At 38.4% G+C, this 60948-nt stretch overlaps 2 protein-coding genes across 2 annotated transcripts; one reads left to right on the top strand and one right to left on the bottom strand.

The window, feature by feature from the left end:
- Positions 1–1654: 1654 nt before the first annotated feature.
- Positions 1655–4218, top strand: LOC143560253 (rho GDP-dissociation inhibitor 1-like). The gene is made up of 5 exons (XM_077048591.1): positions 1655–2127; positions 2304–2370; positions 2555–2773; positions 2859–2983; positions 3884–4218. The coding sequence occupies exons 1-5, from the start codon at positions 1915–1917 to the stop codon at positions 3962–3964; spliced, it is 705 nt and encodes a 234-aa protein (XP_076904706.1). The 5' UTR covers positions 1655–1914; the 3' UTR covers positions 3965–4218.
- A 16822-nt stretch (positions 4219–21040) lies between these two features.
- Positions 21041–23446, bottom strand: LOC143560251 (uncharacterized). The gene is made up of 6 exons (XM_077048590.1): positions 23348–23446; positions 23056–23232; positions 22264–22986; positions 22009–22152; positions 21879–21926; positions 21041–21781 (listed from the first exon to the last, which is right to left on the bottom strand). The coding sequence occupies exons 1-6, from the start codon at positions 23439–23441 to the stop codon at positions 21297–21299; spliced, it is 1671 nt and encodes a 556-aa protein (XP_076904705.1). The 5' UTR covers positions 23442–23446; the 3' UTR covers positions 21041–21296.
- Positions 23447–60948: the final 37502 nt, after the last annotated feature.

The raw sequence follows: 60948 nt of genomic DNA, 5'->3' as shown, positions 1-60948 counted from the left end.
GCTTTAAATTATATTTTTTTTAGGAAGATTCAATAAGTTAAATTAGATAAAATAAAAGGATATTAAAGAATATAAAGATATCACCCATATTAGGCTATCCATTATGGTAACGTGAAATGTGAAAAGAAAAAAAAGATAAAAATTGATGTCACATGTGGCATGCGGCATATATGTAGTGGGCGACTTCACATTTCACACCAAGAGTCCATAACATGTGTTGTGGTTGTATGAAATGTGACTGTGGAGTGAGTAGTAGGGCTGAATAGTCATGGGTTCAACCCGTGAAACACATGAACCCGTTTCGCAAAACCCGTATATAGTTCCGCAAGTTGTAATAAGGCTCGATTCCGTATATATGACCTATTGAGTTGAGATAAAAAATAACTGATTTAATACATATTAAATCATAATTAATCAACGAGAAAAAAAAATTACATTTAATAGTTTTTGTCCAAGATTTTATCAAACCCAAGGTCAAAGTCTCTTGTAAATTAAGTTTGCTTAAAGAAAACACTAAGTTCGAATTAAAAAGACAATAAATCTATTTTAACTCTTAAGACAGGAAATTTAGATACGATACACGAATACACGATACGAACTTACACGATTTGAACAGGTATCAGGTATGGTCTTAACAAGTTTCATGTTCTAAACAGGTAGACACGAATTGACTTGTTAATTTTTGTGTCTAAACAGGTAAAATACCTGTTTACATGTTAACTGCCCGTTAGTATCTGATTAGATATTTTTATAAATAAAATTATATAATTATATAATATGTTATATACCCTAAATAGTTAACCAATTTTTATACCAAACAATTAAACACAACACACATCATTCCAATCCAACATCAAGTAGATGGCGCACAAACGCTTCTCCGATTCTCCCTCTCCGGATCTCCGATAGTTTCTCTCCACATATCCGGTAGTCGCAGCCAGGGCCGGCCCATAGGGGTGGCAGGGTGGTCGACGGCCACATGCCCGACACCCCTTTAGGCCCGAAACTTTAAAAAAAAAAAATTATATTTAGTTTTATTAAAAATAATATGTATATTTAATGTTTAAACCTATTTACATCAACACTAACTTGGTCTAGTGGCAAAGGGGTATTACTCTCAACTAAAAGGTCACGGGTTCAAGTCTCATTTGAGACATGTTTAATCCTATTTTTATACAAAAAATTTTTACACAACCCAAATTATAACCAAATAAACCTATATATAAATTTAATTATTTAAACCAACAAAATACTCATTTTTAATTAAGGCCCAAAAATATTTCGCCTTCGGCCCAAAATTTTTTTCGCTTTCTCGGAGCCGGGCCTGGTCTCAGCCCTATGATTATACGGTCTACCTCTTCACGTCTCCGATTCTCCGGCAGTTAGGCCTCCTCGCAATTACAGTGGCGCCACCGATATTAACAAATTCGTGTCTTCTCGTGTATACCTGGTATTAACAGGTTCGTGTTCAGATTTGGAATACATGTACACGATAAGTTTTCATGTCATGTACATGTATACGTGTTTCGTGTTCGTATCTTATCGTGCACACGTATATACATATGCCAACCTTGTTTATCTCTATATATTAACTTAGAAGATATTATATAAAAAAAAGAAAGAAAACTATTAAATAATAAATAATATCCCTTTACCCGTGCTCTAGGTGGACCTTTCTTTCCTTTGTCTTGATTTTATCGCTTTCTCTTCTCATTTCTTGGATCTTCTTTGTGTCACAAAACCGTTACTCCAATATTATTCACTTTTCCCAACACTTTTTACTTAACACTTTCTTTTTCTACCAGTTGGGTCAGTCAGTGTTTCCATTCCTCTTTTTCTGCCTTCAAATCCACATTGAGTTCGTCAATCACTAGGTCGAATATTTGCACATACTCAAATATTTTCGATCAAACGATGTCGTTAGCAGTCGAACAAGAACAAACCAAGAATGGGTTTGAAGAAAATAAGGAAGAAAAACATAGCATGAAGAGAGTTGGTAGTGAATCATCGGTTTATGAAACCGAAGATGAAGGTGAAGAAGAAGCTGAGGATAACAATAATAATAGTAATAATAATATTGAGTTGGGTCCTCAATGCACCCTCAAGTCACAACTTGAGAAAGACAAGGTACAAATTTTAAGTTTTAGTATTTATAGCTAGTGAAAATGCCGAAAAATACTGAAACGGAACAGTACCGATACTGAAAACATGAAAATGGTACAGTTTTTGGTAAATAAATATCATCCTTAAATATAAACACCATTAATCTTAAATTTCTTATGATGTTTTTCAAATGATTGTAGGATGATGAAAGCCTTAGAAAGTGGAAAGAACAGCTTCTTGGAAATCTTGATATTAATGATGTTGGAGGTACTCTTTTATTTTGGAATTTAATTTTGTTAAATTTGTATAAAAATTTGTTAATGTTATTACATTTGTATAAAAGTTCGTTAATTTTGTTCAATTTTGTTAAATCTGTATAAAAGTTGTTAATTTGTTAAAGGGTTGTTAATTTTCTATAAATTTGTAATAAAAGTTTGTTGAATTTGTACAGAATCACTCGAACCAGAAGTAAAAATAACATGCCTATCAATATTATCTCCGGGGAGACCTAATATTGTTCTTGCTATACCCGAAGATGGAAAACCAAAAGGATTATGGTTTACGTTGAAAGAAGGTTGTCGTTACAGTTTGCGGTTCAAGTTTCAAGTTGGGCATAATATTGTTTCGGGTTTAAAGTACACTAACAATGTATGGAGAACTGGTGTAAGAGGTAAGTGTATAAACAATGTACATATTGTTTTCGTTTGATGTATAAGACGATTATGTAACTGAACAAGTGGTGCTCTTGGTTTTAGTGGATAGAGTGAAACAAATGCTTGGAACTTTTAGTCCCCAACAAGAAACATACACTTATGAAATGCCTGAAGAGACTACACCTTCTGGTTACTTTGCAAGAGGATCTTATTCTGCTAAAACAAAGGTAATGTAAAGCATTTCAAAATTTTGCTCCAACTTCTTAAATTTTTTACTTTTGATCTTAAATTAGTGAAAATTATTTAAAATTTCCTAAATAATATCTTATAGGTTAGGGTAATTTTAGTAGACTATTTATTTATCTTATTTATTTATTATGTTACATTTTAATGTAATTTCTTATGCGTGATCCATTTCAAACTAACCCATTTTTGGCTCCCCGGAGACAATTCTTGATCCGCCACTAGATATATGGGTTGTTAAAAATTAGCATCATGTGTCTAAATTTTGTTAGAAATCCAAAATGATTTTTAATGAGTATTTCTTGCTCCGATATTTTAATAGCTTTGATATTTGTGAGATTTTAGTATTTATGACTGATTGAATTAACTTTCAACTTTTGATCTCAAACTAATAAACCCTAAATCCAAAATTTGTTTGAAACAAATTTTCGCCCTAGCGAACTTTGGCCAACAATATTGAAAAGTATTAAAATTTTTAAAAATAATATTTTATAAAACAAAAATAAAATTAATGTTACTATTAATATAAATGTTTCAACCCGACTGGTTTTGAAGTGACCCGTTTCATACCAAGCCCGTTTTCAACCCTATTGATGAAAATTCTAGGATTCGTCAATGGTTAATGGTTGTTTGTTAGAAAGCGTGTTCTCGTATCTAAACTTTGTGTAAAAGTTCAAAAAGATTTTTACCGATTGTCACAAAATATATATTATATTTGTTACTTTGTAGCCCAGCCAAACATGAATCATCGACACATGTTGAGCTTTTTTTTTATGTTATGCTTTTTAACTAAAGCCATCATTTTGCTGGCCCATGAGTTGAGGGGCAAATGATAATGTCTTATTATCATTATCACTTCACACATAGTTTTTCTTTGTTTTCAGTTTGTTGATGATGACAACAAATGCTACTTGGAGATCAACTATTCGTTCGATATCCGGAAAGATTGGGCTAACTCTGAATAAACAAAAGCATAAATGACACCAAACTTTAGTCTTGAAGGTTCTTGTTATTGTTTAAATTTAGTGTGATGATGCCAACATTTATCTAGATTTGACTTCAATCTTTGTGTTTTGTTTAATATGTTGTATTGATATAGAGTTGGTGGGGTTTGTAATTGTCTACATTCTTATGGGTTGGATTGTTGGGCCCTTATATAGCTAATGGGCTATTGGTTAGTTGTTTTATATCCATGGGTGATGAGCCATAACAAGATAGTTGTGACGGTTAGAGGTGCGCAAAAAAAACCCGAATCCAGAACCGGACTTAAAAAAAACATGGAACTGATTTTATTTATACCCGAGTTTTTAGTACTCTAACTTGTACCTGACCTTACCCGTATGGTACGGATAGAGTATGAATTTCGGTACTAAAACCCGAACCTGAACCGGACCCGATTTATATCCGGTAATACCTGAAAACCCGAACCGATTTCATATCCATGGGTGATGATGGAGGTGCACAAAAAACCCGAATCCGGAACCGAACCCGATATAAAAACCCAGAACCGTTTTTTTTAATACCTGTACCCAACCCTACCCGTAGGGTACGGATAGGGTATGCATTTTGGCACTAAAACCCAAACCGGACACGATTTATACCCGTTAATACCCGAAAACCCGAACTGGTTCCATACCCGGAACCGGGTTTTTTCCAATACCCGAAACCGGGTATTTCAAATAACCGATGTATGCCCGAAAAATACCTTAAAAATACCCTAAAAATACCCCTAAAAAGTTCAAATTTTAAAAAAATCCAATCTATACCCGAAAAAAACCCAGAAAAAAACCCGTAAATAGAGTTTTTCAATACCCGATAATAGGGTATTCAAATACCCGGTTCTATACTCGACCCGAACCCGATGCATAGGGTATGGTTTTTAGAGGCAATACCCGACCCGAACCCGACCCGATTATTACCAATACCCGGGCATACCGAACCGGTTCTATACCCGAACCCGGGTATTTAAACCCGATTTGTACACCTTTAGGCGATGAGCCATTAATTTACAAGATAGTTGTGAGTTGTGACGGTTACCAGCAAATCAATGGTAGTTAAAAGAATGGTTACAAACGAACCATTACACTATTGAGTGTGGTTTTGTGTCCATTTGAAAGGTCATGATTCCTCTATACATAGGTTTCGTGTTTTCAATTTGATATTCAGGTCAATTTTTGAGTCGTGTGATAACTTTTAGGTTTAAGTATATCGCTTATACACGAAATCAATAATTGGATAAGTCAAAAAACATATATCAGAGAATGAAGAATGAATTTGGTGTGTGACCAAATGATTTATTTGTATAGGTGTCAAACCAGCACACTAATTCAGATGAAATGTTGCCATGCTTCATAAACAATTATGGCAGTTACATTAGTACGTATTAGATTTCCTATTTTATAGCAAACTAAGTAGCTCCCAAAGTATTAAAATTTGATCAAATTACAAGATGCACAACTTCACGGATACTACCACGACACAAGGTTGATATTAAGCTTCAAAGTCGTTATCAAACATGCAGTCACTACCCATCTTCAATTTCTTATGATGCACATTTAAGGCAAAACCGAAAATTTTACCCAACCTCTTATGGTACCGAAGCCAAAAAGTTTCCTAAATATCATGATATGTTATTTTGAACGGTGTCTGTATATGCACTGACTCACCTGCTTATTACTAGTTCGGAAAGGTCTCCTTACGAGTTCAAATCCTCTTACAATGATTCTCACCATATTTACAGACTTTTGTACTTGTGAGGATCGAATCGAAACTCTCAAGAGGACACACTTATATGAAATCCGTGTTCATCCCACCAAAGTAGTGACTAGAAAACATTATGATATGTGAGTTGTATAGATGTGGATGCACACGTGGATCATCCCACCATGTTCCATTAACATTACATTATGAGTAGTTTATGGTGATGGCAAATAGCTTTTAGTTTTACCTTTTTTATACGGCCTTTTTCTTCTTAATATCAACGAAATAAATGAAACTTTCTATTAGATTATTTACTTCCATTCGAAACAAAACAACAAACAAAATGCTAAATGAAAAGATAACCTCTAACTTTACCCATCAATTATCAATACATAACCAGTTTAGCCCATTAAATGTTGTCTCAATTGGTTTGGGCTAACTACTTTCCTATACTTCACCTTAGGTCAATCTGACATTGGTCGTAGATATGAGAGATTATTGATTCATAAGTAAATACCCCGCTTTTTAAATCACCAATGCCCTTTGGGCTTAATGCTAGTGGACAAGAGAAGAACTCCATAATCGGATAATGCTCGTGGTACAAGGAGTCAGATGTTACAATATTAACAATATTTACACTAGCTCTGAATAATTGACACCCAACTTACGATCTCATGAGCTGTGTTTTGACATTCGTGTATGTAGCTCGGGGGCATTCACGAACTCACAAGTTTTCTAAAATTTTCAAACGAAACTTGCAACACTCCATGTGCATGCGTATGTGTGGTTGTTATGTTTGTTTACTCGCCTTTGTGGGATAACCTTTCACTAATACTCAACTTTGAGTATCCACGTTTCATTCGCCTTAGATACACTTTCGACGAATTTTAGTTCGTTGCAAAACATAAAAAAGAGAGAATATAAAACCTATAAATCATAAGCATATATCTCATATATGTACATATAAGTATAAATTTCCTTTTAAAATTAGTGTAAAAGAAAAACCAAACTGGTTTTCCAAAAGCTTTTTTCATGACAAGATAATAATAATCAAGTAAAATTCCATCAAAATTGAGTCTAAAATTTTGTCTGTGTAGTTATATATACTCCAGTTGTGAATTAAATACAATATTTTTATGCATCCAATTTTTCAATAACAATTTTTGTTAATTACAAATTAAGTTTAGTGATATTAGTTTTGGTCATCCATCTAGACATGAAAATCTAGTCTTTCACATGATATTGAGAAGATATCCTAGAGAAACAAAATTAGCTGCCGTATCTTAATTAATACTATTGACACTTTTGTAGGCATTGCTTATTGATAAAAGAATAACTTCATAGTTAATCAATCTTTCTAATAAGTATTCACTACCGATAGATACAAATCCATTAGAATCCCATTAAAAATAAACAATATTTGTTGATACGATGATCATTAGTCAAAGTAATAATTTAAAATAGGGAATATTGATCCTTGTTATTCGTGAATTAAGTATAATTTCGATCGTTCATATTATTTTAATTATTCAGACCTGATTCATTCAGGAATTTTATTAAGAAGGAAATTCATCAATGTGGGAAGAACCCTTTTAAGTCAGGTCTCGAACCCTAGACCTCAAGTATCTCAGGGCCGGTTGGTGGGTTCAGTAACCCGAACGACCGGCCGAGAACTTGTTTTCAGGGGAACAAATAAGTTATTATATAAATAGCTTTTATATTGGAGTTGGGCGTCTCTTCGAAAGCAACATCTTTATTCTTTGGGATAAATGTACAGTTTTTCTACATCTCACTAGACCCTCCAAATAGCTTTGTATTGACATGATTTCTTACTAGGTATGTTGTATATATTTTTTTTTATTTTTTTGAATTTTATTATAAAATAGGTGCAAGTCTTAATTCTCTTATTATATATTGGGTCATTTTTACCCATAACTCATTTGAAGTATCAGGCCCACAGGCCTTTTTGTTTCGTTACTTGTTAAGGCCTACGAGTCTTTTTTTATTTCGGTATGGCCGAGACATTTAAATTCTTAGAGATGATCCTGTCAAACTTTAACTATCATCCCATGTCAATAGACCATAAGTTCAATAGCTTATGTTAACAAGTGGCAAATGTTAACAAGTGACATACCACCCCCTTCATGGGTTAAGAGGCGTTAAATGTAATATGGGTTAAAATATTAACGAGCTTTAAAATTCTATACATACATAAAATAATTTAAGAATCAATTTTACATAAATTAAGAGAGGTAAAGAGAGGTTAAACAATTTTCTTAGATTAAGATGGAATCAAGTGAGATAAAGTAGATGATTTGATACCTACGTAAAGTTAAGGAGTGTATACCTTGCATAAGGCATTTGAAATTTTATAAATTAACTACATATAGATCATATTAATTGGTTTGGGACAAGGAGTCAAAAGATTGTAGTAGATAAAACCTCGGGCGGAATGTCAGCCGTGTGATTTTGAAAAGTGTTGGTGGAAAACCAAACATAAAAACCTATCCCACGCCACCCATCTGCGTTCACCAAAAGTCAAACCACACACATATATAATGTCTAATCTAATGCCTCCACTCACCTCGCCCGTATCGCACGTAGTTGTTAAACTATTTTTTAAACCATATATATTTAAAAGTAAGCATACAATCACAAACTTATTATTTATGTTTGGAAAGCTTATATATTGTATGAAAGGCATGAATATATGTTGTAATCATACATAAAAGTAGGTAGTTTATTGTTTTTATGATTTGTTAAACCACCAGATACACTTACAAAATATGTGACAAAATCATACAAAGTAAAAGAAAATCATTACTTTATTTATTTGTTTATTTTTTGAATTCGGATGGCTAAAGAGGCACGAAGTACCCGGCGTTACTTAGTTGGTCGTTCCAAAAAAAAAGAGGTATATATGTTTGTTATTTATGACTAAAGATGTATAATATGTTTATAAAATTTACTGGATTCATGTTTTTCAAGTATTATTATTATTATTATTATTATTATTATTATTATTATTATTATTAGTTTCCAAAGAACACAAAAAGATATGGAGTAAAATGTAATGAGTGTGTACATAGACCGAGTATGAAGTGAGCAGCAACTAGTTCATGAAGTATTAAGGTGCAAATGATAAGTTATAGGCCTTAGACATAACAAGTTGATTAATATTAACTACTTATTTAATTATAATCTAATACTCTGATTAGAAATATAATTTAAATATCAGTTATATAATTATCTGGTTATATTTTCTCAACATTCATATTTTAGGTTGTCCTCAAGATATTATACATATATATATGTATATATCCTTATCGAGTTACGACTCGTCTTTGCTCAATTGATACAAAACATCCACACCTTAGCACCGGATGCAATGGCTCTTGTGCAACCGGATTAGGTATTATCACATTGTCAAATAACTTAGCTTTGTTAAGAATGATTATATAAATTATAGAATATAATCACTTTAAAAATACATTAAACAAAATTTAGACAAACATCAACACAGAATTCATAAATAAAACAAATTTAAGAAAATCATAAACACAGAATTCAGAATTATAACATTATGCTACCGGCCTACCATTTTTTTATATATTAATATATTTTGGTAGTAATGTTGGTCACATTACGGTGTTTGGCGTATTAATTGTTGCTTAATGCTTTTAATTATTGTCTTAGTTACACTAAATATACACAAATAATGAAATAAAGCATCCATATAAGCAAAAATAAAAACAACATGCATAATCTACCACATTTATGTACAACTTAATTAAGGTTAACATAGCAAAATTTATAGATCAACCTGGAAAACCAGCCAAATATTTATTTCACAATATATAATTGCATAATGTTAAAGTAGCAATAGTAAAGAGTGACAATAAGAATATATATAAAAAAAAAGATGATGAAACAATGCCTGGCTTTCCCTTGTACGCCGGTGAAGAAAAAAACTTAATTAATACGCCCGGCGAAGTCTTCGCCTTCGCTGGGAGAAAACAAATATGGATATCATGAAGCAGTGAAGGATAGTGTTGATTGGTATGTTTTCTTGATGATTTGGTGATGAGTGTTATTAATATTATACAAACCGAAGTTGTCCATCTTGTGATGATGAACTAATTTCTTCTTGCTCTTCATGAATTTGGAGTCAAATTACAAATGAAGGTGTCTATATACATATATTGATACACATAGTGTGTGTGTGTGTGTGTGAGAGAGAGAGAGAGAGAGAGAGAGAGAGAGGGTGTTGCAATGGGATGATGAAGGTTTCTTGTCAATATGGGCACTTAAAACGGAACTCATTTTGAGATTCTAAAATAATATTAGGAGATAATATAGGAATAGTTATGAATTATGATGCTATAGTGTTGTGATAAAAAAAAATAGGAGCTATTTATTTCTACATTTTACTTGTTACAATTTTAAACATTTTTAACATATAGACTAGATTAATCTCAATAAAAGAAATAGTTGTGAATTATGATGCTATAACCCGGTTTAAAAGTTATATGAGTTTGATGGGACCCAAGACCTGTTTATTTTTTTTACTATAAAATTGGTTTTTTAATTATAAATAACATATATCTTTTTTTAAATAAATCAGATATTAATTTTTAGTATTTTCCTACTTTATAGGATTTTTGTATCAAATATTTGGTGATATTAGTTTTTAATTTAATGAGATGTTATAACTCGTTTAAGAAATATCTGGGTTTGATAAGACTCATACCTGTGAATTCGAGTCAAATACATGAGAAGCCTTCAATTAAAAATCAAGCAAATCTGGTGACTCCAAAGAAAGAGAGAGCGACCACATCTCGACACGTAAGATTTTTATGTTTTCGTTTATATATATTATAGATAGATATAAAACCCTCCCCAAATACCACCTCATATTTATAGTTTCTTTAGGATCATATATTCAATTAACCTGTTAATTATAAATATTGAATTAATTTTAAAACATAAAAATAAACAAAATAACATTTAATTTATTAATTAACCAAAAGCAAATATTACATTGAAATTTTCATTAACATTAAAAGAAGTTATCAAATGTCCATTCTTAAACATCTAGCTATTTCATGTTCCGTGATGACACTGCATTCAACAATGCTTCTGTTTAGTCCAACATATATTTGTTGAAGTCTTTGCATCAAATTAGCATGTACATGTTGTTCCTTCCGTTGGAGGGTACATGTAACTTCTCAGCTCGTATTCGCTTTCGATCCTCAGCCTCGATTTTCAAGAAAGTGTTGAAATATGTAACCCTTGCTACATCTATACTTATTTCGTGTTGGTTTTTCAAGTTCTTTAAAGACGTGTTGCTCATTTTCATCGAGGTTAACGTCTACGTTCAAAAATTGGGCATATCATCCTTGTTCTTTTACTAGGGGCACAAATTAGAAGAACGGGACACCACTTTAATTGACAATTTGAATACATCCTCATATTGTACATGTCACTAGAATCTTCATATTCATAATTGAATGGTTAACGATACTTATGTAAAATTGGTGTTTGGGGTTGTAGGAATTTGTTTGATAAGAATGGAAAAGGATGGTGATCGATTGTTGGACGTTTTGTTACTTTGGGTGAATTGGTTGTCGGGGAAAATGTTTTGTTGTTGGAATTGTAGAAAGTATGTTGGTGCGATCGAAACTGTTAAAAGTATATGGTTGTGGTTTGAGTTGTTTGGATTTATTCTTGTGACTTTTCAGGGTCGAACCTTGATTTTCCACACCGCGTGAGGTAGATCATTTTTTGTTGAAAGCATCAAAACTTTGTGAGAGTGATAGAAATCCTAAATGTTGTGTGTTTTGAAAAATGAGTTGGATTTAAGTAATGTGTTAAACACAAAAGATCTTCACCAAAACAGGGAAGAGTTTGGAGGATGGACCTAAATCTTCGTGCAATTTTCTTTGCTCCAAATAGGAGTGGCTGTTGTTTCCACATTGGCTCCGTCGTTCAACAAGAGCCAATGTGAGGTTCGCAATACCCTTGTTTCACACCTCCTTTTATGTTAAATTTCAATATTCAAAGGTTGGTGAGCCATTGCTAAACTCAACACCCCTAAACAACCACAACCCCAAACCACCCCCCCCCCCCCCCCACATAATACACTCACTTCACTCCAAATCCCATTTGCTCAATTGTCAAATCAACAAACCATAAATATAAAGAGTCAAAAGCTTTGTGGAAGTCCACTAAATATAAATCATAGTTTTTATCTTTGATTATTTTGACAACCTGAATAGCCTCATTGATGATATTGTGGCCATCAAAATATATTCTTCCCTTCGGCATAAAGCCGTCTGTTCAACCCCTATAATCCTAGGAATTACCTTATTCATTCGAGTTGCCGTTACCTTGATGATTTTCAACTTACATCTAATGAGATTTATGGGCCTGGCTATAATCCTTGAAAGATAAAGGATATCTAAATGTTATTAATTTCATCATCTAAACTGTTTGCAACAACGATTAGCTTAATCTAGTTATAAAGCAATATCGTTTAGCCCTTGTTCAAGATAAATAGTATATATATATATATTAACTGAGGACATTTTTTATATTATAAATGTAAATAGTGCATACTATTTCTCATAGCACAAATAACATGCACATATTATTTAATTAATTAGAGGGTACTAACTCGTGGGTTGGTTCCACCAATACTCTATACATATATAGTCAATAATAATGGCTTTAGATGATCGAGAAAACATGCGAATTCACTTCAGACTACACAGGCGTACGTGGGGTTATTTCTTTGACCAACTCTTCGCTTTATTTATTTAATTATTGTGTTTAATAGTTTCATGTTTTAACAATAATTTTTTTATCTTTTAAAAAACACTTCTCACTTTGTAATTGCAAGGATTTAAATCTACTAAAACATTTATAAATAAACAAACACCATATCACTAAACTTAGCTCAGGAGTGTATTCTATAGATGGACATTTCATGTACCGAAAAAATTATTGTATGAAATTTGAACATTTTTAAGAGTTGACGGGTTAATGCGTGATTAATCATCGATAGATCACCACAAAGAGCTGGCATGTTACTTGAGAACATCCTTCGATTGTTGGTCATCCGTTGCTGAAATGTTTACGCATGTTTGGCATGGATCCAACGGATTTACCTTCAATTCACCGAATGATTATCGATAAATTTATTTCGTCTTTGGAAGCTCTCTTATTTCTTGTGAAGACATAAACTAAACTAAATGATATTTTTTTGAACGGCCAACAAACAAAGAATACATAGGTACTCCGAACGGGGTGACCCAATGACAAAAGGCTACCGCCAGCCGACCCAACCCAGCCGTACGGAGCCCTTAAGCGCCTTTAAGTTATCTCCAGTTTTGAGAAAAACTCACCCACCTGAAAGCCCATTGGTAGTAAAAACCCGAACGCCCTTAAGATCAAACTGGAGATCAACAAAAATCTCAGTGTTCCTTTATTGGGCCACCATGTTTCCCCAAAGTTGTAAGTATGGATTAAACTTGTATCTATGATGAGAAACTTATACTTCCTACCTATACATAAATGATACATCATTTTTTAGTTTTCCAACAAAACATAATCATTTTGTTTTTTTGTTTTCTTTATTTTTTAACAGAATTGTTACATTATATAGGGTTTGAATCAATGACTTCCTATTTCATATCATAATCACCTTGCCACCCACTAAAATAAGAATGACCATAATCATTTTGATAAAAGAAATTACATTCATGCGTGTATAGTGTGGATTTTTACAAATTTGAAATAAAATTACCAAAATAATTTAAAAAAATTGACTAAAATATTATTATTATTATTATTATTATTATTATTATTATTATTATTATTATTATTTTCGAACGGTAAACTTTTATAAATAAACGACGCAAAAGCGCCTAAAACAAGACACTCCATAATCCAGATACACACAAGCCACCCACCAAAAACCATAAGATGTTTATTTTACTGGAGTGGCTAATGGACATTTCTTAAAACATACTACTTAACTTTATTGATCTTTATTATTTGTCAACAAAAAGCTAATAAATTAAGTTAATAAAAGTTATCAATTTGTATATATGTATATGTCTAATCGTAATTTTTGTCTTTTGATAATCCGACATGAGTATGATTCGTTCCGTGAGAAAGTGACGTGGCCGGTCAAGGTGGGCCGGTCCATGAGAAGAAAGAAACAAAAACAACCTCGTGTTCTCCTAGTGAATCACCTAATACATTTAATGTTAATTTGTCGGAGGTAGAGTGGTTTGATGCCGGAATTAATGTGGAGTTGTTGAAACGCAGAACCCGAATCTTGTTCCCCGAACTCTACTCGATCGTTTTCTAGATTTCACTTTCTACTAGCTTTCAATTTGCGACGGAATGTTGCGTTTGAATTTTGCCAAAGAATTTCAGACCATGTTTTTTCCGACATGCACATTGCGTCATAATTGCTAGTTTGTGACATTTTTCTGACGTGATATTGTGTCGAAAACCTACTAGTATGTTAGTAATGTTTACATGGTGGGCCCATACCTCATGTTGGGCCTAACATGCGTTTAGCGCACGGTTTCAGTTTCACGGCCACAAAAGTTTTTATTCTTTGTATATAGATATATAACAATTATTTTAAAACATTAACAAGTGAAAATAAGCAAATAAAAAGGGAAAAAGGTCTGCTAATTTAGCAATTGGTTTGTTTATACGTAACTGGGTCAAAAGAAATCCGAAAAACGGGCTTAATAATTTATCAATTTGTGTGTTAATTTTTAATTGGGTAAAAAAATATGAAAATAGGGCTTATTAATTTAGCAATTAGCCTGTTTATGAGACTTGTTTTTTTATACTCGTCTTTGACACTTAAAATCTTAGAGACGACCCTGGGTGTTTTCCAGACAGTTTATCCATTGCTAAGTAGTTATTATCATTTCTTTGTTTTTAATGCTATAGAGAGAAAAAAAAATCTTAATTCATAAATAATTTTTGTGTCATTTAAAATATCAATAGATTTGCTAGTATGTGTAAATGCTAAACGAAAAGATAAATGAGAAGACAATGAACGATATACTGATATTCCTACCATGCACCCAATTCATGCCGGACTGCATGCATGTAGCCAATATTTTTATTTTTGTTTGGGGTTTCAAGATAACACGAACTGTTGGAAGTATGTACTATTAATTTTCTTTTTTTCTTTTTTTTGACCTACCAAGAATATATATATCAATTAAAAACTAGTAAGGAGCTAGAATTTTGTATAACAAAATGCCAACAAAACAGCTACATGTTTATTTTTATTTTTACTTTTTTGTCGCGATATTCAACACTTAAAACACGAGTTTAGAAAATTTCACCAGTAATATGTGACTTAATTAATCGTCAATCAATCATCTTGAGTCATGATGATAGAAAATGGAGAAAGATTTTTGCAAACGGAACTGAAAAAATCAAGAAGCAAGAAGTTGAGTATATGGAGTTGGAACGGTTTTTAAAGCGGTTTAAACAAAATGATCTCTCATAATAGTGATTTGTATGACTCGAATTGTTAATCGACCAGGGTCCATTTTTCTTAGTCTTGTATATAGAACATACTGTCAAATAAATAAGTATTTCCGATAGAACATTTACGACAAGAATAGAAAATACGTACGCATACATCATTTTGATCACACAAAAGAAAAAATACTCATACATCATTTCTATCAAACATATCAACTGTGTATATATCTTCAAAATCTCAAAAATAAATTATATATAGAGGAATATTTTGTGCATGTGATTTTTATAGTTCTGTTTAGTGTTTACAATTGGCGTAATTAGTAAATATTAATTTTGTTTGAACAGCTGTCAAGCCTACTTGTTAAAGTTTACACAATCGGTTAGCCTAAGTACACAGCCCAGTTACCAACCATTGGCCCAACGTGAGAAAAGACAATAGCAAGATCTTAAACCTCCAATCCGTTGGAATGACTATATCAAATAGGCCACGTCAGCAGGGAATAATTAATGCATTACATAAGGAGAGTGTGACGTAGTGGTAACCTGGTAGGCATGACTATTGTTACGAAGTTTGTTAGGTATGTACGGTGGATAAACTATAAAAATGGGGTGACTTGTGATACGTGGATTTCAGTCAGCAAATAGTGAGTTTTTTCTTAGAGTGTAATGGTGTTGTAGCCTAACCTTTGTCATGTCACATTTTCTTATTTTCTTTTTATAATTAAATTAAACATATAAAAAAACCATTAATTTATTAAAATTTATATAATTAATTAAATACAAAATAAATTAAAAACACACCAAAAAATAAAATAAAAAATGTATATAAAAATACTAATTTATTCGTCATCTTCGTCTTCGTCCTCCTCCTCGTCTTTGTCTTCCTCCTCGTCTTCGTCCTCGTTTTCGACTTCAATGGGACGATAATCACAAACGTGTTGAACCAAATTCGCCTAAAGTTGGTTATGTATCTCACTTGATGTGAGCTCGTGAACGTATCGTGTTTGTTGTTCTTCGGTTGGTTAAGGGAATTGTTCTGAAACGATCCCTGGTATATAGTTTTGGCATATTGCTCTACTCTTGTCTTCTAAAATCATATTATACAATATGATACATGTATACATGACATCGCTCAATTTTGCCCTCGACCATACACGACATGGGTTTTTCACATAATGCCAACGTTTTTTTAGAATCTCGAAACACCTCTTGATATCCTTTCGTGCGGACTCTTACCTTTTCTTAAAGTATTCTCTTTTTTTCTTCGACCGGGTCTTGAAACGTTTTGACGATGATCGAGTAACAGATATATCCCATTCCCAAATAGTATTCGTGGCGATAATAGGTACCGTTGGCATAAAACAGTAAGACCGGTATGCTACGGCTCATGTAATACTCTAGCACGGGCGACACATTGAGAACGTTTATATCGTTGTTGGACCTGATGGAGCCGAAGTTGGCCGACCAACAATGGTTTGAAGAGTAACCGTTGGTACTTCATGGGCACTATGAGTGTATTGACCTCGCCATGCGGTTGGACAGTTGGCCCACTCCCAATGCATGCAATGTATACTCCCGATCATGCCTGAAAAAGAATGTTTGCTTTCGTGTACAAAGTATATGTGAATGTGAGTTAGGTCGTTTGAAGTTGGAATCCTCATATAACGACCACCGTATAATTGTAATATTCCTATAGAAATAAATTATTAAAAAATTTTCTTAAAAATAATTAATATAAACAATTTAAGACCATACGTTTAGACAATTTAAAATTTACCGATGCAAAAATTCTTCAACGAGTCTTGAGTCATTTTATCAACCATCTTTAAATATTCGTTATTGATGTCGGTTGTGTTGACGTATGCGAGGATGCGTAGCGCCGAAGTACGCTTTTGGATCACAGTGAATCCTAAATATCCTCTTGCGTCGGGGTTTTGCTGAAAATATGTATACTCTCGCTCCAAATCTCCCGCGATGCGCAAAAATAAACGTCTAGACAACCGAAAACAATGTTCAAACATAACGTCGTCGAATCTAAGTCTGTCGTTGAAGCAGTCCTTCATCAAACGATCATTCGCATCCAGACGATCTCGAAGGATATACGATCGCCTAGGGCGCGGTGGAGAACTAGTAAAGCCAGGCATATCTTTGTAAGGCCCCGCACCCGGTAGCCCTACTTTAGCGTTGGATTTACTCATAAACGCAGTTCTAAATATCAGAGTTAATTAAAACATTCGCGGAATATAAAAGCTTTCATAAAACATTTCGTAACAAAACACGTCTTGTCTTAAAACATCATTTTGTCTTTCAAAATTAACGAACATTAACTTAAACGTCTTGAGTCTTCCGATGCCAGCCTCTTATTCAGTGCCACGTGTCTCCTCAAGCGAGCTGCCTCATCCTACTCACCTGCGTGCATACTAAAAGTCAGCTACGCTGAGTGAGTTCTAGTTAATCGTACGCCATACAATACAACACATACATACATATCCGAAGATACATATCCATACTTCACTAGTTACCCTTCTGTTCTACATACATACTTGCTACCATACATACATACATATCTACAATCACTAACCTCAGTCTACCGAGAGTACGTTCATAGTCCGCCGTCTATACCTGTACTCACGATCGTGAACACGTAAAAGGTCCGCAGTCCTTACCTATGTTCACCATTCATGGTACGTACAAGGTCCGCGGTCCTTCCATATACCATCATACATCCACAACACGTACAAGGTCCACGATCCTTCCCTATGTTGCAACCTAATTCATAGCACGTACGAGGTCCGCAGTCCTCCCCTATGCTAAAGCACGTATAAGGTCCACAGTCCTTTCCTGTGCTGACGCCTATCTATATTACGTATAAGGTCCGCAGTCCTTATCTACGTTACGTATAAGGTCCGCAGTCCTTATCTACGTTGGCGTCTATCTCCTATAACACGTATAAGGCCCACCGTCCCTATCTACGTCTACATCTATCATCTACATCACGTATAAGGCTCGCAGTCCTTAACTACGCCATCACCTGCCAAGTCTATGTCTAACAGAAGTTAGAGGGATTTGCCATCCTAACTTATTATGTCGAACGTAGAACTCACATACCATTCGTGTACCTGTATACACATACTTCACATATACAATAATTACATTATAGCATAAAAACACTCTAGGCGTTCTCTACATCCTTCATTTAACAACCATACCCCTTGTCGCTACGTGCAATATCCGAAGATCGTTCACGCCCCGACAAGTATTCATTTGTAATATTCATACATCTTCGATATATAATATTCGTACCTTTATTTTTAACCTGACAGTACGCGCAATATCCGAAGATCGTTCGCGTACCGACAAGCAATCATTCATATCCATCACATATATCACATATGGCATACACTTATCACTTAGGATAAATGTATTAACAACACATCGAGTATGCACACAGCCCCGAAAACATAACAAGGAATGGGGCTAGAAACTCACCTGAACTCTGCTTCTTCCTCTGATAGTTGTAAATCCATTCTTTAACTGTGCTCGGCTGACTGTATAAGTTACACGTATCAATACTCGCCTGATCTAATCTGGTGGCCTAGTATTAGCTTACTTTTACTTATCGTTTTAATCTATTCTCTAATCGAACTTGACTTTAGTCGAAGTTAAACCTTAGGCGAACTTAGCTTTAGGCGAAGTTAAACCTTAGGCGAACTTAGCTTTAGGCGAAGTTGTCATCAGGCGAACTTGGCTTTAGGCGAAGTTGTCATCAGGCGAACTTGGCTTTAGGCGAAGTTGTCGTCAGGCGAACTTGGCTTTAGGCGAAGTTGTCATCAGGCGAACTTAGCTTGCAGGCGAAGTTCATCAGGCGAACTTAGCTTGCAGGCGAAGTTGTCGTCTGCAGCTACTGTTCGTTCTTAAATCCCTTAATCACCTTCGTTTCTTAACCAAATAGCTCGATTTAGGTACCTACGAGATCGTCTGACCAGCGCCTACAAACCCCAACCATCAAATCGACCTAACATCGATGTTTAAAGGGTGCGATTTAGGCATATATGTTACGGGTTCTTTTTATCAATCGATTAACCCATCAAATCATAACCATTCTCAGTAAGATTAGCTTTGTTGGATTCGTTTTTACCATACAAACTCAGATCTATCATTTCTCAAATCAACCCGAACCTACACGAACGATTTCTAACTATAAACGTACCTTGAACGAGTCGAACTACGAATACGGTTAAGCCTTGATGTTGTTTTGGTCCGTCACAACGTTCCAGCACCAACAAGCTCGGGTTTTCGCCTTCGGATCTTGGTTCGGGTCGTGTGTGTTTTGGGTGTGTGTGTATGGAATATGTGAGAATGAGGATTAAATGGTGGTTAATGGTATTTATATTTAGGGATCATGGGCTTAAGCCCATGGACTCTCCTTCCTTCTTTCATAACCCAAGTCCATAACCCATATCCATTACCCAACACTAGCCCGACCCATACCAACTCCCACTCTATTTATTTATTTCCCGATAACCCGAGTAAACTTTCCCTCTATTATTAAGTAATATAATTAATATCATTTTGGAAATTTCGGGATGTTACAATCTTATTGGCGACGACCCGCATTGCGCTCAGATCTCTTCCTTCTCCTCCAATGACTCTTGGTTCATCTGATCAATATTCTATGTATCCACAATTAGTTGATCCCAAATGTCGGAAGAGTTCGGGGAATCCATTTTGAAAAAAAAAACTTGATGAAAATAGGTTTTGTATTGATGAAGAAGTATGAAATGATGAAAATGGTTGAATTGGTTTGGTATTTATATTTGAGTTTGTATATGAAATGATGAATATTGTTAAATTGGTTTGGTATTTATATTAGGGTTTTTTTAATAGTTATGATCGTTCAACGTTCAGATTATTAAAATATTATTATTATTGTTTTGAACAATGACAAATAGTAATCTCCCCCATCCTTTTGGCCCCTATTGTCACCGGGGGGGGGGGGGGGGGAGGATGTTCACCTCACAAATCGGCCTCATCGCCCCTCACAATTAGCCCACTACGAATAGCCTTAGATATTCTTCTCTCACCTCAAGCTTTGTAACTATCTTCACCCCCAATTTATTAATTCAATAAACATTCCTTGCTTCTGTTAAATTCCTTGTCCAATTTTCATTATAGTTCACTCCCACACACACACACACAAGCGTTTAGAGGCGTTTTGGAGGGTCAAAATGTTGAGATTTGGAGGGTGGGTCAAAATGTTGAGATTTGGAGGGTCAAGATGTCTCTCAACGTTACGAGATTGGAAGGAGGTGGGACCAATGGTGGGGGAGTTTTGGCTTTTCGGGGCGTTTTGGATACAGATGGTTTTGGGGACGTTTTGGGTACGGATGAACTAAGAATTCGTAAATGCTAGTTTTTGGGCCGTTTTGGATACGGATGATCTGAGAATTTATAAATGCTATTTGTTAGGGCATAAAGGTACCCAGCTAAGATCATTTAACTTGTTATAAGGATTCACATTCTAATTATCAACTGGATAATACAACTTGATCAACCTTAGTTAAAACCAATCTTGTAAATCTACTACGTACCACTGCAATTTTGCAATGGTTCTACCTTCACAAATAAAATGACTTTCACAAACAAAATGGTTTTTAGTTTCAAATCAAACATGTCTAATAAGATGAACTACATGCTCTATGTAGGCATGAAATACATTTTCCGTGTATAGCATAAGGAAGTAGGCTTATCAGTTAAGGATTACTTTGGTTTCAACTTAACTTGTTTTAAAGTGACAAACATGTGACTTTATCATGTATAAAATGGCCAATCTAGCTAGTTAAATCACACATGCCATCTAACATTATAACAATTAGTATTGGAACAAAAGCAAATCTACTCATTTGTGGATCATACATACATGTTTTTGTAGGATAGATAAAGTTATCACTCTAATCTACCCTTTGATTATTAACTATTATACTTAAAGCATACAATATATTGACTACATTAGTTCTATTACATAATGCATGCATGCTTTTATTATCGTTAACTATCTCTCATATATGCTCACTCTTTACCTCCTCCACCACCACCACCTCCTACTCCTCCACCTACACCACCACCGCCTCCTACCCCTCCTCCACCGCCTCCTTTAGAACCACCGTGTCCACCGCCACTCCCACCATGTCCGCCACTTCCACCGCTACCACCATGTCCTCCACCACCACCACCACCGCTACCACCACCATGTCCTCCCCCTCCACTCCCGCCGTGTCCGCCACCACCGCTTCCTCCACTACCCCCGCCATGTCCGCCACCACCTCCACTCCCACCGTGTCCGCCACCACCGCTTCCTCCACCCCCACTACCTCCACTACCCCCACCATGTCCGCCTCCGCCACTACCTCCGCTGCCCCCACCATGTCCACCACCACCACTACCACCCCCTCCCTTGCTTCCTCCGCCACCACCGCTACCTCCGCTGCCCCCGCCATGTCCACCACCACCGCTACCACCCCCTCCCTTGCTTCCTCCGCCACCACTACCACCGCCTTGTCCACCACTACCCCCTCCCTTTCCTCCTCCTCCACCACCACTACCTCCACTGCCCCCCGCCGTGTCCTCCGCTACCACCACTACCTCCACTGCTCCCACCGTGTCCACCACCTCCGCTACCACCCCCACCCTTGCTTCCTCCTCCGCCACTGCCCCCACCACCGCTACCACCTCCTCCCTTGCTTCCTCCACCGCTGCCCGCCTCCACTGTGTCCACCACCACCTCCACCAGAGCCGCCTTGTCCACCACCACTCCTTCCGTGTCCTCCGCCGCCACTACCACCACCTCCTTTGCTTCCTCCACCCCCACTGTGTCCACCACCACCACCACTACCTCCTTTCCCCCCACTACCACCACCACTGCCTCCTTTTCCGCCACCACCGCTACCTCCGCTGCCCCCGCCATGTCCACCACCACCGCTACCACCCCCTCCCTTGCTTCCTCCGCCATCACTACCACCGCCTTGTCCACCACTACCCCCTCCCTTTCCTCCTCCTCCACCACCACTACCTCCACTGCCCCCGCCGTGTCCTCCGCTACCACCACTACCTCCACTGCTCCCACCGTGTCCACCACCTCCGCTACCACCCCCACCCTTGCTTCCTCCTCCGCCACTGCCCCCACCACCGCTACCACCTCCTCCCTTGCTTCCTCCACCGCTGCCGCCTCCACTGTGTCCACCACCACCTCCACCAGAGCTGCCTTGTCCACCACCACTCCTTCCGTGTCCTCCGCCGCCACTACCACCACCTCCTTTGCTTCCTCCACCCCCACTGTGTCCACCACCACCACCACTACCTCCTTTCCCCCCACTACCACCACCACTGCCTCCTTTTCCTCCTCCACTGCTACCACCTCCGGCTCCTCCCTTTCCTCCACCGCCACTGCCTCCGCTACCACCTCCGGCTCCTCCTTTTCCTCCGCCACCACTGCCTCCGCCTCCGCTACCACCTCCTCCCTTTCCTCCGCTGCCACTTCCACCAGCACTGCCTCCGCTACCACCTCCACCACCTCCCTTTCCTCCGCCACTGCTACTACCTCCACCGCCTCCACTACCACTACCGCCTCCTCCCTTTCCTCCACCGCCACTGCCACCACCACTGCCTCCGCTACCACCTCCTCCGCCTCCCTTTCCTCCACCACCGCTACCACCTCCACTACCGCCGCCTCCACTTCCTCCGCCATGGCCTCCACCACCGCCTCCATGGCCTCCACCACTGCTACCACTTCCACCGCCATGGCCTCCGCTACCACCTGATCCATGTCCACCGCCACCGCTACCACCTCCTACACTTCCACCTCCACCACCTCCCACACTTCCACTCCCACCTCCACCAACAGCAATCTCTTCTGATAAATCACCATCATCACTTACTTCAAAAACTCCCCTTCTTATTACACTGATTTTATCAGTCAGTCGTTTCTTTTCATCATCAACTTCCAACTCTGTAATTCACCAAACTCACATGTTACTAACACAACAAGAGTAACATCAACTATATTTAACTATATCATCAAATGCACACATAAATACAAACTAAAAACAAAATACAAAACTCACTATCATCATTAGTATCAAGTAATCTCGCAGAAGAGCTTATAATTCCAACAGCAAATAAAAGTGCCAACAAAACCAAACTCTTGTTAATCTTCATCTTCCTAGTTAATTACCTCGTACAACACCATATATGTTTTTCACCTATACAAAGTTCATCAATTTATAATCTTTCACTGGTGGACACATCGCCAGAGAATAAGTGACACCTATCATTCCATAGCTTATGTGGCACATCCACAAAGTAACACGATAACTCGGTTGTGATAATATGGGTCATCACCAAATAAATGCTTGTATAATAATGTATATAAAGTTTACAGGATGTGATTATTTGGCATATATGAACAGTCCCAAGCATAGCGGTTGTATACATAATACAAATAGTCAAATAGTTTATCGATTATCATCAGACAATTGGATGTCAGGAAACTTTGGACAATACTGAAAATAGGCACTGAGTTTGTCTTTTTTCTTAGAATATACATGTTAGCATGTACAACAATTTTGGCCTGGTGTGTTAATCCCAATCACTTCTTAAAGTTATTGTTTAGGTATTGCTCATGTATTGTTTTATGTATTGTTTATGTTTAGTTCTAAGTTTGGATCCGTTAGGTTGGTTAATTATGTCGTGATCGTGTTGGTTGTTTGTTTGTTTGCGGCGTAGGACAACGAACAAACCGAATTAGTATCAGTTTGGAGACGATGAGATCGAATCCCATGAAAAGTGGGACGATTGTTTGGTATTTACTGATAACTGTATAAAACGGCTATTTTGATAACTGTTCCTCATCAAAGATCAACGGATGGGTTCGTTTAAATAGGGTTAATTTGAAAACTTCACCGTAAAACAACTAGAGTGTTTTCTTCCCATGTGTTTTACCTCATGTCACGTGAGACTAGAACCCGCAACCACTTGATTGTAAGCCACACAAGACATATCAAGGCCGTCTCCGAGAATTTAAATACCTTGTACGAGCAAAAATAAAAAGGGCCGTATGCCTTAACAAAAAGATTTTATTCGCTAGCGTACACGGATAAAACTTTTATCGACCTGTTTATTATAAGCAGAAATCATTCCGAACATGTACTTATCTTATAAATCATTACAAATAATCTTATTTTTAACACCAAAAAACATATATATGTAATATGTATAAAACAATTTGTGCCCCTGAACATTATGTCCCCGGCCAATGGTGTGACTCACACACCCTCCGAGCCTCCCCTGAGACATATGAGTTCTTAATTAATGGAATTACATTAATCAAATTGTTTTTATCAGTTATTTAATTTCTATAATTACTTTGTGTAATCATGATCTGATTATAAGGGCCTACAAATCCAACATATTAAAGGAGCTAATACAACTTTAACATGTTTGTTATTGGATATATATATAGGGTAAAGTTAGAATATAAAGGACAATAAAAATGAGAAGAGTGAGAAGAAATCCAGTCCATTGATCTTAAATTTGAATGATTGAGATTAATTTAATAAATAAAAATTGATGGAAAGGGCATGAAGGTAATAACACACATTTGTTGACTTTCTCTCTTCACATGCAAGGCACATGTCAATTCCCCCATCATTTTAAAATGTCCATAACCTTTTCATACGACATCATTTTTTTAAAAGAAAATTCACCATAATAATAAGCGTTTTTTTATCTTTAATATGAGTATCATATTGTTATATAAAAATAAAAAAAATTAATGGGTTTTTTAATTGTGTTTTTTTTTCATTATGTCATTGTGTAATATGTTGTTTCCATTGTGTTTTACGTTTCATTGTGTTATATATATTCACCATTGTGTCTTAAGTTTTAGGTCATTATGTTATACGTATTCACCATTGTGTCTTACGTTTTAGGCATTGTGTTATACGTATTCACCATTTTGTTTTGCATTTCAAGTTATTGTGTAACATGCATTAATCATTGTATCTTATGTATTAGATAATTTGTTGTTATTTTATCATTATTTTTACATATTATTATTACGCAACGGTGTTATTAGTATTTAAAAAAACATAATGATGAGTTGAAAGACACAATAATGAAAAAACACAATGACGAAAAAAGACACAATAATAAGCGAAAAGACACAATGGTGTGCGAAAATACACAATGATAAGCGAAAAAACACAATGGTGTGCGAAAAATACACAATGGTGTGTGAAAAGACACAATGACGAAAAAAGACACAATGGTGTGCGAAAAGACATAATGACGAAAAAAGACATAATGATAAGCGAAAAGACACAATGACATGATTTTTGTTTTAAATTTTATATAACAAAAATCATATTCATATTAAAGATAAAAAATGCTTGTTATTATGATAAATTTTTTTAAAAAAAATATATCATACGAAAAAGTTATAAACGTTATGAAAATGATGGGGATATTAACATGTGCTTTGCATGTAGGGAGAGAAAATGTATACAATTACCTCTATACCCTTTTTCCATTTGTCTCCACTTGACACATGTCAATTATTTATGGCTTCTCATACTTCTCATTTTTATTACCCTTTGTAGAATAACTTAACCCATATATATAATCCAAATTATATTCACCTTTTTGCTTTAAACATTTTCCTACTTAAAGTTATTGATTAATACAAAGATGACCATGGGGGCAGAAGAGTAGCATGTAGCAGCATATTGCATGCACATGTGGCTCCTCGAGTATTTTCGATATTGATACGTGCATTAGTTGCATGTCCATCTCTTCACCAAATTATATAGCATCACAACAGGTGTCATAATATGCATTTACAATATAATGTCGTGTAGTGCTTGCTTCCCCTCTACACTTTAGATACCGGAAAATCATAGAACTATAGATTTTATCAGTCGGATTTTTTGCATGTTTGGTTGGAATTTGTACGTGTATGCAAAAACTTAAATAATGCTTACAATAGCATTAGATCTAATTGAATAAAAGTTACAAATATTTAGTTCTGAGTTTCTGTTTCGGTACCGGTGTTAAATTGTCTCGTGTAACCCAGATAATATAAGATAATATAGTCATTATATGCCTAAACGAATAAACAAGTGTTATATATTTATTAAATACCATAAAAATGAGTACTGATATTGATAATTGCAACACCGGTACCTATATTATATATTTATTTGTTCGGTATGTATTAGTTTGGTTTGATACGATATTGATATGGTAACAACACTCGATATAGTTAGTTTTACTCACATAACCGACTTTATAATTGCATGGGTCTCACTGATTGCCACAATTACTCCCACTCACCTTATGGTTCAAAGAAAATACGACGTGTGTTCTTTAAGTGGGCACAAAAGAGTTGACTCCACTTACACAGTCCCCATCGCACATAGGTATTTTTTATTAAAAGAAAGTATTCTTGCCCAAAAAAAAAGGAAAATCCATCTTTAATTATAAGACCATCCGCATCCGCTTTGAGCGTTGTGAGGGGCGATTTGGAGACAACATGGAAGAGAAAACCGCAGAGAGATGTTATGAAGAGGGGATTCGAAACCCCGTTTTTTACGTGGTAATGACGTGAAGAGACTATGTTTGGGGACGGACATAGCATGTAATCATGGGTAACATCCGCTGCTCTTAGCTTTTCGTTGGTAGTGCAATTTTTTTATTTAGTCGGTTAACGTTATCCCTATTTGTTTAAAGTCCAACCAAATTAAAGGCTAAAATCAATTAAAGCCCAATTAAAGTTTATTGTTCAACCATATTAAAGCTTAAACCAAATAAAATTATTGTTCGTTGTTCTTTTACACTTGGACGCTTGGACTAAGCCGGACTTCAACATTTAACAACACAAAGTTTCATTAAGCCACTGTCCATCCCATGTTGCTTCCACCTTATGTTGTCCCGACCCCTGTTGCCCTCCTCCTCAGTCCTTCTTCCATGGTTCGGCTTCTACTTGTTCAGTTTAGGTATTCTTCTACTTTTATCTAAAAATGTAATTGTTAATTTGGATTGTTTAAGGGAAATTGAATATTTGAATGATATTGTTTATTGATATTTGGACCATGTAAATTGGAATTGATTAGAGATTTTGGGTTTGTATTTTGATTGTTCTAAAATTAGGGAACTTGGAAGATGAAACGACAATGTCTTATTAGCAATCTTTTTAAATGAAAATTCCAATAAAATGATAATATATGTCCAAGAACAAGTTAAAAGAAAGTTGTTATATGAAATACGATAAAAAAAATTACCGTTTGCATTGCATAAAACAGTAAAAAAAAATTTGAACGTTACCCCTGAAATTTTTGTCTAGATCCACCTTGACTAGGTTGCCCCTACATAGCGAATAACCTAACTAGTTAAAGAACTCAAACATTATAGCGGTCCAAATTTAGAAATTAGTAGTCCAAATACTATCAATAATTACAAAAGATATACATTTTTTTGTTGGCTCCATAGGCATTAGTTACAATATGGTAGTTTTCGTCGGACATAGCCTGTAGCCTGTAATCAGGGGTAACATCCGTTACTCTTAGCTTTTCATCGGTGGTGTAATTTTTTTTTTAGTCAGTTAACGTTACCCCTATTTGTTTAAACCCCTATTTGTTTAAAGTCCAACCAAATTAAACGCTAAAATCAATTAAAGCTCAATTAAAGTTTATTGTCGAACCATATTAAAGCTTAAACCAAATAAAACCATTGTTCGTTCTCTTAAACTTGGACGCTTGGACTAAGCCATACTTCAACATTTAACGAAAAAAAGTTTCATTCAGCCATTGTCCATCCCATGTTGCTTCCACCTTATGCTGCCCCGACCCCTGTTGCCCTCCTCGTCAGTCCCTATTCCATGGTTCGGCATCTACTTGATGACTTAGGTGACTTAGGCTTATTCATTTTAGATATTATTGAATCGTACACACCCTCCTCAAATTCATGAGGTTCAAACATAATGTGATTAGAACGTGGAATGTGCTATTCCTTATGCACAATTTCAGGTTCAATTACATCTTCAATGATCACATCTTCAACAAAAACTTTATTGCTATGAATATGCGGTCCTTGAGTTGATACCTTTTCAACATGTTTTTCTTTGTTACTCTGTTTAGGTTTCTCCACAAGAATGTCTGATTCACAACCTTGTCAGAATAGTCAACAACATGGATCGCATTGATAAGACCAAATAAAGTCTGTCTGGTCGCGGAACGGTCAAAACACCCAAAGGTGCATAAAACAACAAGTCACAAAGAACCTGAAACATGGATGCTCAATGCCAAGTTCCCGGATTAAACCATCACCATCGAACCTACTTTGTCAAGCGACGTAGTCTCACACTTGAAGCAACTGTTGTTAAGAAATGTGAACGTGTTCGGATGGCAATACGCTGACTTGGTGGGTGTTCCGCGCATGATAGCAGAACACGCTTTGAAGGTTAACCCAACATTCACACCAATCGTGCAGAAACGACGAAAGATGGGCCTGGAACAGACAAAAGCAATGAACGATCAGGTAAGCGAGCTGTTAAAGTCTGACATCATAAGAGATACGATACCAGACATGGGTCGCGAACCTAGCGATGGTACCAAAAAGTAAGGGAGCATGGCGGATGTGCATTGATTATAAGAATCTGAACAAAGCATGTCCCAAATATTGCTACCCATTGCCTGAGATAGACCTAAAAGTAGAAGCAGTAGCCCCATATCGCTTCAAGTGTTTCCTAGATTTATAAAAAGGCTACCATCAAAATCACATGGCGAAAAGAGATCAAGATAAGACAGCTTTACGCAAAGACAAATGCACGTTCTGTTACAAAATGATGTCATTTGGATTGAAAAATGTGGGAGCTACATACCAACGCCTAATGGACAAAGAGTTTGGTGAAAAGATCGGAAACAACCTTGAAGTATACATGGATGATTTGGTCATTAAAAGTCTAAAGGAAGACCAAATGTTGCTAGACATTGAAGACACATTTCAGAAGTTGTGAAAGATCAATATGAAATTGAACCTGAGCAAATGCTCGTTTGGGATGGAAGAAGGGAAGTTCCGCGAGTGATTGTCACAAAAAACGGATTTAAAGCCAACCCCGAAAAGGTACAGGAAATCTCCTGGGTGCCCTCTTCAAGGTCACTGAAAGAGTGTGAAACCCTAAATGGGAGATTGGTGGCAATGAAAAGATTTTTCGGAAAATCATTCCTATTTCTGTCCACATTGCGGAATTTCCTGAACGATAAGTCGTGACCCCGCCGAACGACAAGTTTTCGTACTTCACCTGCAATTCCTTGTATATTTGGTCACAATCAATATCGTGCAGCGCGAAGTCGGTCAAAGGGTGATTAGAAGCAGCAAGCTCTTCGGCCTCTTGGAATCCATCCTTGCGTCTAGACTCATGGGCAGTGGCCAAAAGTTCCGCAACGTAATCGATCAACTCAGGACCATCCTTGACTCGTTCAACAATCTGAAACGATAACAAAAATTTTTAGGAACGGACGAGATGAGTACATAAATATTTGAACATTAAACCAGAACATACCTCGCAGACGAAATCGGTCATCAGCCATTTCTGATCCGCTTACAAGGTTTGAACAGTGAGATCACTCATGCGGAGCTGATTCGCTTGACCATCCATAACAGCTTGGAAAATTGCATTCTCCTTGGCCAAATCCTCCTACTGCTCATCCTTGGAAGTCACCATCGCCTTCAATCCATCCAACTCAGCACGCACACGAGCCAACTCCTCATCCTTCTCTGGAATAACACCGTCGCGGGTAGTCGGAGAGCATTATTAGACACCTCGAGCTCGTACTCCACCCTCTGAAGTTTGTCCCAGACACCCCGCAGCCGAACACTTTCGCGCCGGTAAGAATCCTCCTAACGTTTCACACCTTCACTATGCGTGGCCTGAGCAGACGCCAACTCTTAGTGAGCTGTGGCCAAGTTCCACGCAGCAGTCTATGCTTCCTGGCAGTGATATTCAGCCTCCTTCAATAACCTCTCGCGGTCAACATTCAAATCTTCCCAATCATCTTTCTTAACTAGCCACTCACGCACAATCTCGTGATTCACAGACAGAGAATGGGCAATACCGCGAATATAATCATAATATAAATTACCCCGGGCACGAGCACGTTGGTAATCGAGCTCCGCGGGAGGGAAACAATGATTGAGAAAATCCTGGCCGACCCCAAGATCTTGAAAGCGAGACTAAGGAGTAAGACTCCAAAAAGGCACATAAAAACCACCATCACCACGAGGATGAGGGCCAAAGAGGATACCCCCGCCTCCGCCACCTCCATCTCCACCGTGTCCACCACTTCCACCACCACCAGGACCAAGCCTACTCCCACTAGCACCAAAATCACCAACAACGGGACCAACCCGAGTAGAGGAAAGATCCTGGAAAAGTTGAGTGAAGAGGAGTATTCAAACGGCCACTAACGGCTTCATGCCCCTGAACAATCTCTATCTCCTTTTCTTCGGTTTCCACCTCTCTCATAGGCGTAGGAGACCGAGATGGCATTTTGATAGGACCTTCCTAAACAGCAGGAGGTGGAGTAGGTTGGCGAGCAATTTTTTTTTCAAAACGGGTCCACCAGACGGCCCACCAATAGTTTTCTTCAATGAACCTACAAGGAAAGAAGGTCAGAAACAGAAACATAGGTTGGAAGGAGTGAATAAGAGTCGAACCCGCGGAAGAAGCAGACTTCTCACTGAGCTTGGCCTTTTTCCTAATAGGATAAAGGAGATCTAGATTAAGAGAACTCTTCGAAGCAGTATGTTCTGCGATCGGCTTCACAGAATCAACATGAACATGATCAACAATAGGACTCTCCCGACGTTTCTTCTTCTTAACAGTCTTTTCATTGGAAGAACTGGTGAGATCAACAGTATCTTGCGGTGGACCTGCCAAATGCAAATCGTGAGAATCAGGGGAGTGGCGCGGTGAATCCTTAGACTCTTCACTAGTCGATAGTATCACTTTCACACTATCCGCGGCCATAGCAATTAAAGGTCAGGGATTAAGAATCGGCTCACCAGCGCCCTCAGCACCAACTAACGAAAACACAAAATTTTCGCGAGTTTCTTCAAGAATGGGGAGTTCCCCCTCCAGCAAGTTACGGCGAGTCATGACTCCAGGTCCATCCTTAAAAAGAAAATTGATGACACTACCTATAACTACATATAACAAAAAAAAATTAAAAAGAGTCAGCTGAAACCCACAACAAAGTGAAACACCAACAACACTTACTTAAGATGTCGCGGCCATAGATCGATGTCTTATGAGATCGCGACTAAATCCGACTCAATATCCCAGCAGCAACCAAGGCATACTCTTGAATAAAACACAAAGGAGTCTCACGCGTGGTAAGAGTCTTATACCAGTACTGATCTTGAAATCGCACAGAGGCTCATCTTCAATGGGAACAGACGGATCCAGGTAGTTCATTGGTATGGGAATTGCGCTGGTGTTAATGAAAAAGAACCTTTGTTTCCACTCGTAGAGGCTCCGCGGAGCATCTCCGATGAAAGTTACTTCCTTATCCCAAAGAAGGAAACCATACCAACCACCCTTGGTGTTCATCTTGTAGAACACCAAGAACTTGTCAACATAAGGCATAATACGTTGACTACGACAGCAAAACTCGAAACGACGTAAGCACATCATACCCAGCGGATGAACCTGAGTAATATGCAAGCCGTAGCATAACAAAACATCACGAACAGACATGGTAATGGGAAGACGAAAATTCCCATGACCGAAAAACTCAGAATACAAAGTTAGCTTGCTCGGAGGAGCATCCATGGCAGTGCTACCCTCCGGTGGGAACTCTGGTCCCCTTGACGGGGATATGTGATAAGACGAGATAATAGTTTCATAGTCAGATCGATAGCACTTAATGACGGAATCATGGATAGAAGACCCACTGGTTTTCTTCTTACTTTTCCCCTTGCCCGATTTCTTATCGGTCGACGAATAAGCCATCGTATTAAGACTCAAACAAAGAAATAGACGGAAATATGAGAGAAACATGAAAAACAATAACGCATATGAGAAGAATGAAAAAAAGAAGAGCAAACTACCTATTTATACTAATCTCTAGTGGCGGTTAGGATTAAAATCGAGATTTCCAGAAAAACCGGAGGTCCAATAAGAGATTGAAATGTCACACGGGAAGTTGAAAAATTAAAACCAAGTGGGCGCATAGACAACAAGCGCGCACGGTTGAAGAGAAACCACTGACAAAGGCGCCGTCTGACGTCTATACAATCAGGCCCACTTGTACAATCTTATCCACATCAAAAGATGGTTGCCACTCAGTTACTACTAAGTCTCAATGGGATTTTACACAACGGTAGACCCGCGAGAGAACATCGCAGAAAGGTTCACCTAAGAGAATACTTGGGTAAGAGAGATTTTTAACCCACGATTCTTCAATACATCGCAGACCACTACTCCCGAAGAAATACTCAGAACGCCAATCCTTACATAGAAACCCTAAGCAAAGACACTTGACGGGGATGAAGCCTGGTCGGAAAGCACCGCGATAGATCACCAAGGGAGACCCGAAGAGCACACGTAAAAATTTTCGACCATGCAACACCAGTCAAGATAGTCAAATTGCAGAAATAATTTGATATCCAAAGAAGGAAAAAGAAGAAAGAAAGGAAACACGCAGAAATAGAATGCACGGAAACAAATATTTATCACCTATTTATACCCAAAGAAACAAATGCGATAGTTGAACAACTGGAGATTTGTTCATTGGGTAACAAATAAAAAAACGAGCACGGGGCGCGGAAACAATGAATTCAATGCGCCGGCTTGCAAAAACATTTATACCCACCTGAAGTAAATGAGAAGCAGTCGAACACGCACGATGACATCACCACAGCTAGACACAGACAGGTGAGTCGGAAATTATTCCCATAGGACCCACATAAATACAACCTAGAGCAAAGACATAAACAAATGATAAGTCCAGTATTCCACCCGCTGAATAAATCGCAGAAGCAACAATGGACTGGGGGGACTTGTGGGGTAAGGTACCAAACACACTATACAAATAATAAGTCAATAGGAGAAGCCCGCAGAAAGTGCATCATCCACGAAGGGACACAAGACCGCCGCAGAGGAAATACTCAGCATTAAAAAGTAATAAAGCACAGAAATACCACCATAGGCAGGACACGTGGCGAGGCACCACTGCTCAATAACCTGGCAACTATATGAGCGCACGATGAACCAATGAGAATGTGCCAGCGCAGTACTTGCACATAAAGAAAGAATATTACTAGCAAGACTGTCTAACCAATCAGGAAAGGCAATCATGCTCGGCCATGAGAATAGAAGCTTCTATTGAGTGGGACAGCTGGCCCAACCTTTCTCCCCATTTCAACAATAAATACAAGATGAGGTCCAACGGTAAAAAGGATTCGATTCCACACTCTCTGAATTGTCAATATATATTCCGATCACTTACCATACCGATTCTCACGCTGGAGTGTGGTTACGAGATGACCACCCTATTTCCCTTCTCGTAACGAGCTCACGGTGTTTGGTATCGTAGGTGGGTCGTCCATTGGAGCTCACTACTGTCCGTAATCTTTTATTGGGTGAGATATTAGGTTTAACCATATCAGTTTAGACTTAATGTTTCTTCAATAATTAAAATAAAAGAGTGAGAACGTCCGAGTTGTCAAAATTTTGAATTATGCTAATGCCAAAGTTTTGAATTATGTCGACGGAGTAGATTTTAAATTACCTAATCATGTATGTAGGAACTTAAACACCTGCATCGCTAGACCTTAACAAACCGACACATCGACTTCAAATTAGATTTCAAACTTTTAGTAAAAAACCTATACTTTCTTTCCCTATTCAAACTTCCACGAACTCCATTAAAATATTATTAAAATTATATATCAAATACATATGTGATGTGAGAGAGTATTTGAGATGGGGACCATCCCCGTCCGCTTCCAACTTTGCAAGCGCAAAAACTTCATCCACGAACTTCACCAACAAATTTCCTTCAGAACGCTACCTCATCCTTTTTGCTTGTCCTTGGCTTACCATCTAGATCCGGACCTCAATTCTTACACTATATTGTAAGTGGATTCTCCTCTTAACATTGACACATGCCGCTCAAATTCAGTAAATGACCATCATAAGAGCCTTACCTACAAAAGTGTCACTACAAGATTAAAAGTTGAGTTTTATATTTCATCACAGATACCATAACTACAATTAAGTCTAAAGCTAATACATTTTGCTACACAATTCAAAATGCACATGATTTAACTTTTAAACTAGAGTAGGAATGGTATTTAAAATTGGAGATTTAAGTCAAAAAGGCATTTACACCAATTAATTAATTTTATGTCCCAACCCGTGACCAGTTTTGACTTATAGACACATAGATGGCAAAAGTGGATTTGGCAACACCAATTAATTAATTAATTAATTAATTTTATTTCATATTCATGTATGGTCAAATATGAAATATTCATATTGATAATAATACTACGTGGTCTACTCTAATTAATTAATGTATACATGTCGACTCATCGATCAGACTGAAGAACACAAAATAAAAGGAGTTTTATTTACTTTTTTAATTTCTTGAAACAATGAAACAAAAACCTGTAGACAAAACAATATACATACATAATTGAGGTGTCAATGTAAGTGAAGACACATCACATTGACGCCACCACATCCATAGAACACAACACCGTGGTTAGGTGAGTGAGGCATGAGAGGTTGTCGTGAACATGAAAACTGTTGTGTAGATGCGTTTTTCGAAAATGCGATCTATACGAATTTCACCTATGAGCAGCTCTTCGTCTACGTTTTTTTCGATGATATGTTGTTTTTTTCACCATATCATTAAAGGCCATTCTATTGCTAGTCCCCCCCCCCCCTCCCCCTCCAACACACATACACACCAACGAATTGCCGCTTGAGGCGATCCTTGAATTCGTCGGGGATATGGGATGGACTCATAACACCATTCATGGACTTCGAGTTAAGCTATATATAGCTTAACTGACCCATAAGTTGTTACACAACAATTGTGGGTTCTGGCAAATTAGAACTCTCGGCAATCGTCTACTTATGCCAAATCGTTCGACTAACCTTTCGCAATCGTCTCCTTCTACCAAATTGCAATATACTTGTGACATGTTCTCGTGGTTTTGGCCTTTGTGATCTTTTTGTTGTTAGACAACGGAGTTGGAATGTATTTTTATCAAGAAACATATGTAATTTATGAATTTCGCCTAATTGGGTATCTTTGTGAATCATATGTATATATATAGTTTGTTTTGAGAGTATTTCTCTACATGAAATTAATAATAGAAATTTCACAAAATAAAGAGAAGTTCATTTATGTGAAATTTTAATACATGAAATTCTATGATTCTTTTGTATTGGGGGTGTACTGAATCCTTGTAACCGTTCATGAAATGTCATCACAGTTAACAGTTATGACAACCATAATCGTCGCATTCACTACTTTTTTTTTGGAACGACCAACTAAGTAACACCGGATACTTCGTACGCGGGTCCCATTGGCTAAAGGTAACCCAAGCCGGCCACTAGTCCGGACGGATGGAGCCCCTAACGGTCCATCTATTGAGGGATTCTCCCAGATAAAACCCGACCCCTACGCCCGCCAAACGGCACGACAACGAGGAGCCGGTAAAACCGAGTGAGATCAGGACTCGAACCCAGACATACCAGGGTCATCCCTCATATCTCCCATATAAATAGGTGATAGTGAGGTTTGAACCCCCTACCTTTCACTTGTAAAGTGAGTGCTCTACCATTGAGCCACATCCAATTTATGTCGCATTCACTACTAAAAAATAGACTTTTAATGAGGCGTAATGCACGTCATTAAAGGGGTAGATAACATGCCATCACGTGTCAAGGAAGACCTTGTCATAAATAAAAGATGACGTTTGTGTGTCATCTTGTTATGACACGCATCTATGACAAGTATTATTGACATCTTTTTTTTACACGCGTTTGCGTGTCATGGTTTTAAGTATTATAAAAGAAAAATATTTTGACATATTTATAAGTTCCACATTAAATAATGACAATTAACGTCTCATAATAAAACTAAAATTCATATATAGCAAAATAATCCATTTCATATAATATTTCATAATATACTAACAAACATTCAAAATTAACAATATTTCAAAGTTAACATTTCATTAACATCGATACGAACATTCATTGGTAAATAAAGGATGCCACAAAAGTCGACAATTTTTCACGAATTCCATCAATATCAGCATCCGTGTATTATTATTCCCTCCCCCTACCTAAGACAAATTTTAGATTAGTTAAACATAAAGTTCAAATGATTTGTCAAAAAAAGTGGTCCATATGAGTTCTCTTATAAGTGGGTTTGGGGAGCTGGATGGACCAAGGTGTCACACCCCCATCTTAGGCCTAGGCGTGTAACTCGATAGTTTGTACCACTTTTGTATATAAATCAGAGTTACGATTGTTAGCGGAAGACTTTATAAAATATAAGGATTAAAGTTGTAAAATATTTGCACTACAAAAGTCGAGACAAAAGTCTCGATTGGATTTGATTGTTTATAAGTTTAACAAAAACATCATATTTTATATTCAAACAAAATTATCCAAGCCATCGGATTCTTGAGCCTTCGTCCCTTAGCTCTAATCTTGGTTACCTGCAAAATGTTATAAAAATACGTCAGTAACGAATGCTGGTGAATATGCTGACGCGAAAACATTTTCTTTTACTTTATTACCCCTCGAGGGTTACGCATGCCTCGGCCCATCTTGGCTTAGGAATAACAAAGTTAAAACAATATCATTATAAACTCGAGCCTCTACCTACGTCACCCCAGCAAGACACCGTAGCGTCCCGACGTACTTAGGTACCATAAATATACACAAGGTCATTCTCACTCGAACATACTTTGGTTCGGCCCATCATGGCTGGAGGTCGTGACCAGGCGTGGTGCGATGTGCCCACCGCATTTTACCACATATGTAAGGATCCAGACAAACGTATACTACAGCCTGAGGGCTAGGCTTTTACTTTTATTCATAATGTTTTTAGAGACACTTAGTCTCATGAAAAGTTTTACACATAACACGTTTATTTATTGAAAACAAGTTTGTAAAAGTGGGGCGTATTCACCTTTGATCGGGATCGGTTTCCAACACTGTCCTTGCGTAATCTTTCTTGCTATCTCGCACCTATAATACGAGTATAACTTTTATTAGTCGGATATACAATCCGGCTTAAGACCTTTAGTCTTATTATCTCGATGAACCTTTAGTTCATTTTTACTTTAAAACCTTTAGTTTTAAAAGCAATATTTATAAACCTTTAGTTTATTATAAAAACCCGACGTTTCTTCTTTTCTAAGAAACATATTCTTTTTCCCTTTATAATATAAAAATATCCTTATTACTTATATAATAATCATAAGGGTGATTCGTTAAGTAGATTCGCTGAGGAAAGATAACGAACTAGCCTTAGTTCGTGTCCTGATTCGTTAAGGAAAAGATAACGAATTAACCCCCCCCCCCCCATTTCGTTATAGCCATTCGTTAAAGGAGATAACGAATTAGAAGGTCCAATTCGTTACTTGAACTGATTCGCTATGTGGACTGGTTCGTACAAGGACGGATTCGTCAGAGGTCCAGTTCGTTAGAGGGTTCAGTTCGTTACAAATGACCAGTTCGCTAAGATAAGTCAATTCGTTAAAGACTGAATAACGAACTAGAAAGTTTAATAAAATGACAGAACAGTCCCTGGACTTAGAAAAGAATGATTTAATTACAAATAAGCCCTTGAACTTTTAAGTAACATATTATTCAATGATTCAAAAGGCTAATGGAAAATGTGTTAAGACAGTTAATGGAAATAAAATTTTTCCAAGCTCGACCCCAGCCAGGGGCTCTGCCCTTTGGACCCTGCTAGGGGCTGCCGCCCCTAGACCCCGCTGCCAGGGGCGCTGCCCTCGAACCCCCGTTCGTTGTGGGTAGTAGCTAAGACTAGAAAGATGATATGAGTAGTGATAGTTAATTGATACATGTAAATATTATACAGTTAGCCGTGCACAGCTCAAGAAGGGAATAACGATTAACGGAGAGCGTAACAAGATCCAGGTGAGTTTCTAGCCCCATTTATGTGTTATCTTTTCGGGGCTGTGTGCATACTCAATATGTTTGTTAATACGCTTATCCTAAGAGATAAGTGTATGCCTTATGTGAATAATGTGAAATGTATGAATGATTGCTTGATGGTACGTGAACGATCTTCGGATATTGCACGTACTGTCAGGTTGTAACGCTATATATAAGGTAAGTATGATATGTATGCTTATGTGTATGAACGTGATAAAGTTAATAAAAGAAGGAAATGATGGTTGTATGGTTGTATGGTTATGAAAAGGGTACCGAGCCCTAATAATACTCGAGGTATGATGTATGGTTGTATGGTAATGAAGAGGGAATCGAACCCTACTAATATTCGAGAACTAGGGAACCGAACCCTACTAATATTCGAGGAAAGAGGGTACCGAGCCCTAATAATACTCGAGGAAGGAGGGTACCGAGCCCTAATAATACTCGAGGAAGGAGGGTACCGAGCCCTAATAATACTCGAGGAATGTAGGGCGTAATGCTCTTTATAACGTAAGATATGAAAGCAAGTTAGTACAAAAGAAAGTATGAAAGTATGAATGAAAGAATATAAGTTTGTGTGTATTATATAATGTATGATTAACTAGAACTCACTCAGCGTAGCTGACTTTTAGTATGCACGCAGGTGAGTAGGATGAGGCAGCTCGCTTGAGGAGACACATGGCACTGAATAAGAGGCTGGCATCGGAAGACTCAAGACGTTTAAGTTTCATGTTTTGTTTATTTTGAAAGACAAGATGTTGCTTTAAGACAAGATGTGTTTTGCTATGAAATGTTTTACGAAAGCTTTTATATTCCGCGAGTGTTTTAATTAAATCTGATATTTAGAACTGTGTTTATGAGTAAATCCAACACGAAAGTAGGGCTACCGGGAACGGGGCCTTACACACGTGTGGACACGTGGTGAAAAGGTGTCAGGCGTGTCAGGCCACGTCATCGCGGTACGCGATGACGTAGGCTCAACAGCGATCGCGTACGCTGTTGACTTCTTCTATAACGTCTGACCCAGTCCCATCGCGTACCGCGATGGGATTATCTTTTGTCCCGTCGCGTACCGCGATAGGACGAGAATTCAAATTTTTCATTTTAGCCATTGGAGTTTGGAAGTTGACAGAATTTATAACGATTCCGACGAAACCCGGTATACCCTAACCGGTAGATAATAGTTACGTCATATTTAATGTCAGATACATGAATTACCATAGTAATAATACGAGAATACATGGTTCATTGTATTGATTGTACGTGAATATATAATTCACCGTATTGAATATGCGATCAATCGATCGATAGTTATTGAAACCCGAACGAATCGATGGTTCAATTATAGACGATATCTATAATATTTAGTGATTTTACGAAGCATTAATGCTTCGGGATAAGTAAAGTACGGCGCAGAAAAGGAATTTCGATTTAATGTACGTCGGTACGTTAAACGAAACATTTAATACCAAACCGAGCAAGAGATGATCGATCAAGCCGAAAAAGATGCGCGATAACTAATGATATTATGTATTAAGTTAATAAATGTCATGGTTTAAGTTTTTAAAGTTTTTAAATCGGTTTTATATAAATTTCATTTTTAAGCCGAAAAACGACCGTATTAGCCTCGTTTTAAGCCGAATTAAACGTTTAACCTAAAAACGAACTGAACCAGATTATCCAAAACATTATCCAGATTTCGGAAATCGGAATATGTGGCTAGAAATGAAGAGGTGGGTCCCACCCCACCCCTCCCTTTAGTCCGATCGGACTCCTTATCCACAAAACACATTTCATTTTCTTTTTTTACAAACACAATCCAACAAACCTTTAATTCTCTCAAGATCTTGAATCAAAAACCGACAATTCTAGCAAGAAAAACCGAGGTAAAATCGTGTTATTTACGTGTTCATATTCGTTTCTTGAGTGTTCTTGCAAGAAAAGGAGGTTTCCAAGTGTAAAAGGGTGAAACCCCGAGATGGAAACCGATTCTTGCATGATCAATTGATGTATACGGGTTATACAAGGGATCTTGGTCCAAGAAAGGAGTTAAACGAATCAAAAACGAATTTTTACGGTTAAATCTTTGTTTTAGTATCATAACCGTAACCATGAAAGAAATGGCTTGATCGTGAGTGTAACTTGCTTGGTATTGTGCTATGTTGTTTGTAGGCTCTGTATTTAGTGGTAGATAAGGCGGAAAGATGAGTTTGTAGCTTGTAGTGGCGGAAAACGAAAGGTATATTCGGTTATGTTCGGTTTTGGGAAATTGGACAGATTGTTGATGCTTTAGAGTTAGGTCATGAAATTTTACAGAGGTGTTAAACACATGAAAATATGAGTTCAGTGAATTTTTGGTAATTTTTGGATAAAGGATGAATATTTGGTGAATTTAATGCTCGGTTTTGGCCAAAACTAGTGAAAAATAGTTAAATATCATGAAAAATTCTGGAAAATTGCAGATAAGCTTTTCATATCATGTATAAGTAACACACAAAATTTGAGGTCCGATAGAGAAGTTTAAGTAGGCTTTTCGGTTAAACGAGTTCTAGGGATTTCTAGCTCGGTTTTAGTAAAAAGGGCATGTAAAAGAATGTTTTGGTTCTGGAAAAATTACAGGGGACTATGTGGATGGCAGGGGAAATCCAGGAAAAATTTGGGATTTTTCTAAGATCGTTTGGTATTTACGACATATTTAGTGTTTAAATGGTGTTTAAAAATAGATAAATAAATTTTAAGTATAAGAATTATTTCTGGAAATATTTTTATAAAATTCCCCACTGTTAAAAAGTGATTTGTGCAAAATTTCAAGATCCGAGAGTAAACGGATAATTATTTGTGCTAATTATCAAACTTTTAAAGTTAAAACGCGTAAATCGGTGAAGTTCGCTTAAGCGAGCTGACTGGTGTATAAAACCCTAAAAATGAACTTTTTTCATATAAATGAGTTAAACAAGTAAAAATAAATCATCCGAAAATAATTCGGATGATTTGAGTAATTTTAACCTATTTTAACAGTTTCCGGTACGCTAAAGACGGAAACGGGTCCCGCGGCCAAACGGGGCGTCTAAACCGAGCTCAAATTTCACAACTTTACTTATACTATCTGTCAACGACTATTTTCGGGTCGTGTGTGACCAAACTCATTTTTGAAACATAAAAACAGGTAACCGTGCTAGGCACGCAAAACGAGAAAAACGACTAATAGTAATTGTGACAATGGAACTCTAAACGACATCACAATCTGAGTCCGGAGAAGTGTTTCTGGGTTAACCTTGCCCCCAGAACGGGTACAGTGCTGGGTTAACAGTGTCCCCAGATGTACCGGTTAACTTGGTTAAAGTTATATTAATGATGAGTGTATAGTAACGATCGTAGGGATCATATTACAGATTGGACGTGTTAACTGATAATGATTGTTGTTACCTGCTTGCATGTGCTAAGGTTAGTTTCACGAGCCCCTTTTTCTGAACTATTTTCGAATACTTTCTCGGGGCGGAAGCATGTTTTTACTGAAATGTTTAAGTACATACTGAACGCATGGATTTGCGTGTATTTATAAATATTTAATTATACGAGAATCGTACGGAATGGGTACAGTACTGGGTTAACAGTGTCCCCAGATGTCCCTAGAAGTGTTTCTGGGTTAACAGTGTCCCCGGAATGAGTACTGTACTGGGTTAACAGTGTCCCCAGACAGAGGTTTTCGCTTGTGGGCTCAGCATAATTACATCGTGTTTCTGGGTTAACATTGCCCCCGGAAAGGGTACAGTACTGGGTTAACAGTGTCCCTAGATAATATTATATTATGATATTGATTTATCAAGGTTTACTCAAATTGTGAAACTCACCAACTATTCGTAGTTGACCCGTTTTCTCACATGCTTTTCAGGTACAACTAAGATAAAGTGATTGCTTACGTGCTAAGTGCTTGATGTGTGTAAGATTTGTGTGCGGGATGTTAGGATACATTATAACAGATAGAATTATGAATCGTATTGTATGATGGGTGTATCACCTAGACGGTAATGAAAGATTAGATAATGTAATTTTGAAGTATATTAATGCATTCAGTTTTCTTTATAAACAATGTGGTTGATATCAGAGGTGTTTGTCGCACCCCGTTTACGTTTCCGCTGCGGTTGTGGGGTGTTACAGAATTGATCCCTAAACTTTGGAAGTTGACATTTTTGGCCCGAAATTTTCGTGATGTTACATCCTCCCCACCTTGAAATAAATCTCGTCCTCGAGATTGCTTCACGAGAATAAGTGGGGGTATTTCTTTCTCATTTCAGACTCGAGTTCCCAAGTATACTCGGGTCCTCGTCGGGAATCCCATTTCACTTTCACAATTTTCAATGTTCGTCTTTTGAGTTTCTTTAATTTTGAATCTTCGATTTGAATTGGGCGCTCAAAAAATTTTAAGTTTTCATTAATTTCAACATATTTTAGCGGCATTGCAAGAGATTCATTGGCTAAACATTTACGCAAATTCGAAATATGGAATACGGCGTGTATCCCTTGCATTTCCTCGGGTAGTCGCAATCGATATGCGACGGTACCAACTCGTTCAAGTACCTCGAAGGGCCCAACGAATCGAGGACTTAACTTTCCTTTCTTGCCGAAGCGGACTACGCCTTTCCATGGCGAGACTGTCAAAGGAACTTTATCACCGACATTGAATTCTAACGGCTTACGACGTATATCGGCGTAACTCTTTTGGCGATCATGTGCCGTCTTAAGTCATTCGAGGATTTGGATAACTTTGTCGGTGGTTTCTTGGACTATCTCGGGTCCAGACAATTGATTATCTCCAGTTTCAGACCAACATACGGGCGTTCTACATTTTCGACCATACAACGCCTCAAACGGTGCGGCTTGAATACTTGCATGATAACTATTGTTATACGAAAATTCCATTAGGGGTAAGTGGTCATCCCAACTTCCACCTAAGTCTATGACGCAAGCTCGGAGCATATCTTCCAACGTTTGAATTGTCCTTTCACTTTGCCCATCAGTTTGTGGGTGATAGGCGGTGCTAAGGTTTAACTTCGTGCCTAGCGCTTGTTGGAAGCTTTTCCAGAAGTGAGACGTGAAACGACTGTCTCGATCAGAAATAATGGACAGTGGTACCCCATATAAGGCCACAATATTGCTAACATATATACGAGCTAATTTGTCCATTGAGTAAGACTCATTGATGGGTATAAAGTGTGCGGACTTTGTTAATCGATCCACAATTACCCAGATTGCATTATGTTGTCGGGTCGTTTTAGGGAGTTTGGTAATGAAATCCATGGTAATTAACTCCCACTTCTATACGGGAAGTTCGGGTTGCTGAAGCAATCCCGAAGGCTTTTGATGTTCAGCCTTGACTTTCAAACACGTCAAAAATTTCGCCACATGCGAAGCGACATCTTTCTTCATTCCATTCCACCAATAGTTCTCCTTGAGGTTATGGTATATTTTGTCACTCCTAGGATGCATCATGTACTTAGACTTATGGGCTTCGTTTAAGATCTTCTCACGCAATCCTCCCACAATTGGTACCCAAATCCTGTTGCCAAGTCTAAGGATACCATCGTCACCTTTGACTTGCGAGTCAATGGTGCCATTACGTTTCTCATCCGAGATTTTGTTCTCGTTGATTGCTTGAGTTTGAGCGGATTTGATTTGGTCAATAAGATCGATTTGAAGTTCTAGCCTTAACGCTCGGACTCTTTTTGGCTTTTCGTGTTCCTTACGACTTAAGGCATCAGCCACAACGTTGGCTTTACCTTCGTGGTAGACAATTTCGCAGTCATAGTCGTTTAGTGTTTCCATCCAACGTCTTTGGCGCATGTTCAACTCTTTTTGATCAAAGATGTGCTTTAAGCTCTTATGATCAGTGTACACGGTAAATATTACTCCATAGAGATAGTGCCTCCATATCTTAAGTGCGAAGATTATGGCGCATAACTCTAGATCGTGAGTCATATAATTCTTCTCATGCACCTTGAGTTGACGAGAGGCGTAAGCGATTACTTTCGTTCGTTGCATCAATACGCATCCCAAGCCGGAATGGGACGCATCGCAAAAGACGACGAAGTCTTCAATACCTTCTGGCAAGGCCAGTATAGGGGCTTGGGTAAGTTTTTGTTTAAGTATATCGAACGCCTCTTGTTGCTTTGTTCCCCATTCGTATTTTCGTATTTTACGTTCTTTCGAGTCAAGGAGGTTAAGGGAACAGCGATTCGAGAATGGTTCTCGATGAACCTTCGATAATAGCCGGCCAATCCCAAGAAACTCCGAATCTCGGTTGGCGACTTTGGGATCTCCCACTTCGAGATAGCTTCAATATTAGCGTGGTCCACTTGAATTCCGTTAACGTTGATGATGTGACCAAGAAATTGCACCTCGTGCAACCAGAACTCGCATTTCGAGAACTTGGCGTACAGTTTCTTGGCCCTAAGAATTTCAAGTAACGTTCGAAGGTGATTTTCATGATCGGCCTTAGTCTTAGAGTAAATTAATATATCGTCGATGAATACGATTACAAACTTATCTAAGTAAGGCTTACAGATACGATTCATCATATCAATGAACGCAGCCGGCGCATTAGTAAGTCCAAATGGCATAACGGTGAAATCGTAATGGCCGTACCTTGTTCGGAACGCGGTCTTTGGAATGTCTTCGGATTGAACCTTAAGTTGGTGATAGCCGGAGCGAAGATCGATCTTGGAAAAGAAGCTAGCACCTTGAAGTTGGTCAAAGAGATCGTCGATTCGAGGGAGTGGGTATCAGTTCTTGATCGTAACTTTATTGAGGGCTCGGTAGTTTATGCACATTCGCATGGATCCATCCTTCTTCTTGACAAAAAGTATTGGCGCTCCCCATGGCGATGAACTTGGTCGTATAAATCCTTTCTCGAGAAGCTCATCAAGTTGTTTCTTCAGTTCTTTCATCTCGGTTGGTGCAAGGCGATATGGTGATTTAGCGATCGAAGCAGTGCCGGGAATGAGATCGATTCTAAATTCCACCTCGCGGTCGGGAGGAATGCCGGGGAGTTCGTCGGGAAAGACATCGGCAAAATTGGAAACTACAGGAACATCTTTGATTTCTTTTGGTTTAGATTCTTCGGTGACGTAGGCCATGAATACTAAGCATCCTTGATTTAAACATTTGTTAGCCCTTATCATTGAGATTAGGCTAACTTGGCTAACGTCTTTATCCCCTTCGATTCGTATGGTACGTTTGTCCGGGGATTGGAGTTCAATGGTCTTGCTATTGCAAAGGATACGGACATGGTTGTCGGATAACCAATCCATACCCAATACAACATCAAAACCAGCAAGAGTCATGGGCAACAATTGAATAGGTAAAACGTAACCGGCTAATAAGATTTTTCCGTTTTCTAAAGCTTTGGAGATTATAACAATTTCACCACTAGCAGTTTCGACGCTTAGAGTTTTATTAAGTTTGATTAAGGGTTCGTTTAATAGACTACAAAACTTATAATCTATAAAACTTAAATTGGCTCCTGAATCAAACAAGACTCTAGCATAGACTTTGTTAACAAGAAACGAACCGGTAATGGTTTCCGGTGTGTCAGCCGCTTTCTTCGTATCAAGGACGAACACTCTTGCATTGCCCTTCTTGGGCTCACTCTTCTGACCGCTACCACCCGCACCACCAGCCACGGGTTTATTCTTGGGGCACTCAAAACTAAGATGTCCCATTTCCTTGCAATTGTAGCAAGTCATCTTCTTCTTCCAGCAATCGGCCGTGGCGTGACCGAATTTGTGACATGACTCACAAGGACGGGGAGTTAGATGGCATCGACCCCTATGGTATTTCTTGCAAATTTTGCATTGTGGGATGCCGGAGTTGAAGCCAGACTTTCGTTGGTCGACTCCCTTACCCTTGAAACGGGTATTTCCTTCCTTCTTCATATCTTGCGTCGACACGACCTTCTTATCTTCTTCTTTGTTGCAGATAATTCCGCCCAATAAGTATCCGGCCAACTCCATCGCGGAGTCGGCGGTTTGAGGCAAGTGCGACCTCACCATATCACGAATCTCTCGTGGCAATCCCCATATGTAGCGTGTGACTTTGCTGAATTCCGGGGTAACCAGCTGGGGCACCAAGCGACAATATTCGTGGAATTTGGTGTTATACTCACGAAGGTTTGTTCCGACAACCTTGTGAGATAGAAACTAGGTTTGGATTTGGTCCGTCTCATGCATCGGACAGAACTTCGACAATATCAATTCCTTAAACTCGCTCCATGACAACCCATACATTGCCTCCCTTCCTCTACTCATGATTAGTGTGTTCCACCATTCTAGCACTTCGCCTTTGAACATCAGGGCGGAGTATTGAATCTTCTCCTCTTCCGAACACTTGCTCGTAATTACAATCGTCTCCATCTCTTCAAGCCACCTTACAGTCGCGATGGCTCCCTTATCGCCGTGGAATTCCTTTGGCCCATAGTACTTGAAGTCCTTGAACGTACACCCCCCAATCTTAAGCCTTTTAAATTCTTTACGAATGCCTCCATCAGCGTTTGACTCGTGTACACTCTCAACCATACGAGAAGGTCTTGACCGGGGTTTGGAAACAGATTTCCGGGACGGATTAACCGAGTGAGAATGTTTCGTTTGACGAGATTGGGACCTAGCCATGGATCCTTCCCTAACAGCGTCTTTAATCATCTTTTGAATTCGATCCATAAATTTTCGGGAATTGGATCATCTTGTTCTTTTTCAGGTCCTTTTCCTTTTTCTTTTGTTTTTCGGATTCTTTTCGGGAAACCTCAACGTTATTACTTTGTTGAGACATTTATCTTTTTCTTTCTATTCTTTTATATTTGAAATTTATCGAATTTCTTTATTAAACACACATTTATTCCAACATTTGTATATACCATACACGGTATATACAAGGATTATTACAACACACACTTATATATATACATTCATATCCGATGTATATATATTTTCTTATCCATACAACACATTACAACAAACTACATTACACACATATGCTTGAGCACACATACGCTTCTTCTCTTGAAACACACCATTACCACCATCATCTCAGTCCTTCAGAAACTTCTTAACAACCCTTGTCAGTTTGTCGCATTTGTGAAGAAGCTTCTCTCCTATCTTCTTCTTTTTCCCTTCTTCAGCCACCTTCTTCCTCCAGTCATCCGTCTCGTGTAACGCGCGATCCAGGTGTTCTTCATATGATTACGGAATAACGTCGGGGTATCCATATTGTGGAGGTGGGTCACGGTAACCCAGCGTCACCATCTCGAAGTGGTTTCTCGGTTCAGGATACGGGACGTAAGTCTGATCAGCTTCAAGGTAGAGGTATGTCTTGGTGGCTTGATTTTGCTCGCGAATCTCATCAGCTTGTTCTTGAATTGAAGGAATCTTTCCTTGAAATGGTGGAAAGCTTGATGAAGCTTGGTTCCTTAACTGCTCAAGATACTGCACATACGGATCGACAGAACCGTAGCTTGGGTTGTTGGAAGTGAGGGATCCATCAATGGATGTTGATATCTCATTAGGGTTGTCTGGATGCTCTTCTTCCGGTTCGGTTTCTTCCATAGGATCCTCCTCTTCGAGATCCTCCTCTTCTTCCTCCATAGGCTCTTCCTCCTCTTCCATACACGGAGTGGCTTCGTTGATTATCGCAGGCATCTTGAAACTCTCGTAAGGCATCGTCACCCTCATTCTTGGTTTACGGGATGATCCTTCGTCATTGTTGGGTTGTGAGTTGACTTCATGAGCGGTAGAGCTTCCAGTATGCCACCTTCGCTGGTCGGAGTGGCACTGCATCCAATCGGAGGATGGGGATTTTGGCTCTTCCTTTATGGGTCGGTTTGAAAGGAAGGTATAAGATGGGTGTGCATTTGGAAAATATCCGGTTGGGTAGTATTGTGGTACTTGTGGTGGTTGGTAGGTGGGAATTTCCGAGGGATGGTATGCTGGTATTTTCGTGGGTTGATACATAGGCATTGTCGGTGGATGATAGCTCGAGTGTCTTGATGGTTCGATTCTTGGTGGTGGCGGACTATCGGGTAATTTAATTGGGCATTGCTCAGTCCCGGGGAAGTATATCGGTTTGGGTCGTTCATTGTATTGGTCGCGGCTAAAGAAGGCCTCAAAGTAATCTTCATCCATGACGTCTTTTGGGAATTTGTAGTATTTCCTTGCTCTTCTTGCTTCATTATCATAATACTCCATTAATTTCTCATAAGACATCTTTGGGTGGTTTAGAATGTAGAGAGGGAAAGAAAAGGTTACAAGCCAATCTTATCCCTATTCAAATAAACAAGTAAGATAATTTTCCTATGCTTGGATCGAAGCTTGGGTGTTGTTTTATGATACCCAATTCGCTAAGATCGATGGCTCTGATACCAACCTGTCACACCCCCATCTTAGGCCTAGGCTTGTGACTCGATAGTTGGTACCACTTTTGTATATAAATCAGAGTTATGATTGTTAGCTGAAGACTTTATAAAATATAAGGATTAAAGTTGTAAAATATTTGCATTACAAAATTCGAGACAAAAGTCTCGATTGGATTTACTTGTTTAGAAGTTTAACAAAAACATCATATTTTATATTCAAACAAAATTATCCAAGCCATCGGATTCTTGAGCCTTCGTCCCTTAGCTCTAATCTTGGTTACCTATAAAATGTTATAAAAATACGTCAGCAACGAATGCTGGTGAATATGCTAACGCGAAAACATTTTCTTTTACTTTATTACCCCTCGAGGGTTACGCATGTCTCGGCCCATCTTGGCTTAGGAATAACAAAGTTAAAACAATATCATTATAAACTCGAGCCTCTACCTACGTCACCCCAGCAAGACACCGCAGCGTCCCGACGTACTTAGGTACCATAAATATACACAAGGTCATTCTCACTCGAACATACTTTGGTTCGGCCCATCGTGGCTGGAGGTTGTGACCAGGCATGGTGCGATGTGCCCACCGCAATTTACCACATATGTAAGGATCCAGACAAACGTATACTACAGCCAGAGGGCTAGGCTTTTACTTCTATTCATAATGTTTTTAGAGACACTTAGTCTCATGTAAAGTTTTACACATAACACGTTTATTTATTGAAAACAAGTTTGTAAAAGTGGGGTGTATTCACCTTTGATCGGGATCGGTTTCCAACACCGTCCTTGCGTAATCTTTCTTGCTATATCGCACCTATAGTACGAGTATAACTTTTATTAGTCGGATATACAATCCGGCTTAAGACCTTTAGTCTTATTATCTCGATGAACCTTTAGTTCATTTTTACTTTAAAACCTTTAGTTTTAAAAACAATATTTATAAACCTTTAGTTTATTATAAAAACCTGACGTTTCTTCTTTTCTAAAAAACATATTCTTTTTCCCTTTATAATATAAAAATATCCTTATTACTTATATAATAATCATAACAAAGAATTATATATAATTCACACACATATATATATACCCTTCCATATTTCTTTCTTTATTGTTTTTCTTTGTTATATACTTTTCTTTTTATAAACATCGAGTATAATTCCGACTTAGCGCATTAAGCCTTTATAATATTTTATTATTATTTTAGTCGGGTAGTAAGCCTTACCTTTCCTCGGCTTAATATTTCCTAGATACTCGAGCAGCACTTCTACGCCGCTTAGTCTTTTCAACACTCGCTTTGATCGCCACTTCACTTCGGCACGCTTCTCGAGACACCAACTTTTCACGGCACGCACTTCAAGATGATCGTCGGGACGTCGGTACGGGATCACCTTCTTGATCGGAACGTCGTCGGGGAGTGGTACGAATATCGAGGTATGGCACGATCGAGAAATCGGGGCACGGTTTTCGAGGTGGATCGTTGGCACGTATTTCGAGGTGTAGTGAGAAAGTAGAGAGATGATTGTAAACTGATTTTGGGTGTGGTTTATGAAGACCCCGGACCTTGCTATTTATAGGCAAATCTGGTGTCCCATCGCGTACCGCGCCTAGGCCGTGAGAACCTGTCGCGTACCGCGACGAGGTCTGATGACGCAGACAGTAGGTCTGCCACGTGTCGCCACGTGGCAGACGTTGTGCCACGTGTTTACACGTGGCGGACGATATGCCACGTGTCGGGACACGTGGCGACCGTTGTGCCACGTGTGGACACGTGGTGAAAAGGTGTCAGGCGTGTCAGGCCACGTCATCGCGGTACGCGATGATGTAGGCTCAACAGCGATCGCGTACGCTGTTGACTTCTTCTAGAACGTATGACCCAGTCCCATCGCGTACCGCGATGGGATTGTCTTTTGTCCCGTCGCGTACCGCGTAGGACAAGAATTCAAAATTTTTATTTTAGCCCTTGGAATTTGGAAGTTGGCAGAATTGATCCCTAAACTTTGGAAGTTGACATTTTTGGCCCAAAATTTCCGTGATGTTACACAAGGTTTTCATCATGAATAAGGCTGGTAGGATGTGAGGGTGTCTTGTGTGCTGGTGTTGGATAACTTGAGATTCTCTGTATTTATAGGCCTTTGGCTTGTACTCTTTTGGTCTTGATAAGAAGTGTGCAATGATATTATCCTTTCTCTTAATGTTTTTAACAGTGAACATCCATTGAGTAAACCAATTCACCCATCTTAATAATTGTGCTTCTGGGAGAATCTTTTGTTTGAGCTGCAGCATCTTTGGAAAAGCTGACATTCCGACTCCAACAAAAGAAGGCCTTGTTCCAGTCACTGGTAAATGCAAATGTTTTGTCAAAGTTCGATCTCAAAGCCGGCTTCTGGCAGTTAGGAATTAACCCATAAGATAGAACAAAAATAGCATTATGCATTCCAAATCACAATTACCAATGGAAAGTAATGCCATTCGGGCTAAAAATGCACCGCCTGTCTTCCAAAAGGCAATGATACGCATTTTTGAGCCAATCCTCAATAATGCATTCGTCTATATTGACGACATCCTTCTGTTCATAGAAAATGAAGATCAGCCATACACTCCCCCCATTTTTAACCAGGCTCCTGTTCCGCATTTATCGATTCTTTTAAGTATGCTCTATGACTGTCGACTTTGATCGGATCTCTCACATCAGAACAACTACTGATCTTGTTAAGGACTCGAACAGTCTGATATGACGTGTAAACACTTCCCCGTGTCAGTAGAAAGTTTGTTCGTGAGTGGTAAGTCGACATTAAAGAGGAGAAGAGTCGTTGTAAGTCTCTAGTTTAGTACGAACTGGGAAAACCCATGAAGAGTTAGGTCACGTTAAATTCATATATGAACCACGAGTCCGGTCTGTCCCGTTCTATGTACAGCCGTCAGCGTCTAGGATCAATTAGTTATATGAGTTCTCTTATCTATCTGATGATTATAAAATCCCTATTACTAGTATGCCTTTTCTTAATCCATATAGTGTCTTTTCCAAACCCCAAAGTTCTCTTACAAAAAGGGTAAAAAAAGAGTTAGTCTAAACCCCAACCCAAGTGTCAAAGAGTATGTTCAAACCTCCAAAGTTGATTCACACAAGCTTCCAGCCACAAACTCATAACACCTAATAACCTCTCTCTAGTTTCTTACTCTTAAAACCTTTGAGGTGTTTCTTTTATATTTTTCGGTGGGTTGTTTGAGGGTCCTCTAAAGTCTAGAAAGCCTAGCCCTTGAGGTTCAGAAGGTTTCCAAGCCGAGATAAGCCTTGTGTCTTGAGGTTCTTACTGGTCTTCCTGAATATCAGCCATACACTCCCCCATTTTTAAATCACAGATTCCATTAAGCAACTTGATAACCTGATCTAGCTTATACAATATGACAACTATATAAGATCAATAGCAAAAGCGAATCTAGTCTAATTACAGCAGAAATACCAAGTTTTATCACTCACATAACATAATAACTTCATATCCTAAGTTCCTAACTGGTTATGAAGACTTATTTATCTAGGTTCAGGGAAAAAAGTTCCTAAGTGAATGTCACATTTTGATCAACATTAATCATCAACTTGATTATAAAAGTCAACCTTAACACTATAACTTAAACCTGCTGTCATGAATTTACTAAACTGATACAATAATGAAAATATAAAAAGCTGCTATACTTACATTTTCATTGACCAGTATTTCAATTCCATCATCAACTATCTCTTTCATGAACTTTAACATAAAGTAGCCACATTCGGTGCTTCCCGGCTGACATGGACACTACATAAATGCATAACAAATAGTCATCGTAACATAGATTCATATAATGGACACTACATAAATCCCTAATACAAAGTAATAAGCACAGTTTGGGCCAACTAATTCCCTATACAACCATGATCAAGCATTTCTACAGATTATACCAACAATATTCCCTTGATAATATGTCAGAAATCAACTATCATGCTTAACAAACAGATTAGAAACTAGGGCTGTGCAAATTTCGGGTAAACTCGAAAGAAACCCGAAAACTGGACCAAATACAAACCGAAACCGGACCGTTATGTTGTAAATGGGTAGGCAGTTGGTTCCTAATTATTGCATAAGTTTCATGGTTTTGAAATGTAGTATTTGATTCTTCAATATTCATTTGATGTTCAATGGAGAAACTCATTAGTTTGTTTTTAACCTGTTAAGCTTTATTCAAATCTAAGTTGGTATTTTTGTGATGAAATTGTTTTTGATTCCATTGATACTCACCTGAGTCATATCTGAGCGTTGTAGCTGAAACCAACTGAACCTTGACTTAAGTTTCATTCCATTTTTGATCGACTTGTTTTTGCTAATTTTATGAAGTAATAAAATATATATAGCCTTTTTTCTTTTTATTTATATGTTTTCTTATTTTTGGCTTTTAGAGTTAGTTGCTTCTCAAAGATCTCGCCAAGGTGCAGAATGAACATTTATTTGGCTTTTGAAGTAGATTGTGAAAGTTTATTGCAGGTTGCAGAAGTATAAGGCAGTGTGTGGATGCGGTTGAAGAACTATTCGAGAGGCAAAAAGAGAGAGCCGGTTATCCTCATCTCCAGTTAAGAATTATGTGAATAAAGACAATATTTGGTGCACAAGCGACAGTGGTACGAGGATGTTCTTAAAAAGTATGAAACCTACTTCAGTTTGTATAAACTTAGAAATTTTTACATCTTTTGTCGATAATTTAAGCATGGCTTCATCTTACTGAAAGTAATCAATATTGCTTGCCTTCAAATGAGAGATTACACCCAAATAAATAGAATAGTTGCCTAACAACCTAGGCACTATTTTAGGAGACTAAATCAAGATATAAATAACAATATATAATACTAAAGTATATATTACTAATATTCCCCCTCAGCTTGAGCGTGCAAAAGATGAAATGTTCAAGCTGTTTCGAAACGATTCAAATAATTGTCTTGGGAGGCCCTTAGTGAAAATATCCGCATATTGAAACTCGGACGGCACGTGAAGAACTTGAACGTGACCATTTTGAACCTTTTCTCTCACGAAGTGTATATCCATTTCAACATGTTTGGTGCGCTGATGTTGAACGGGATTCCCGGCAAGATAGACTGCAGAAACGTTGTCACAATAAACGATTGTGGCTCTAGTGACCGGCGTTCCAAGTTCGATAAGTAAGTTGCGGATCCAAGTAGCTTCAACGACATCGTTTGCTACCCACCGGTATTCAGCTTCAACGCTGGATCTGGATATAGTTGGTTGACGTTTGGAAGACCATGAGATAAGATTATCCCCAAGGTAAATACAGTAGCCCGAGGTGGATCGACGCGTATCCGGGCAACCGCCCCAATCAGCATCCGAGTAGGCCACGAGAGAAAAATTTGGTGAAGGCGAGATCCGAATTCCATAGTCAACTGTCCCATGAATATAACGTAGAACCCGTTTCATGAACAACAAGTGAGAGTCCCGGGGAGCATGCATAAACAAACAAATCTGCTGAACTGCGTAGGAGGTGTCGGGCCGTGTGAAAGTCAAATACTGAAGAGCCCCGACCATGCTTCGATAAAAGGAACCATCAGCCAATAATCCCCCCTCGGTCTCACTAAGTTTGGAGTTTGTATCAACGGGAGTGTTGCACGGTTTACACGCCGTCATGGAAGCCCGATGAAGGATGTCACGTGCATACTGTGCTTGAGACAAAAATAGGTCGCCATGGTCTCGACTTACAGTTATTCCCAAGAAATTGTGTAAAGGACCGAGATCCGTCATGGCAAACTCTGTGGATTGGCGTGAAATAATGTTACTGATCAGATTCGGGTGAGAGCCGGTAAGAATGATGTCATCAACATATAGGAGTAAGTAAGCTGTTTGACCCCCATGTTGATATATAAATAAAGATGTATCAGTTAGGCTCCCCCGAAATCCCAATGATAGAGCAAATGAGGAGAACCGCTGGTACCAAGCCCGAGGTGCCTGTTTTAAACCATAAAGAGATTTCTGAAGGAGACACACATGGTGTGGGTTAACCGGGTCAACAAAACCCGGTGGTTGTTGCATGTATACGGTTTCTTGTAGAGAGCCATGAAGAAAAGCATTTTTGACATCAAGTTGTCTAATGTCCCATTTACGAGCGGTGGCAAGAGCAAGAACCGTGCGGATGGTAGCCGACTTAACAACCGGACTAAAGGTTTCGGCACAGTCAATGCCGACGGTTTGGGATTTTTCGTTACATACCAGTCGTGCTTTATATCTGTCAAGGGAACCATCCTGATTGAATTTGTGTTTAAATAACCACATAGACCGGATAACCGGCCGATTCGCTGGTCGCGGAACCAGTTCCCATGTACTATTTTCTTTTAATGCACTAAATTCGTTGTTCATGGCACGTAACCAATTAGGATCCGACAAGGCTTTTATATAAGTGGTGGGGACCGGGGAGATGTTCGTTGTGGCAGCAAGGTTGTATCTGGGGTTAGGACGATGGAGACCGGATTTTGCTCAAGTTTGCATGGGGTGGGTATTTTGGGAGGTGGGAGGTTGGTTTGAGGTCTGTGGTGGGATTGAGGGTGTGGCAGTAGGTGTTTGGGATAGAGGGTCAGTCTGTGTTGTGTTTGTTGGTGGGTGTGGGCTGGTGTTTGGGGCTGGAGTGGTTGGAGGGGCCGGGTCAGGAGGTGGTGGGTCGGTGAGGTGAGGGTTGGGTTCAGTTTGGAGTGGGGTGTTTGTAGAGGGGGGATGGAAGATATGATGAGTGAAAGGGGAGTCGTCAAGGAAGGAGTAGGTGGTGGGTGAGGTGTTGGTGAGGTTAGTGAACGGGAACGAGGTTTCATTGAATGTGACATGTCGGGAAATATGGACGCGACCAGTGACGGGGTCGTAGCACCGATACCCACGAAAATCTGCGGGGTATCCAAGGAAGATGCACCGGACCGATCTTGGGGCAAGTCTATGAGGTTGAATGGCGGAGAGAGTCGGGTAGCACTCGCATCCGAACACCCGTAGGTGGTCATAAGTCGGGTGGCGAAGGTAGAGATCAAAAGCGGGAGGTTGAAAGTGGAGACGCCTGGAGGGTAAAATATTATGAAGGTAAGTGGCCGTGTGTAATGCTTCGACCCAAAAAGCGGAAGGAATGTGAGTATGAACGGGGAGCGCACGAATGATGTCAATTATGCGGCGTATCATGCGCTCGGATTTGCCATTTTGTTGCGAGGTTTGAGGGCAAGAGAAGCGAAACACGAGACCATTGGACTGGGCAAATTGTTTAAATGCATGGTTATCAAATTCCCCCCCCCCCCCCCCAAGGTCACAATGGAATGTTTTGATCGATGTATTAAATTGTGTTTGGATAAGTTTATGAAATTTGCAAAAATTTGGAAAATTGTCGGATTTATATTTAAGCGGATAAACCCAAACATATTGTGTGTAATTGTCGATCAAAACCATATAGTATTTATAACCAGTATTACTTAGGACGGGTGAAGTCCATAAGTCACAATGTATAATGTCAAAAGGACGAAGAGTAATGGAAAGTGAATCATTAAAAGGTAACCGTTTACTATTCACAACATGACAAGAGGAACAAAAAAATGACTTTGTAGTCTTATTACAATTAATAATAAGAAAACGACTAAAATAATCTAGCATGTTCGCGCCGGGATGTCCAAGCCGATCATGCCAGGGGATGGTACTTGAGGAAGACAGCAAAGCAAAGTCCGGGGGGTGAACGGATAGAGGTCACCGGTGCTATTGTGATGGGAAAGGGGGCGTCCATCCTTGAGGTCCTTCAAAGTAAAACCAAAAGGGTCAAATGCAACAGAAACTTGATTGTCAATAGTAAACTTACGAACAGATAAAAGGTATTTAATAACTTGGGGTGAGTGAATGATTTGGTTTAGTTGGTAGGTTTTATTCGGTAGGGTATAAGTGCTGTTGCCGGAGCCATTGATTAATAGGCGTTAGCCATTACCAACAAAGATAGGATTAGAAGAAACAGACAAGGGAGAAGAAATTTTACCCGAATCAGATGTGAGATGAGAGGAGGTGCCGGTGTCCATGTACCAGTACGGGTCTCGAGCGTTCAATTGCATGTTGTTTAGAGCCGCACCGATGTCACTTGGGCTGAGGCCATTAAATGTCGGGGCGGGGGCATGTTGCGATGGACCGGCAAAGTGGGCTTGGGACGGGTGGTGTTGGTATTGGGCTGTGTTTTGGGTAAATTGGGTGGGAGAGGCTGGTGGGTAAGGTGCGGACGGGTAAGGAGTAGGCGGGACTGAACCGTGAGCGTTGTTATGGGTCTGGATGGGTTGGTTATATGGATATGTGGGTTGAGTATTGGGCTGTTGGTTAGGGTATGTTGTATGGTTGGGCTAAAAAGTATTTTGGTGTGGAGGGTGCCCGTACGAGCCTCAACCATTGCTGTTGTTGTTTCTTCCCCTGCGCCCCCGGTTGCCCCGACCTCCTCGACCCATTCGATAGTTGAAGTTCGGGTCATAATTGTTGCCGCGATAATTGCTCCCTGGGTAGGTTTTCCCGGAACCCGCATTAGATTGTATCGGGTCCGGTTTTCTTTGACCGTGGGCAGTGTATAAAACGGAGTCACCATGACTGCTAGCAGAGAGCTCGTTTCGGGCTGATAGTCTACGCATCTCCAGGTCAATGATGGTGTGGGCTTCATTCCACGATGGTGTTCCCGAATTAATTATCGTACCAATGGTGTCTAGTTCTTTGGGAAGACCGTTAACCAGTTGAATGATGAGAGAAGATTCGTCAACCGGTTTGCCGACGTCCGCAAGTTGTCGGCTGATGTCTTTAAGCTTCTGACAGTAAGCATCCATTGACGCACAGTCTTTGAGAGTGGTGTGAGTAAACTCGTGGAGAAGAGCCGCCGCACGAGCCTTCTTGTTGCTTAAGAAGACATCTTCGATCCGGGTCCAGGCTTCTCGGGCCGGGATATCGTTTTCAAGAACACGATCAAGGATGTCATCAGATATGGTACTGAAGATCCATTGAAGGATGAGTGCATCTAGCTCCGACCATTCGGCATATGTGGGATTGGTGATGGCGGGGGGTGGTGTGCCATCGATATGGTGAAGAACTTTGTAGGCTTTAAGGTGGAGTTTAAAAAGATTCACCCATGATGAATAGGTTGTGGTTTTGCCATCTAGTGTACGGACTTTTGATTGGATATTGGTGACGCTGTAGGCTGGGTGAATGGATGGTTTGTTTCGGGTGTCAGTTTTGCTATCGGAGGATGACAAGTCATCTCCATCTTTTCCAGCCATGGCGGCAGTGGTGGAAAATTTTTGGTGGTTTAACCTAGGCTCTGATTACCATGAAAGTAATCAATATTGCTTGCCTTCAAATGAGAGGTTACACCCAAATAAATAGAATAGTTGCCTAACAACCTAGGCACTATTTTAGAAGACTAAATCAAGATATAAATAACAATATATAATACTAAAGTATATATTACTGATACTTACATGATTTACTTCTTCACTTCTTAAAGCTTTTCAAGTCTCACATTTAACATCTAACCAACAATGATTAGTGGATGGTATTTGTTGGCATGCTAAGTTACATTATATCTAAAAACTCCTGTAAGGGCTAACAAATTGTAGCTTTCACCTTATAAAGCCAATGATTGTGATTTGAGAGCATAGAAATTCATTCATAAGGTCACTATTAGAAAATGACATTTTTTTTAACTATACTGATATCAGTTAAAAATCACTAACAAGCATAAAAAAATGGAATACACTTGTTGATCATTTTAAAATTGTGTATTATATGTCGACCTTGTACTCAATGCCTATGTTGTCCGACTTCTTCGATATCAACACATTCTTACGTTGACTGGTAAACAAATACTATGCAATTCTGCATTTATCCAGTGTAAACTGCAATTTTGGATTTGGCCATATTTTAAGGATGCACATTCAGTTTATATGATTATGTATTTCATATCTCCCAACTTATACCAAATAACATAATCTGTGTTCCTTTATTAAACTTGTAAATCCAGTTAATTAAAATATGTGTTATAACACTAGATTTGACTATTAGCCCCTCAATCGCTATCATAATTGACAAAAGCTCTATTGAAGACACCGTACGCATAGACTTAAACATAAGGTATGGTTTATGACATGTGTGACAATCTTAACTATTTATAAGTTAATTAACTGCATAGGAAATCAGCATGATTATTATGATTCTTGTGAAGGTAAAATAGGTTCATTATTCAGATTATTATAGCACGGAGGAGGTACACTTAACACTTATGTACTAACACAACAAGAGATTAAGCAGCTTAAACCTAACCAATTTATGCACCCGTTTAAGTTTAACCAATTTAGGCATCAGCAGATCCGTAAAGCCAGTTTATGCCCCAATTTAACACAACAAGTAAGAGATTATACCATAAACAGTGAGTGATCAGTGCCGTAATCGCGAATTAGATGCAGCAAATCCTTAAATCCAGAGCCGTAATTGGTGAATCTGATCCAACAGATCTGTAAAGCCAGAGACGTGAATTAGATTGAGCGATCGATGATGAGAGATATGGAATTAGGTTACTGCCATGAGAGATAGATGATAGATTAACCAGAATTAAAATGTGAGATTGAGTCCTAGAAATGAGAGATCAATGAGATGAGAGAGGGTCCTTGTACTTTGTTTTTTTTAACCAAAATTAAAAAGTGACACTTAAAATGACACACACTCAAAAAGTCTAGCCCGTGTTTTTTTAAACCTTTTATGACAAAAAACTATTGACAAGCAAATGCGTGTCTTTGTTTCTTTGAATTTTGATAAAAGATATTTAGTGGTGCGCGGTTTTTACATGTCATAAAATTATTGTGTGTCATGATTGGCGTGTCATTAAAGATATATTTTCTACTAGTGATTATGTCCAACGCTTTTGGTTATAGAGAACATAGTTGGTTCTAATTATCTACAACATGGGTTCTTGAGACACGTGTTAATTTCAATAAACGATTTGGTTCTGAAAGCCAGTTTCATGCGGAATAACAAAGTTTCTTCCAATTTCGAAGACCACTTTTGGTACTAAAGTACAAAGTTGATTCTGATCAACAACTTTGATACTGAATATCAAAGCTAATATTGATTATCATATTCAAGCAACTTGTAACAATTTAACCTGAACTGTAACATCTCAGTTTTTTCGTATTTGAATTCGTTTATGTTTAACCCTACTCGGAATGTAATTTGGATCTTTTGAATTATTTATATTTTGTATTTATTAGTGTTTAACTTGGTTTAACTTATTTTATATTCTCTTAACTTTCAAACTTGTCCAACTGTGCTTAAAACCCTTAAAATCGCTTAAAACAGCTAAAAATCGCATTTATAGAAGTACAGGGACTCTTTTTGCCAAAAATCAAGAAACTTAAGCCACAAGTTAAGTCTTATAATGCTATAATAAGTCCAAACTCGTTTCTTGCTGTCATGGCCGAAATCTTGAAGTTATTTGGGTTGATATTGTAATTAATTGCTTATTTCGTTCCTAATCGAGTTATTAACTAATAAACAAGATTTAGGGTTTTGTATATAATCAAAACATGTCATAAAACCCTAAATTACTACTTAAACATTAGCCACCATCTCTGAATTCACAACATTCCCTTCCTCCATTGTTGATTTCTTCAAAGTTTATTCAAGTTCTTCAAGCTTTTGTTGACTTTCAAGTTCGTAGAACCGTTGACCTCGAATTTCTTTTAGTTCCAACCATTGTTTGGGTAAGTTGTCTGTTGTGTGTTTGTATATTTTCATTCACTTAAAAAAAACCCTCAAGCAAATTATGGGATTGAGAGACTTTTTGTGGTCAATTTGATCTCGACCCGTTTAAGGTGTAATGGTCAGATCCTTTGAATATTCGATTACTCTATCTTCTAGTAAAAATAGCTTTGGAGCCAAAAGACTTTTCTATTCACCACGAAATTTTGAGTGTACCGGTCAGAATTGATTTCAGATTCGAAGTACGGATTCTAAACAGTACCAACTCGCTTAATTATTAAAAACT

The sequence above is a fragment of the Bidens hawaiensis genome, unplaced genomic scaffold (genome assembly GCF_021521415.1).
Source record: "Bidens hawaiensis isolate Kalapana, Puna unplaced genomic scaffold, B.hawaiensis_p1.1 tig00020321_1, whole genome shotgun sequence".
Classification (NCBI taxonomy): domain Eukaryota; kingdom Viridiplantae; phylum Streptophyta; class Magnoliopsida; order Asterales; family Asteraceae; genus Bidens; species Bidens hawaiensis.
This window is presented reverse-complemented; position numbering and strand designations above follow the sequence as displayed.

Excerpts from the sequence above, each read along its gene's own strand:
- LOC143560253 (XM_077048591.1), top strand. The coding sequence starts at position 1,915 with ATGTCGTTAGCAGTCGAACAAGAACAAACCAAGAATGGGTTTGAAGAA. Across the intron at positions 2,371-2,554 it reads TGATATTAATGATGTTGGAG|AATCACTCGAACCAGAAGTA; the intron begins GTACTCTTTTAT and ends GAATTTGTACAG. Across the intron at positions 2,984-3,883 it reads CTTATTCTGCTAAAACAAAG|TTTGTTGATGATGACAACAA; the intron begins GTAATGTAAAGC and ends CTTTGTTTTCAG.
- LOC143560251 (XM_077048590.1), bottom strand. The coding sequence starts at position 23,441 with ATGAAGATTAACAAGAGTTTGGTTTTGTTGGCACTTTTATTTGCTGTT. Across the intron at positions 22,987-23,055 it reads AGGAGGTGGTAGCGGTGGCG|GCGGTGGTGGAGGCCATGGC; the intron begins GTGGACATGGAT and ends GAGGCCATGGAG. Across the intron at positions 21,927-22,008 it reads ACAAGGCGGCTCTGGTGGAG|GAGGAAGCAAGGGTGGGGGT; the intron begins GTGGTGGTGGAC and ends GCAGTGGCGGAG.